This window comes from Andrographis paniculata, unplaced genomic scaffold (genome assembly GCF_009805555.1).
Source record: "Andrographis paniculata isolate CXL003 unplaced genomic scaffold, ASM980555v1 Contig54END, whole genome shotgun sequence".
NCBI classification, from domain to species: Eukaryota; Viridiplantae; Streptophyta; class Magnoliopsida; order Lamiales; family Acanthaceae; genus Andrographis; species Andrographis paniculata.
The window spans coordinates 5,569,965-5,640,483 of NW_026137589.1; the positions used below are offsets into that span (position 1 = coordinate 5,569,965).

Genomic DNA, 70,519 nt, shown 5'->3' on the forward strand with positions numbered 1-70,519 from the left:
TTGCCATTGACCTTCAAGGACCACCTGATAATCTTTGTCAATTGGGGGCAATAATAGTGATTCAACATAAAAGCAACCATTGCATCTGGGTAACAGGGAACTATGTAAAGTGGAAACAATGATTGAAAAGGATCTAGAGAACTGAAGCAATGCATGTTGTGTGCCATTTTCTTGAATTTAGTTAAGCTATATAATTTTCATTCTTTTGAAAGGGATCATATTTGTATCCATTAATGATAAGAATGATGGATAATGTAAATCAAATAATTTCTTGGAGGGGGGATAGCAGTTGTCTTTCACATATAATACTTGAGCCATGGACAAAGTACAACATAAACTAGTTAATCAGAATTGCATTTACATAGTGCTATGATGGGAAGAACACTAAGAACGTGTTCCTAAGCTTTGATGGCATTTCTGAGAGCGCAACCATGAGAATATTATAAAACGTTTTGCTGCACTATATGATATGTATATAATTTATTGGCTGTCAATAAGGATTACCCTTTCATTCTCAACATACAGATTTCTAATAGTTCTTGTTGCTCGTTCATTCACAGGAAAAAGGTGGCCTACAAAAAAAGGAATAAAATTTTATTATCTCAATATGATCTAAGGAAGGTGCGTGCATGACAAATTAGAGGATATCAAACAATTAAGTAGTCGGACAATTAAATAAAAAATCAATTTCTAAGATTTGCAGGAATTCATAATAATCAACTACCACATCATAATTGCAGTACTAAACAACTAGCAAAAAGGATTTAAAAAAAAAGAAAAAAGAGAGGGTATATGGACTAGTTTTCATCAATATGAACTTATTGACCTTAAATTATAATTGGTACTTGGTGCACCCCTAATTACATGTTCAGTGTTGCAAAATGCAGAAGAATAAGCAGTGAAATACATTGAAAGAAAACCATAGATCTCCAACTGAAGCTTTCTGAAAGTATGCAGGAGATAAGAACATGAATGTGTCATTAGATAAAGGTGTCAAGGATCCTATGTATATAATGTTCCACATTCAGAAGCGTTTCCAGTATTAGGAGTTAAATTCGATAGAGATACACATGTAAACATGAAACAAAGAATCATTAGAATGAATTACACTTACCTGCAAAATGCCGACGAACAAGAATATTCCAATCAACAGGAGAGTGTATACGATGGTAATCTCCAGGCCTCAGGTAGATTACACAATAAAATAGGCCTTTCTGAGGGCTGAAATACATTTAACCATTCACTGTAAGTCCAATTACAGAATTCTCTGATTTGATAATTTTATTTTGCTTTATATCTACTGATTTCAGAAACAATGATTGATTAGGAGAACACAACAAACTCTTCATGTCTTCACAGAGATTACTCAGCAATGTCACTATTTGTAAAAACCATCACGATATCAATCATGGTGAAAGCTTTAAGTAGTTTGATATGTCTCTAATCATAACGATGCTCAACACTGCAACTATAACAATCCAATACATACTATAGCATAAGATATGAGTAAATAAATGAAAATGTTCTAATTATTAACTCAAACACAAATAGAATTAAATATTTTATAGGTAACTACCATTTTGACCAGAATCTTGCTTCAAATAATCTTTACCAGGACAATGCAGTTTCTCTAACTTTAGGAGAAGCCAAGGAGACTTTCCACCATGACTTTTGGGTCATATTTTGGACTGAGTTCTCTTCTCCACCACTTTCTGCATTAGAATCTCCTGCAGCTAGCGTTGGAAGATATGAATTTGCTCCAAGGAATGAAGCAGCAGAATAAGAACATCCTTTCACTTGCTCTATCATAGCCCCTGGACCTCCCAATTCACCATACCTCAGTACAATGCCATCAACAGGACTGACCTATAATCATAATAAGATTGCTGTGTGAAATGATCAACCTGTTTCAAGATTGAAACTGGATCATTAGTGGATCAGATATACAAGAACAGTGTTACCATTACCAGGCAGTTATGGTCAGAATTAATAGGCCTTGAGCCTTCTTTTAACCTTCGAACAAAAAATTCTCGTAGAGATCCATATTCTTCTAAAGGTAACTGGGCTTCCTCTAAGTCTGGGTCACATATATAAAAACAGTGTCGAAATTTTCCATTAGGAACATCTTTCCCTAATTCTCTAGCATTGAAGTCAAAGAGTTTCAAAAGAACATAAAACCATTATGAAAGCATACTGGAGTGGAATGCTTGAGCCCATGCTTTATATACATGCGGCCGCAGCCAAATGGGAAGCTCCTGGACAGAATTGTTTGGTGCATTAATATATACAATCAAATTATCAAATATTAGTTCCCCCAGTTCTATTGATACACTCACCACATTGGTTATGGAGCCCCAAAATCTTGACATAGCACGCAAAGGAAGCAATCTCAAGAATCTAGCCTACCATCAAAGAAATGTTCACTTACAAAAGTCACCATCTGAGAATAATTACATGCACAACTGAAAAGCTCATAAAAAGTAAACTTCACCTTTACATCTGTGTGGAACTCTATTTCAACACCTTTCGCTTTTGCCTCTCCAATCTATTTTCTCAAACAGTTGAGAAAACATATTTCAAAACAATACATATTGCCAAGATGCATATACATAGACAGTAGGATTATACTGAAAGATCTTGACAGAAGTACAAATTCCAATTTCAAGGATGAACTAAAGATTTAAGCATGTAAAATAATATTCAAAGGAAGAGGGAGTTTAAGGAAATTATAATTTTCCTGAGAATATCAGATTGTGAAAGTAACAATAATAACAAAAGTCATAATCAAACTAGAAGTAATAACTTCCTGGACGCATCAGAATGGAAGTAGTTGAAACTATTAGAAGAGAAGACTAAATTCATATAAACAGGGGACCTTAGAGAAATCAAATAAAAGTTCTCTCATTCATTCAATATAACTGTGAACCAAGCAGTTGCAGCCAGGAATATATACCTAATACCTGTGTGTATATATATAGAAAAGCAATAAGAGGGTTGTTGTCAATGTAACTAGAATGACACTGCACAGGAGAAAACCAACGCATATCAGATCCTAAGACAGCCCATGGAGTCAAGCTCCTCTTCATATCTTCTTTCAAGGAGAAGAAATAGACGCAGTGCACAGGGAAAATAGGTGGTGCATGTCAGAATCTAAGATAGCCCGTACAGTAAAGTTCCTCTCTGTTTATCATATTCAAAAAGCTTAATAATCACTAATACTCCACTCGGTACCTAAATTCCCAACAACGAGGGCTGCATATGTAATCCTTTCAAATATAAAGATTTACGCGGTTAAACACCTTTTTATCATCATAGAGACGACGAGCATGGAGAGCGCCAAGCATAAGTATGGTTGCGATGGTTGCACCAGGCACCACGGAAAAATTACCTGCACAGAAGTGAAACACGAGCTCATGTACAGTAACTTTACTTTTAGCCACTAACTCTGAACCATCCCGCGTGTATCATGAGCAATCATTACGCACAAGGGTTGCATAGGCATAACGAATTTAGACAATAGTTTAGATGACACAGACAAGGAAGAAACTCTTAACAAGCGAACTTGCAAAATCCAGCTGCCAGTTTTATCACCCTTTTTTTCCCTCAGAGTTCTGATTCCACAGATTGTTTGAGCCACACGAAATATGGGCTAAAAATAGCAAGAGTTTTACCCTGCGAAGTGCTGCCACTGCTACCTGCACAGCAGCGAAGAGCCGGTGGTGGTTGAGCACGGTTTACTTTGTGAAGGAACGTAGTTAAGTGAAGATGGCGATGATGGAGGCGACAGCTGCGGCTGGAAAGTTGAAGACTGGGACAGGCCCTCCTCCACTTCTCCATCTTTGGCGCAACTGTCCGTCAGTCTGCCAGGTCTGGGTGAAAATCTACTGCGTAGGGCTGGGCGACTGCACGAGGCACCACTGCTGTGTGTCCCGAGTATCCTTCCGATGTAATCTCGCGCTACTGATAGAAAAGACTGATTGACTGAATGACCGACTAATATCAAAACTAGTACGAAGCTTCGTGGAGCACATAATCCGTCGTTGCTACCGGAAGCTGAAAAAGAAACAAATTTCGAGGAGTCGGGAGTGCAATAAAAGAGTGAACACTCAAGAGGGAGGATTAAAGATGGATGAATGAAGCCCAATGGTCCCATAAAGAGAAATGAACAAAAGCCCAATCGTCAAAGATGAAATGATTGAATTTGAACCCATACCCAAATCAAAGTGGCCAGAGCCTACTTATCTAAGAAAAAAAATGAACACCTGATATTAGACCCTTGTATAGATAGAACAAAATTATTATTAATATTTAAAATAAAAAAATAATTATTAATATAATATTTATCGAGAAGATACTGTATAAATAATCTATTTGATTACTAACTTATTTTTATTTGGCACCAAAATGTGTTCACCAAAAAAACCAAATCATAATATCATATATATATATATATTTAACAAGATTAGTTTGTAAAAAAGGAAAGTTGAATTAAATGTCAGATAACTCTACTTTAATTCAGTCTCTATTTGAACTAAATTAGACCGTAGTCTCTAGGTATGTTATAGTTCTCCAATAGTATTTTTCCCTAAATTAATGTTGTGTATGCATCAGGTATTCGAAATAGGTTGATCAATACTTCAAATGTTGTAATAAATACTTACATTATTTCCCGTTCAACCCCCATTACAATCTTATATACTTCTAGTTAAATATCGCGTACTTTTTCGAGAATTTAAAAAAAAATAAAAATAGTTACCCACGATTTAATAGAGGTTGATGCAAGAAACCTCTCATAACTCCCTTCACTTCGATTCTAAACCAAACCTCTTTCATCTTTAGGCAAACCAACGTTCTCTAACCCCTAGCGAGCAAGTATCGACCGATCGGTGCAAAAATAGTGAAGAAAATAACTGACCTACTCCCATCACATGACAAACTCGAAGAAGTAAGTGTCTGGTCGGACTTTTTTGGTTTTTTATTTTGTTTACATTAGTATTTTATACCGTAGTTTGTTTGATTATTTAGGGTGTAAGTCTTGTTCCCGTGTTTGTATGTCTCGGTTCGATGTTGAGGAGCCCTAGGTGATTGGTGTAGTTGTATTTTTTAATTGAGTTTGAAATCATTTGTATATTTGCCCACGTAAATCGGGTTGAATGTGTTATTTCCGCACCGATTTGGGTGATTTTATTTGCTTAATCTGTGATTTTTGTTAATTTTGTAAATGTATATATTTTTAGTTATCTGAAGTTGCATATTTCAGTTTTCTTGTTTGATTGTTCAGTAATTAGTTATGTTTGTGAGTTGGCAAATGTGGTATCGTTAGGTACCCTAAGTTGTATATTTTAGGTCTAGTATGCTAAGAGTATACTTTTAGGGGACTATTGTGTATTCAAATATATTGTTATGTAGTCCTGATAGATTCTGATAAATTTTAAATAAATTTGAGATTTAGGTAATATAGATTGACGATATTTATTTACAGACCGTAGGTCGAGTTGTGCTTGAGTGCAATTAACTGTGTGATGCGTTCGGACAAGGGAACACAAAAAAAATTAGTGCATTTACAAAATAAATATAATTAATTGACTGTGGATAAACCGAATTACGTAACAAAATATTGTGTTATTTTTGCAAACGTGTTTTTTATACTTGTATAGTTGTACCTGATTGCATTACACCTATGGCCCATGGAACGCCCGAATACGTAAGATGCCGGCATTAATGTGACACTCTCGACTGCAGTTCTTTAGTCCGTATGTTCGCCGAAAGTTATGCCCACGCGAATCCGGCAATCCATCCCATTGGTGGTATTGACAGCGAATTTGATAATGTGAAAAATTACCACAATAAAATTGCGGCCAGAATACTGAATGGTCCGTCCTCTGAACCATAGATTCTTATGAGCAACACATGGTAAGTTAACATCTGTAATGAATTTGAGATTGATTTGGGTTATGTTATTTGTGTTTGGTTTGGATAATATGTTATTTTCGGATTGAATTGTTTGTTGAATTGGTTCTATTGGTTTCTAATTGATGGGATTGTATTAAGATTGATTAAGAGATTGAATCGTGGGTTGAATTTGGTGAAACTTAATCTTTGGAGTAATGCTATCAATTGTGCTATGAATGGTTGTATGATTAATTCTTCACATGGTAAGAATTGCAATAATGTACATGATGTACCTCCACAAGAGATCGATGCACCCGTCTAACTAAATCAAAATACCTTCAAAATACATATATGCTTATATACATGTTACCCATTAGTTAGGAAGTCATTGTACGAAGACAACAACGAGCCAAAAAAGTTATGCATACTTTTCTTAAATTGAAATTAAATAATTCATTATAAGACCTTGCAATAGTTGAAGTAATGCCTGGAATGAACAAAAGTGCATTTACGGATACTTGAGTACATTAGTGGTTCACCTAAGAAAAAAAAATATATACATGTACTGCAAAGATTTATGCCATCTCAATCGTTGTTATTTCTCTCAACCACCAAGGAAGTGAAGAAGTGCTAATAGAAGAAGTATTTTCACCAAGTTCCTTAATTGCCTCATCCGTCAAGGGATTGAGTAAAGTCGACCACATTCAATGATACCTGCTACTACATAACTAATACCTAAGCAGCCAACAATAATACCTTGATTGTCAATGCTCGTACCCAGAACATATTGTTCCATACTGCATTAAATATCAAAATACCCGGGGTATTTTTTATGTACCTATAATACGATCTCATATGCTCTAGTAATGAGTATCTATGCCCTGATAACTTGTTCTTGGAAACGGATCATTCTGCATTCAAAACATTCAATTGTTGTCGGTAATCGTAGATGAATTCATCATTATAATGTTGATCGTATAATGTTCTAGTGAATCCTAAAACTATATAAAAGATAAACAACACATATTTATTATTGATTGGTAAACAATATAGAAAATACTTAGTTGGGATGACGTTGAAAATATAAGAATAATACAAGTTTTAGGATGCAATTTATTATGCAACAATATACCCATAGTTCCATTATAGTCCAAACAAGTCTCATTCTTATATAATTGTGTCATTGAACGTAAGTTTAATCTCACAAAAATATTATTGACACAATCAATAATTTTAATAAAATAGTCTTGGAAAGCAATAAATACTCACATGTTAATGGTAACCAGGGATGAATTAAACAAGATAGAAATTTTTACCAATTTCTAAAGGGGATGCAAATAGTACATGTTTACAAGAATCCAATGAGGAAACACTATCATACATTATGAATTGTATTTTTATTTTAACATATTACATAGTAATCCATACTGTAGCACACACAACAATATTCGGTCCACCGAGGTTAACATAGGAAGTGCTTTTACTGAGTTCGTGAATCATTTCATCTGCATGAGATTGACTGAAATCAACTAAATTCGAGGATAACTGGTACTACACAAATAATACCTAAACAACCATTATTTATACCTTGTTGGTCGGTGTTTGTACCCAACTCACATAATTACATACTTGCACAGAATATATACATACCCTGAAACAGATCTTATGTACCTATAATAATAGTCTTATATGTTTCAATAACAAATATATATGCCCTGGTAACATGTGGTTGGGGAATTGGTCGTTTTCAGTTTGAAATATTCATTTTATGTTGGACCAGAGATGAATTCATCATGGTAGTGTTCCCACAACACTCCTAATTGTATAAAATGGTAAACAATAAATATTTACTATGGATGGCTAAACAAGTCAGAAATGTAACCTAAATTTGTTTTCACAAACAAAGTCATAAAGAAGGTTGTTAAAATATTTTTTTATTAATAAGCTACATTGTCGCTGCTACGAGATTATTAAACAGTTAATGCAACCTAAATTCGTTTTCACAAACTAACACAAGACAAAGGTAGTACTTGCTTGAAAGACGAGTTGTAATCCACTACTAGAATTTCTATTGTATTTTCCATGTAATAGGACAAATATTTTTCTTTTAAAACCTTTTGACACATAATATAGTAATCAAAACCTTAGGAACTCATTTAGAGAATTCTCTGCCACCGTAGGAATTTAACTAAATTCAAAGATACCTGCTACTTAACATATAATACATTTCAAATGTATATAATATACTCATAAACTCAATGTTAATACCCGAGTACTTTATTCACGTAACAACATACATTATCTTTATGTACTATTTTGTTTTTTCACATACCCATACACACATTTCAAATACTCTGAATACACATTCAATAAACCGTGCTTTCGGTTCATGTACCTTTGTTACCATTCAATGAACTTTTGTCCTGTACCTCTGTTACCATTTAATAAACCTTTGTCATCAACAACTAATTAATAATAGATCATAGTCGAATACCCGTACTTCCGGTTCATGTACCACGGTGCAATAAATTTACAAACAAGTTTCAATACAAAGAACCTACATTGCCATCAAATAGTTGATATACATCATTTCAAAACAAAAAATTATAATTTTAAAAGATCTATAATACCCGTTGCAACTATGTCGGTTATGTGTGAAACTCAAATTACAGGTGTATTTCAAATTGCAAGTATGTATGTCAAAGGCACAATCGCAAACATAATAGGTTGCATAAATATGCCAAGCACAGTTCTTGTCGATGCACACCACAATAATTTTCGTTGCATCACTCACAGACAAAAAAAAGTTAGGTGCTAGTTCCTGCATAACAAATAAAAAATTACCACAATAAAATATTTGAATGATATTACCACAACATAACAAAGAAAAAATTACAACAACATAATATTTTACAACCGAATTGTCTAGCTCTAACACGACAAAGAAAAAAATATATATAAATAAAGAAAATGCTAAGTTGGGTTAAATATAGATATTCATTCTGCTAGTACATTTATCATGTGAATTCTAAAAATGAATTTTAACATAAAAAAAATTGCTAAATTTATCGTGTGAATTCTAGGAATGAATTTTTGACATAAAAAAAAAAATTGGTAAAAACAATCCAATTTTAAATCAAATAAGCTAGATTGGCCTACAATATATACAAATTAAAATAAAAGTACAATGTTTTAATTAATCGCAATTGTGCCAGATTACGATTTGAAATATGAAAAGATATGTATAGTGGGGGGGAGGGGGGGGTTGCCGCTTGGCAGGGCAAAGCCAAGAAATCAGAAAAGCACGAAACACAAGAGAAGAAGTGGGCCGTGGCTCTTCTTTTGATGAAGAATCCAAACAAAGTTGTCTTTTTATTTTTTTCTTTTATCGGAACCAAACAAAGTTCTCTTCTTTCTATGCGTAGCTTGTTTCTCCCATCCTCACCCTCACCATGCATCTCTACATTTCCCTTCTTAATTAATCTTTTTCTACAATCTATGCATGATTAATTGTTTGCTATTTTGTCAGATTCGGCAATATTCTTGCTACATTGATTTCATTTATTTGTGTGGGCACTACAAACGCGAGATAGAGAGGGGTTAACGTTTAACTTAGATTAAATGCATCATCATAGACAACATCAGCACCATTATCAGCATCCATTTCAAACAGACCTAGATAGATAGATAAATAGATAGTTAATGATGGCAAGCAGGAGCAAGAGCGATCTATGTCTATGATATCACGGACGGGGGCATTGCCAAAACGCCAACTTCATCAATTACGACGACTAGCTAGCTTAGCTAGTGACAGAAAATGACTTTGAGCTCGCGCGGGGAAGAGCACTCGTGCATGAGCGAGGGGCTGTCGTGGGCGTACGTGAAGGTGGCGGGGCACGCCTGCTTGAAGTAGTCCGAGTAGCTGGACGGCTTGCAGGTCTGGGGGCTGTTGTAGTGGTTCCGGCAGCAGAGCTGGTCCGTCCCCAAGGCCGCGCACCCGCTCTTGCACCCCACCACTCCCCCGTGCGGCGGGCCCCGCACCTGCAGCGCCTGCGGGCACGTCGCCAGCAGATCCTTCCGGCACCCCACCACGGGGCACACCCCCTTCCCCTCGTGGGGAGTCACCGTCATCGGGAGGTTGAAACCGTCCACCAGGCTGACGCCATACGACGAGAAGTCGGCGTGGCCGTGGTGGAGGGAGAACTGGGCCAGAGTGGCGGGTGCGGCGCCGCCCAGCCCGTTGCACTCGAGGCGTCCGCCGCAGTCGCCGGTGGCGCAGGAGAAGCGGCCCCCGGCGGCGTGGGAGCAGGCGGTGCGGGCCCAGATGCGGCCAGACCAGTGGGCAGAGGGGGCCGGGAAGGAGCGGTGGGAGAGGTTGGCGAGGCGGAAGCCGCCGCGCTCGAGGACGGGGTGGCCGGCGTTGGGCTGGATGGCTGGCCATATGGGGAAACGACAGTTGTTGACGACGGTGAGGGTGAGGCCCGGCGGGGAGGGGCGCACAGAAGTGGGGAAGGCGGAAAGGGTGGTGAGGAGGAGAAGGAAGGCGACGGTGGGAGAGGGAGGTGACGGAGTCGCCATGGGGGGCTGCGCTTGTGACTGTGGCTTTGACTGTGTATTGGGCGAATGAAGACGACAAGAGTTGTGGACGGTTGTGTCGTGTGTCTATGTTACTACTACTATATAGCAGCAGCCAGCAGCAGGGTGAGAGTAGCCAGCGTGGCTAGCGTCCTTTGAGTCTGCTGGGTTGGGTGCGTGATGGAAGAAGGGAAGGCTTTCCGTGATCTGTCTTCTTGTTGGCATCCTCATAATTAATATCATCATCTTCGCCATGGACGCATAATTATACTGTTTATCCTTCCACGCCAGCTAGCTAGTGATATTCGTGCAATTTCCACGTGCTCCTGCAACCATTAGCAATTTTCACAGATAGATCTGAGCGACTGCCGTCCGTCGTCCGCGTGGGCTTCGATCCCATCATTTTTTAAAACCGTACCCTTTACCCATTCTTACATTCACCGTCAAGTTTGTTCATACCCAGACCAGAACAACACCCTGCATGTTGCTATTACAGTTAAACTCCCATCCTATTCTATTCTCTGCATATTCGTGGGGATAGGTAAATAAAATTACTAGCCTGTTTATAATTAAATCACTACGGTGTTACTATACTACAGCTATCAATAACTTGAAGAGAAACTATTAAAAATGCACATGACCGCTTTTAAATTATAGTAGCACATAACCTACCAGCTATGAAGATGTCAGTCACTTCTTATATTGGTCTGAAATAATATAAGGAAATAGAGCCTCATGTTTACAGATGCACGCCACAGCACAAATAGTGTAAAGCACAGGAAATAATACAAGTCCATAAGCACACAATTTTTCATGTATATCGGACCACAAGCCCACTCGTTCCGGTGTAGTAGTATACATCTGATCCGAGTTAGGCTCAGGCTCACTTTATTGATTGATAGCGTGGTGCGTTTACATAGGGCTGCACACCCGCACCCGCTCGCAGCCGCAGGTCTACAATCTTGCATTATGCAACTGTTGCTTGAGCAAGGGCCGCACATATTCATGGTAACCATCGGGTACATCTGATTCATTTAAAGGATCCTTCCATGCTGCCTCATAAAGCTTTGGGTAGACATTTCCATCATAACGCCCCAGGATGGAGCCCAGGTAGTGGTCTGTGTAACTGAAAGCATCCACAAGGGCAACTGCATTAGGGCGTACCTGAACCAAAACCTAGAGTTAGCAAGCAGTAACTCATCCCAGATACAACCATTCTTTTAAAGGTTAAATTAGAAACACAAACCTTGGTAAGCAGCGATCGGAGCTGATCGTTAGCAAGTGAAGCCTGCTTCGGTGTGAGGTAGCTGGTAGCAAGGAATTCTCCTTGGTGCTTGTGCACAAGCGACAGAGAATAAATACCACAAAGTGTTTCCAGTTGTTGCTTCACCCCTTTGCCTGGAATGTCTTGTTGCAGTTTCTCAATAAACCTAAACAAGGACGTAACAGGGGTGGTTCATTTCATCAGACTATTACGAACAGTATGTAGAAATTACAAAGATAATCTTTACAAGACCATACACTTTAACATAGATGCAGAGGACCAAAAAATAAAGAGTAAATTACAACACGAAGGAAAATACCATGGACATATTTATTATTCAGACAAGGCACTCGTAACAAAGCTAAGAGTATCAATACCAATTTGTCAAATAGGTGTAGGAATGCTCTTACTGGATAAAATCTCAGATTGAGGATCAACCAAATGATAAATTAATCCAAATTTCTACCAAACAAGTTAGCACCATTTGCTGGTAACTTCAAAAGGCGCATTCCAAATCAAGTCAAGAAGTGTATTAAATAACTGTGAATAATATCTGGGAGTTGGTAAGATAGCCTAGTCATATTATGCACCAAATGCAAGAGGTTAGTTTCCATTAGTACTGAGCCAGGGCCTACTTCTTTCTAGGTGTAAATATTTGCTGTGGCTTTACAATAGCTAGCAATGACAATAAAAAATATTAATAACAAAAGCATGCAGTAAAAGCTTACTTGGAGACTACAATTAGTTGACAGTGTGCAACTGCAGCCTCAACCAAATCAGCTGATAGTTCTGCAAAACCTTAAGGAAACAAGAAGGAAAACCTAAATAAAAAAAAATTCAAATAAGAACGTATACGTGTTACGGGGGTTTGAAACCCCCACCCTCTCCCCCTCTCTTTTAGGGTAGATCTGCTCACATGGTTTGCTAAATAACTTTATGCACCCAAATAGGATGCTTGCATTTTATTGCACCCAAATAGGATGCTTGCATTTTATATCACGACTTCGGTATGTTAATCAGGGCTTAAGTTTTATCATTGAGATTTCTGTTTTCCAAGGTTTCTGATTTACAGGTTGATTGATTTTCTCTTCTTTGGGTTCCTTTTCCTCTATTGTAAACTCCCTTCTTAATGATAACAAATTATTCTCCATAAAAAACAAAAGGCATCATGCTATACCTTCTTCAGGATTCTCAAACTTGCTCAGATTTTGAGCACAGGAAACAGATATTCTGATAGTCCTTGCCTCAAATGCTTCCAATACTTTAGTATGCTTTAACCAATCCTCAGCTGCATGCGAAACAACATAAATAATGTCACCATACTAATTCTTTCCCAAGTTTTAAGCATGGGCAGAATGCATCTGAAAATAATATGTTAAGCTGATTGCATAGGTATTTATATGAAACACACATGCGCGCGCGAGCACACACACACACACACAAAAAGGTATACATCTTTCAACACTACAGCGGCATTTCATAAGATGTTCATTTCTTCCCATATAAGAAATAGTCCCAACAGGCTGTTTTCCAGAGCTGAGCTGGGAGAGAGTCTTCATGAGAAACCTAGCTACCTACAGGTAAATTTGCAACCCATTAGCTAAAACACATAAGACATGTAGAGAGAACACAGTCAACGTCTAGAATAAACTCTTCATACAAACAGTTTATAATAAAGTGCAAAACCAGAATAAAACAAACCAACACTGTGATCCAGGACATTTTTAAAATCTTTTGATTTCAAGTAAATTATTGCAAACAGAATGTTGAAAATAGTAGAACGAAGCCAATCCACAGACTACTATGGGCACAAGATTCACTATTCTGCCTGAGCTGCTAAGGATGATAATTTGAGCTGCAAGTAAAGATTTGAAATATATAAATTAACTACTGGACAAAAAAACCAAAGTTAGACGAACACTAAAGTCCAAAAAATTCAATTACAACTGAAAAGCAAAGTGTGTTTTTAGTCATTGTTTGGGATGGGGTGTGAATTTTGGAGGTTTTTTGGGTTTGAATTTTTTTAATTGAGAATTGTGAGATGTTATTTTGGCAGAAGATGGTATGAGGGGCGGTTTCGGGTCTGGTAGAAGGAGTAAATTGTGTAATTCGTTTCTACCACTGCCCCAAAGTTTTCCAAGTAAAAATAAAAATAAAAAATACAAATTGGGGCATATCAGTCTACATTTGGGGTGTGTTTGTTTAGGAGATTGGATTTTACATACACTGTTCATATCATTTTTTCCACCAAAAACATCAAATCAAACACTTATTTTTCATTTTTTTATATTATACTAAAAATCAATTTTACATTCAAAACATCACATCAACACCTATTTATATCACATCATACAACTATTTAAATTCAAAATTTTTACTATTCAAATCCCAACTCAAAATCCAAACCCCCAAACAAGCACACCCTTGGTAAATTTTAACACCGTCTGTGACTCAGTGTAATTTAGAGAAGGGGGAAGGGCGAGTCTGCAATCTTTTTTGAACCACAAGTAGGTTATATAAAATTTTAGGACCAAAGAGGATTTTAGCAAATTACGGAGATCACTGGGGAATTTTTATGCTATTTTGCCTTAAATTTTACTATTCTCCAATTCCCAACCCAAATTCAAACCTTAAAAGGAACACATCCTAAGAGTTTTCAACATCACAAATTCAAAAAGTGACCCCAACTGATTTTCCCAGCTCCATTCCTTAGAAATTTGATTCAGACAACAATTGACAAGGCCCCATCTTTCCCACTTCCATTTATACTTAGTTGATAAAGTATATATTTATGTATTTTTGTAGGAAAATTATAAATGATAATTAATATTTTGGATAAAATTTCTACTAATTTTGGTATAATCGTAATTATTGGAAAGATGGAGTGATGTGCGCCCTTGCCAAATTTGTGGTCAATGATTGAGTGAATTTTGAGTTTAAAGATAAAAAGGAGCAATCAAGGAGCAATTAAATTGCTAATTGAATGTTTGATTGTCTATAAAAAAAGGGTCAAGTCATTGGATAAGATGTCACAATTTACACTCACATTCATAACTTGAAAAATTGGCACAAGACGGTTTGAGAGTAACCGCCACCGGGCGATCATCGTTATCTTTATTTCATCGCTTTTATTTATTTCTAAGCATGAGTAGCTAATTTTCTTTATTCTAGTCCAAGGTTGAATTTAGATTTCGGATTTGGTTTTGTGAGATTATGTTTTGATTTAAATTGAATCTTGTTTATTAAATTAATATTTGTGCAATTTATGTGATTCATGCCTATCGTTGTTGTATTTACTCTTTTATCGTGGCTGAATTTTAGATTGGTTTAGCAATTGTGTGTCAATTGAACATTTGCATCCGTAATTGTGCACTTGTTTGATAAAATGATAAATAGGTTGACAAGCTTAGCCTAAAAATTGCATGATCAAATAATTTAATCTTTTCGTAATTGATTGAATATTTGAATTAGGTTTTTCTCATGCCATTTTCAATGGGAGAAATTAATTTATGATAATACCTAGTTATTTCTTTGATTAGGGATGTAGTCAATCGGTCATACCATTTCCGCCAAGAAAAATTGGGCGTCATGATCGTATCTAATGTCTATAACTAATTTATTAATTAAATACCAAGATTATTTAAAATCGATGATCAAATCTTTAATCTAGTTTCTTATTTTCTCCTTGGATTAGAAGTTTAATCTCTTTGAAATCTAATTTTTATTTTCTCGTCGCTTATTTTAATTACCTCGGTTGGATTTGCTAATCTACCCCTCAATATTTGAAATTGTGACAAAAGAGGAATTAAACTCACAGTCCGTGTGGTTCGACCTCGACACCACTTGCTACACGGAAATTGTGATGTTGGAGTATTTTTATTGGAAGCACCGAGGCTACCATTAGTAATTTTCCAGATCTATGTTGATTCCTTGACCTTTCATTCTAGAACTTGGAAATTCTTGCTCTTTGTCAAAAGCTTTCATTGCCATACTCCAACTAGCAAGCTGAGAGTCCCCAATTTCCAAGACAAATGTTTATCTTTTTGGTTGAATTTCAAAAAATCAACACCCTTTGTGACTTAATCCATACTAAGCAAAATTTTTGCCTTTCCTGTAGATCACATCCTTCAACAATAGCCTCATCAGCGATGATCTTCAATTCCACTTCATACTCATCAATGGCTGTGGGTTTCCTTATTCAACATTTCAACTGATGGTTACCTCAGACAGCCAAATTTCTATACCCAAACAACCCTTCACCAAACCAACAAATATGGTAAAATCTAAACACAACCACGACAGCCATAGAAAAAAAAATAATCTGAACTATTACATAGGTCATTCAACAATGATATTTTTCTGCATTGTGAACTCTCCTAAACATTCTCCCATATTGATTTTTTCTAGAGTATTTCATTGGTGGGTTGATACTAACAATCCCGATTAATTCACAGCTACCATTTGAAGAATTCTTGGGCATGCTTTCTAAATTTTTATTTCAGTTTCAAGTTTAAACTTTTATAATTGCTTCTTTCTGCTGTTATTTTGTGTCATATATCAACAATGCAAAATGCATCCCCCAAAACATGGCTATGATGAATGACATATATTAAATGAATATTCTTTATCCTACATGACTCTGCAGCAATGGATGCCAGTAACAGAAAAGAACTTTGGCTCTATTAGGCTCAGATAAGAAATTTGGCTATAGTTATTATCAAAATTAAAAATAAGATAAAGAGAAGTAAAACTAGCAATTCATCATTATGATCTTCTATATATATATCCTATCAAATGTAACCAACGTTTCCAACCTGGATCTTATTATAACCAGCAATGACAGTAAAGTTTAGTAATGGTCTTAATAAGGAAATCAACATTGCAATTAGAGTTGAGAAGGAAAAGAAGTAAAGAAAAGGAACTAGAATCTTAAAAGCATAATAAGAAATGCTCAAATCCAAATCAAACATACCTGTAGAAGCAGGACAGTGTTGTCTCCTTCATACGTACAAGCAGGAACATAAACTGCAAATAATTCTGGTAGCCCACTGCTACAGAGGTAGCCATGGCCTCCACATAACTTTCGACACTCTTCGATTCCATCCTGCGACACAAAACAGGATGGATTTAGAGACTGAATAAAAAGAAACCCATTAATGTTCAGTTACCAACAACCTTTATCATAGATTTTGACTAGAACAGTAACTACCCTCCCTCCCCCAACAAAGAGAAAGGGTAATGATACACCAATGGACCTCTTTCTAGTTATGAAAGCCTTGCTTGTAAGTGTCAGCCGGATGTCCATGTCCACCAAGGTTTGAGTGCAAAGAAGTAAAAAATATTTACAAGTATCATCATTGCACTTCAACCACATAGTGGGTGCAAACCAAAACACAGAAAAGTAGAATGACAAATCATTATTTATAACATACAGCAGTAGCAGTGGTAGTTAGAGACTTCAATCCTGCAGTACAAGCATGAGCCTCAGGCAATGTCGAAAAGTCATTGGCTTGCAATCTTTGTGTTACATCTGTGTACAGCCATTTTAGCCATTCACCAGCAAATCTGAAGGCATAAGCAGAAGCCAGCAAAGGGAAGAGCCTGCTTTGTTGTGTTTTGTAATCAATGACCTACAAATCATTAATGCATTAAAGACATAATTTATTCTTCTACCATTAAACTAGTTGTGTGGTGCTATGGCTTGAAAGAAAGATTCATTTGCACCAAAAATTCTCATAAAGTAACAATGAGTTACAAAAATTAATTACTTAATCATAGGGACTGCATCAGCCACCCACATGGAACTCATAATGGTTTACTGAGAACTGCCTTGAGAATATAAAATTAAAACTAGCTGTCTCAAACATGACTGGGAATGCTATCTCAGAGCAAAAGAAATATTGAAATATTGTCAGCCAATAAGAAGAAAGGAAGGGAAAGGAAATAATTTCAATAAAATAATAATGGAAAAGAAAATAGACAGAATGCAGTTTACTGAATAAACAGACGTACTCCACACGCATGAACAACAATAAGATATTAGTGGCAAAATTTGTCAGTGAATGTTGCCTTTGAAGTTTTTTTGAGAAGATAAATTTGGAAAGCTGAAGATTTCTTCATACACCAAATATTAAAAATGCATCCGGTTACACAAACACACACACACTTGTAGAAATATAGCAATAATTAGTGAAAATTGTTGCAAAAGTCTCTGTAAAATTCATGAAGTCTACTTTCTAGCCAACCTCTACTTCATGCAAATTAGTTACCAGAGGACACAGATGCTTTTCCAATGTTAAGTGTTTAAAGGATGTAAAGCACCAACCGAAAGGGTTTAGTTACTGAAGTACGTGTTAGACAGTGGCACAAGGCATGTACCAGGGCTTGGAGAAAAACTTACCAAACAGTTTTGAATACAAACTTAGAAGTTTGAAACAATTAAGATATGCCTAGGGAAAGAGAAAAAATTAAAAATTAAAAATAAAAATAAAAATAAAAATAGATGTTCATTATGATAATTGTTACATGCTTTTATATGGAATTGATAATAAAAGAAGTCAAAATACCAAAGAAAAACTACTACAGAGAAAACAAAAAGGTCATTACATTATTAGGTCAAACAAACAATGATATTAACCAAAGAAATCACAAATAGAAAAAATATGAAAATGTGTAGTAAGCTGGTTTGCATACAGGCAGCTCTCTAGTAATCTAAATGCTATCTTCTCTAATTAGAAATTCTTACTTGAGTTTCAGGACCACCATCCTGTGATCCAAATTGTCTGCGCACAGCACTATATCTAGTAGCAATACAGACAGCTCTAGATAAAGCACAAGAAGCATCAGAAACAATTTGTTGTCGAACATAAACCATGGTCCCATAAACTAACTGCCATGGTACATCTGATCTCTTATACTTTCCTTCCCTTGTCACCTGTGAAACCCTGAGACGTTCAAATAACATGTTTCAATCAGATGTTATACTGTCCATAGCAGTGAGAGGCTGAGAGCTTATTAAAGATTAACCAAATATTATCTGATATTCATATTGATCACACCACGAGAAAGTCTGAATCATCTCCTCGTGTATGTTTGCTTTGACATAAACATGCTAAATTTAGTATATTTCAGCTTTGCATTACAATATTCCACATTCATTGCTATTACATCTTCAGATTACAAATAAGGATCAATTTCCAAAGTGGAGATTCTTCTTGAAACAGAAAGAGCAAAATACTAAATAAAACTTCCTCTTTACTAAAGTAAGAATATCATGGGGTCAATTTCAAATAAATGCAGAGATATAGAAAAATGCATATATAGATTAGAATATACCTCATCAACATCTGATTTCTTGGAATACGAACATGATCAAATCTCAACACTCCATTGTCCATAGTGTTGTATGCTCCATTGCCAAATTTCATTCCTATATCCCCAAGTGTAATTCTTGGAAGAGGTTTATGATCCTCCAAAGACCGAAGTTGAACAATAAATCCTAAAAGGCAATACATTATACATTATATATAGCGGGAAGGTTAGACAAATCAACTTTTATGAATGAATTAAAAGGCTTGGACATACCATGAACGCCATGATCTTTACCATCTGTAATCAAACGAGCATAAACAACTGCATGTGTAGACACTTTGCCCAGCCCTCCAGGCCACCACTATTTTGAATAGAAATGGAAGGAGTTGAGTTTTTTAACATTGGAACGTGACTTAAATGACATATGAAGTAGTAGCTGGATTCCAACACAAGAAAGAATAATATGAAAAGGTGGTAGTCAGAAAATAATATCTCCGCATTTTTAATCCAATATAGCCATTCACTTGGTACTTACTTTGCAGGAAGTCAATGTGGGACTGTGAATGACAAATTCATCAGTAGTAGGATCGAACGTTGCAGTGGTTTCAAGACCTTGCACATTGGAGCCATGGCCAAGTTCAGTTTGTGCATAGCACCCAATTATTTGCATCTTATAGGCCAATGGTAACCATTCTTGCTGCTGTTCATCGGTGCCCTGGCCTTTTATGGCTGGTACAAACATTCCCTAAGTAGGAAATAGTGCAATTATTTTATATCCAAACCCGATAATTGAGGTGAAAGTTAATCTAACAGAAGAAATGAGCAATCAGAAGCAGAACCTACCCAGTGAAGGTCTGTATAAGCTGGCTCGTCCATATAAAACCTTAACTCAGATGCCTCTTCTTCTGCAACCATGAAAATAAAAATAAATGACATAATTAGATACCTCTGGACGAAAATAAAACAGCTGCAATAACTTGAAAAGCCAAAAGATGGACTCGCCAGATAGATGAAGTTCAATAATTCTTTTCCATGCATAAGCTGCCTTCCTAAGTGTGTTTCTGAACAATTCCTTTCTTGGTAGCATAGTTCTATCATCCTTTTGGAATTCCTGATTTCAATCATGAAATGAACTAAATTGTCTCGTTAGCTGGTCAGATGAAAGCAGCCAACACAGTCCGTTTGCTAAAGAGCACCCGATAAAAGCAATGTTCCTTTTTGACGTTATCCAAATAAAATTCAATTTCAATTATGTCAAGTTCCATTCACAATTTCAAATATTCCCTCCGTCCCAAACACAGTGCAACATATATTCCTTTTTTATGTTAGCTGGTCAGATGAAAGCAGCCAACACAGTCCGTTTGCTAAAGAGCACCCGATAAAAGCAATGTTCCTTTTTAATGTTATCCAAATAAAATTCAATTTCTATTATGTCAAGTTCCATTCACAATTTCAAATACTCCCTCCGTCCCAAACACCGTGCAACATATGAGTTCGACACGGGAATTTAGATAGGTAGTATTAAGTAGGATAATTTGAAGATTAGGTGATGTGATTGGAGAGAAAAATGTATATTTATTTTTTTTATTTGAGTGATGTGATGAGATAAAAGTAAAGTGTATATTTATATATATAAAAATATAATTAATTATTACTAAATTTGAAAATGTTGCAGTGAGTTTGGGACAAACAAAAAATGAAATGTTGCAAAGTGTTTGAGACGGAGGGAGTACAAATTTATTCAATTCAAGTCAATATATATTATTAAAAGCAGTGTCAATTGTCAGTCTTGCATATAAAAGGAATGTTGAAAGTGGAAGTATCCAAATAATAAAGCATTTAAGAGAAATCTGTGTATTCCTCAAATGTATATCTTCAGCAACTGTATCATATAGTTGGGAGTGCTGAAAGGTAAGTAGCTTAACAATTATAGTTCAAGAATGCACAAGTTCGAAAGCTTTATGATGAGAAATGCTAAAACAATCAAATCCGTGCTGTGGAGTGTGACAAATTACCAATTACAGATTACAAATTATTCATTAACAGCTTATTGCTTCTGTCTTGCGTTTATTTGATATTACTTGGATTATGGTGTGCAGCTCCCTTCATACACGTTTTACTTGTAATGGGAATGAGAAGAGACCCGCATAAGAATTAAGTGAAACTCACACAGATTCTGACCAGCTAGAATAACTGGACTAATTCGCACCCAAAAGCTTCTAAAATCCAAAGGTAAAATTATAAGAAGGATCAATTGCAGCAGAAAGATCACGAACGTGCCTGCTGCTTCCGGTTTCCTGGCTGAATATATTCAAATTAGGACTGCATATGATGTGCCATCAGCCAGAATGTTAATAGAAACTTCCAGGTACTTTAACAATACCAAAAAGTCACCCACCAATAACGCTGTTACGGAACGTCTGAACCCCACAGGAGGAGGAAACTAAAATAATATACTCCATATCATTGAAACAAAGATAAACTGAGAATTTACAGAATCGTTGGCGACGAGCTTGGCCATACGATCGGAGACCTCGAAAGCGTGACGCGAGCCAGCCCAGACAATCTTCATGGCCTCAACATCGAACGCCGCCTTCTTCCTCTCATCTGTTAGATAATCTACCGCTTCCATCCTCCCTTCAGATCAACAACAAAGAGAACCGCTTTCAAAAGATTGCAGATTGTTATTACTATTTGAAACTGGGTGTTGTATTATTTCATTGTTAGGTAAAGCATTGATGTTGTATAAGTGGTTTACAATAATTGATCAATCTTTTACAAAATATAGGCCTAGATAGATCAAGATAGATGTTTTTGGTTTTTGAAATTTTGAAAAAAAAAATATATATATATATTAAATTATATTTGATGTAATATTTTTTAAAGCATAATGTGTGTTTGTATCGGATAAAAAAAAATTATAGGTGCACAGTATTTTTTAATTAAGAATTTAATAGTTGATATAACAAATTATTTAATGAATAATTAACAAATTATTTAGACTGAAAAAATATTTTGTATATAATTTCAAGGATATAATATATCTTTATTCTTTTTTATTTATATTTGTTTCTATTTTAGTTTTTATATTACCATATATTTTTATTTGTGTCAATTTAATTCTTTTACTTTTAAAATGATAATTTTGATATCGTTTTAATATAATTCAAATTTTGTTTATAATATAATTTATTTAAAAAATTAATAGATATGATTATCATATACATTTATCATCCAAATATATTATTTTTAAACAATTATTTTGTATTTTATATATTTATATATAATATAATTGCAGGGTAATAATATATTTATAATTAAAATAAAAATTATTGATATTTTTGTATTATTATTTTTAAAAAAAAATAAAAAAGTGATACTTTTATACATTTATTATTACATTTAATATCATGCTTTTATGTAAAAAAGTTTTTTCGTTTTCATACTTTAATAATTTAATTAAGAAAAATAACTTGCGTTTATGTTATTTAGATGAATAATTTTTAAATTTGGTATTTAAAATTATTTTAAAATAAACTTGTCTGCAATCGGAGATATTTTAAAAAATAATACTATAAATTGATTTAAATAATATATATAAATAAAACTTTCCAATGAAAATACTACTTATCACAAAATATAGGCTCAAACTTTCCTAGGCAACACAAATTTTAATGTGATGTGTATTTTTTTCTTTTTATCTTTTATATAATAAACAAAAATAGCATCATTTTTAATTAAAAATAAAAATAATCACATTTTAAAATAGCAAACAAAAGTGATCTATACTTTTAAGTCTCTGAGGAGTAATAATTATATTTATTAATTTCTAAAAGAAATAATAATCAAAGACTAAAATTCAACTATTTAAATAAATAAAAGATCAAAATTATTATTTTAAAATGGATTAAAATTGACAAATTGGTAAATAAAATAGACCAAAATTGTTATTTTGAAAATGAAAAGACTAAAATTGACATATTAGTAAATAAAAAGGACAAAAAAAATATTTTACCCTAATTTTAATATGCATTTTAATTAGAAGACAATGAAATATTATATATTTTATTTTAGAATTAATAGAGGGATGTGTCTCATATTTTTTAAAATTAAAATAAAATATCAAATAAATCTGTAAAGAATAGCTGAAAGGTGAAGCTGTAACACTGAGGGTCATGAGTTTCTAAAAATTCTATGAATATACTTTACACTAAAAATTATCATCATCTTGTTCATTTCATCGCTCATAAATGCACTAATACTTACACTCAATTCTCGCTAACTTGCATTCCCTTATCCATGTATAATTTTGCTCATCTCCCACCTTCACATGACCCGTGCCAACAAACCTTCGCTTAGCCTCATTTCATGCATGTTGTTTGTCCACTTAGATCATTCACAACGTCAACGTCTATTAAACTTCATCTTTTTCAACTAAAATTTATATTTTGTTCGTTTATTCCAACTTTTATTTTTTTTTTTTAATTCGTTCGTTCAATCTCACTATAAGTATTTCTCTAATTTTATTTTGAAACTTAAAATTTTTGAGTTCAATCTAAAAACTCATAAATATAAAAATATACAAATTTATTTTTGATAAATGTTAAGCAACTGCAACTTCGATTTCATTTCATTATCTACCGCTAACTATATGCGACAAAATATGTCTTTTTATTCAATTATATTTTCCGTTTAACCTCACTTATCATGCAACATAGCTTGTTATACATGCATATTGCAATAGGAGCATGTGAGTCAAACTCGATACAAGTTTCTATCAGCATTCTAAACACGGTTGTGTAGCATTTTAAACAAGCCGTGTTCGGCAGAAGTGTAAACGAAACTCGATATAAGTTTTTGCTAACATTCTAATACAATTGTGAAATATTTCAAACAAGCCATGCTCGAGAAAAAAAACCCACCATATTTACACTAAACACCCTATATAACAAATTCTGTTGTATCGAACATGATCAATCATTACACAAACATGTATGTATTTGTATGGATGTGAAAATGCCCTTGCAATTGACAACAATATAACCTCAATAGGATGGGGTGGTCATTGTTGATAGAACATTAAGTAAATACTACAACTAGAGCCGGTTGACCTACTAGACATGTCAAGGAAATTCGCTTTGAAATTCATTAGTTTATCAATCTAAGATGTCGTCCTATCTTTCCATCATTGTTTCTTCTTCGATAGGATGATCAAGAGAACCATGGCAAGCGATTGTTCCACAAGGACGGGGCTTGGCAATCCTTCATAGTTTGGTGTAGGGCTGGAATTACATCTTGAATAAAAGCACCACGCCCTATGACGCGCACCATAATATTTTCTCGTCATTACAACAAGAAAATTTGTTGAATAATTCAAAAACAAGTGATAATGGTGGGTATTGATTCTCACAAATTCACACATACATTTATGGCTACTTTTTAACAAGAGATTTGGTTTTGAAATGAAATTTAAAGATGTGTTGTACTATAGTTCAAAAGTATTCATCAAGTAATAGATTTTTTTTTTTTTTTATATGTTAACCGGTGAATGTCGGATTGAACTCAAAACATTCAATATTAAGAAGAAAACCTAAGTAAAAGTGCATGCAAGTTTATGAAGTAAAAAAATTGGAATTAATTCATATCAAAGGTAAATTTATACTAACGAAATACATGCAAAAAACAGAGTAGCGGTGAATTGATTAGGGTGGATGGCAATTGAAGTGTGCAATGAGTTCTTGGGGTGATGAATAAGAAAATTCCGACGAGTCAATGTTTGTGGTTAGGTGAAGATTAATGGTTAATACTGACAATAAGTTAGTAAGATGCAAAAAATAAAAAAAATAGATGCTCTCCGGGAAATGGAAGTATTTGTATTATATATATATACTACGTGTGGAATAGTGTTGCGTGAAAGTTATTATATAAGACTTTTGCTTACTAATGTACTTTGCGATCACGAAGATTCGTTCTAGCCTAAAGAATATCGTGGAAAAATAAACTACATTCCAATTATTATGCTAATGTTTTTTTTTTTTAAAAAAAAAATTATCTTTTACGATTGGTAAGTCGTTCCCCTTGACGCTCACGTATGATGAATTGAGAGATTAATTCATTACCTACCTTTACTAAATAGTCTAAGTCAAATTACATTTAAGGAGTCGCATCCGTGATGGATCCTGAATCTACCTAGTAGTGTGAAGTTCTTTCAGGACCTTCTAAATAGATTAGGTTGAATAACTTATATTCTCATTCCAGTCAATATTCATGCAAGCAATAGAGCAATTACCTTATATGTGTCATCTATATAGGTTGGAGATGGGAAATAATAATATTCTATTCACTACAAAAACACTAAAGTTCGTGATTATACTATAAAAGAAGTAAAGTTATTTAAATGTAGAAAATAAATGGAATAAGTGATGAGCACACAACTTATGTCACAATTGCTGCAAGCCACTAATGCTAGATGACTTAGAGCTCTTACAATTTGAGCTTTTCTAAAGCGGGGTTGTATTTTACATACAGTGGAATTATTACAAATTAGACAAATTGACTCTTTTTTTTATAGGCACTGACAAAGATTCTACAAGGTTGGCAGTTACTGAATGCTAGTTGGCACAATGATTCTCAGCCGTTCGATCTAGCAAATGCAAACATGGACAGTCGATCTTCCTCCTACTCGGATCAAGGTGATTAATCTTTAGGAAAAAAAAACAAGTCAGAGTTTTTATATTCTATAGATGTCCAATCACTTTTATCTAGTTGATTTTCAAACGTGACTTCAAAGATCTCGATCTGACAGCGCTACTTTCAAATCGCAGCTTCGGCATAATTTCGCAAGATCATTTCTTAATGATTTCTCATGAACTTGATTGAAAATACTCAAAAATAACAAGAAAAAATCAAATTATACAAAATTAAGTAAAAAACATGTTTATCTAAGTAATTTGGCATAATAAATCACAGATTTAGGAAAAAATCACCACATATGTTATAAAAATTATTAGAGTAATATATCAAAAAAGCTAGTATTATCATACATATAAGCAAAAAATTAGAGGGAATTTTTAAATTGTCATAAATTTGAAATTCAAGATTAAATTTCCTTCAACGGTTGTAACCCTGTTGTAATTACAATTAGTCACTACCTAAGATTGACACTGTCAGTCCTATCAAATGATATTTTGTCCAATTAGATTAGTATGCAATATTCTCCATTTTTGTTTTTTTTTTCTCCAATTTTTTAATTTATTATTTTCATCTCCGATATTCATAAAAGGAAATTCCAACGATAACAATAATATTGGAGGATAATATGATCATGCATAAAACAATAAGTTAAGGTATGAGCACATACCTTGAATCAGTGCAAAGCTTCTCAAATTGATGTGTGTCCAATGCCTTAGTGAGCCTATCATCTTTCTATTTATTTGTTCCAATATATTTGTGAATACAAATTCTAGGTTCAACTAAATATCTAATAAAATTATATCTGATATCGATGTTCTTCGTTCTTCCTTGTTGAATAAGATTTGTTGATATATTGATAGCACTAGTGTTGTCACAACGTAATACAAATGAGTTACGATGAATATCATGATCAAACCCATATAAGTTAAGCACAACAACTTCCTAATGTTGGAAAATACACATCCAAAATTCTCTCGAACTTCCAATGAAGAAGCCAACTCATCTTAGTAATTTTGCAATGGGATTATGAACAAAACAAACAAAAATACAACTATTATTGCACAGTAAACTTGTGATAAAAACAAGCTTGTCAATATAATGAATGCAAATGCAGACAAAGCAATAAATGACATATGAATTTTGTTAACTCAATTCAGTTATCAAACTTTACCTATAGGGGATACCAATACATAAGTTCATTCGCTACCATCATTCATCAAGTTACAAAGACTAAACACACCAACAATTATCCAACACACTAGCATTTCCTATTGCTTACCTTGCAAATTCATATATGCGTAATTGGTTGTCATACTGCAACAATAATATTAACAGATTTTCTATCTAGCTGAAAGTAAGAGTGTTTTCAATTTGGTTAATATTTTCAGTTGGCTTTTTGTTATCTTATTTTTTCAATTGTCTTCTGATCACATTGTTTGATACTTTCTTCCACTACAATTCTTCACTCAAGCTTGTCTCTGTCTAACACAACAGACTAAATTGGTTTTATCGTCAAAGTTTTGATGCTACCACGGTCATAAAAACTCTTTGCACTGAGGGGGGAAAATAAGGTTTTTGATGTATTGAATAAAGTGAGCGAATCTTGTCATATTATGAATGGTCAAATATTGATTTAATGAAAGATTTAGTTGTCATTTCTAATTTTCTTATAAAAAAACATATTATAATTATTATACGGGTAAGTTTTCAAATCAAACTAAAAAAATTTTAGTTATGAAATAAATTCAAAAAAATACTTAAAAATCAGCCTGCACAAGTGAAAAACGGAAAGACCTCACTTAGTGAGAAAAATAGTAACATACAATTAAATAAACTAAGTAGTAAAATAAACAGAGTGGTGATTGTTGACCGGTTAGTGTAGTAAGGGTGGAAGTGAACATAGTGGAAAGACTACGAGGGGTATGCATACACCAAGGAATGAAATGAGCGGTGGATGTCAACGAGAATATACTGGTGAACGGTAGTATATTTGATGGTAGGAAGAATTAAGAATGTTTGTGAGTAATTTGCGTGTTCCTAAATTACTAGAAAATTTCTGGATAAAATGAGCGAACAATGATGGTGAAATAATGGAATATATATAATATGAAAATGTAATAAATAAAATGTGTGAACATTACTTGTTCATTAATCAAAATTTTGACTCTATTGATACTTGAATTTAGGGTAGTTACAACGAGGTTTCAGGGACACTCAATTAAGAATATTATTTCAAAAAAAAACCACTATCATTGGACATTCCTGTGACCCGATAAACAAACGTCTATATTCAATGAATTATTAGTTACACTATTTCACTAGTGACTATACCCCTCTTATACTTATATTTAATCAGGATTCTAAATTCATATCACAATTAAGCCGTTCGACGAGGCTTTTGCATATTGTTACAACCTACCTATTATTTGTTATTGTGACACAATTATAGGTTTAAACGATTAATTCTTCTCTCGTTCTTCCATAGTGTTATCAAAGATCAAAACTTAAAACATTCAAATATAAACATGTATTTTTAGATAAAGATAAACACGAAGAAATAAATGATATTTCATTATCACTAAAAAATTGTAAATTAAATCTATCTGGAAGACAAAACTGAAATGAGATTAGGGATGGAGGAAGCTCCATAAATCCCCTTACTTTCCACTGCACTAAAGAGAACTCCTTACAATTTCAAGCTCTTGAAAATCGAAAAAATAGAATAATAATAATTTTTTATACACTTGAGAATTAAGTGTTATTAATACAATAAACTTTGACTCTATTTATTAAGAAATCAAAGATGACGGTTGAGCAGTTGAGAGACTAGTTGCAATTGCTAGCTAGACAGTTACACATTTGAATTTTCATGTCCGTTGAAACTCCCATAACTTCTAGCTCACTCGCTTGCTATGTTTGGAAAGCATAGATACATATTTTTCTCATTTCAACAGAAGGAGGGCATCTACGTCGTTCGAGCAAAGTTGTCCTTATTCATACGCCGAAATTAGAATGGTTGTACTACTTAAGGACCTGCTTGCTAAATAGATGGGATTTCGGTTCAAGGTCTCGTTGCACCACTGATGAAAGTTTCTTGGCCTTTGGGTTTTGGCTCGAGGGGATACTTATTGCTTACATAAAATGTGTTTGTTTTGTTGTTTTGTTCAAAAATCAGTCTAATTGGCCTAAATTTCGCTCAAGTTGGATTAAAAAATTAGTAAACCTAAACTAAAAATAGTTGGATCATATCAAATGTAACAAGACAATAAAGAATGTTATAATATTGTAATAATTTTTACATAAACATCCAAATAATACACCATTGTTGCAAGTAAAAAATGCTTAAATTTATAATTACCAATACAGTATTGACCACTTCATTTGTCTATTTTGTCTTTTAAAATATAATACAGGATAAATTAGGACAAAAATCTTACCCCGATTGTCATTGTGTACTACATTACAAGATTTATATAATACTCACAATTTGACGACATTATCAAATATTATATCGCATTTTGGTGAGTTTTTAAAAAATAATTTAAATTTAATATTAAAATTATTTAATGAGTTTTGTAATAATTTTTTTTTTTCTTTTCATTAAACTTAGTTTATCCGTATTTTTTTATTTAGCTATCTGTATCTGTATCTTATATAGATAGAGTCTATCCGAGTATGGATATACTTCGGCCTTTGTTAGGTCCGGTCCGTTAGAGTGTTTATATATAGGAGATGACCTCTCAGAGAATTAATATACATTTACTTTACCGGGTGCATGTTGTGGTGTTCTCACTGAGTTTCTCGTGAGCGTCGAAAAATTGCTAGACCGACGGGAAGGGGTTTGAAGAGGAACCACCCGATCCGTTACTAGCGAGTTTCTCGTGAGCGTTGAAGAATTACTAGGCTTACGGGAAGAGGTTCGAACAGGAACCACCTGACTCGTTACTAGTGAGTTTCTCGTGACCGTCGAGGAATTACTAGTTTCTCATGAGCGTCGAGGAATTACTAGGCTTACGGGAAGAAATTCGAAGAGGAAAATGCTCGCACATTTCAAATCATAAAACTTAAAAGAAATTTGATTGCTGCAGACACATATTCAATCCTCATTTTTTACTAATTAAAATATGCTCTCTTAATCTTCTTTAAAAGACATTTTTTAGAATTTTGTAATAAATTAATAAATAATAATATTTTATTAATGTATAAAATATTTTTTATATTTTCATCCTATAATTTTATTTATAAATTAATTGTGTAATTTAAATAAAAATTTAAAATATTTTAGCATAATAAAAATGAAAATAAAAAAGATAAATTAGAAAAAACTTTCATCTAATTTCACCAACTCACCAACCAAACCTACTGGCCAGGCAAGCATGCTGTGATGTGAGCTATTTGTTAGTTCCACCTTCCCTATCAAATTATTGCACGTTACAGTAATTACTCAGTTTCCGCTCCCCCTCCTTTCAATCCTGTTGCCTTTCGAAATCTTACATCAAGACACGAATCAATTCATGTTTCAGTGTGCTGCCGGGCCGTGGTCTTCCATCCCGCTGCGCAACCACGCACGATTTCCAATCTCTACCTTTCTTCTTTTCCTTTTTTTTTTTTTCGTAGGGAGGGAGAGGCGAGACGAGACGAGGACTGTAAAAAACAGCTTACGGCCCACCGCGTAGAGGATTGGAAACAGCCTGCGTCGGCATTCTACTTTAACTCTTCTCTCTTACATCTATTGATTTTGTGATCAAAAGAAGGTTGACAAAGAATGAGGATTCTTGCTCAACTTCTTCGCGGATACTTGTGGGTCGCCCATATCAGGTTACCTGTCTTCACTGGCGCCGCCGCCATTGCACATACTCCAACTTATTCGTCTTCGGAAGCCGTGTCTCCAGGTACTATATATTTACAAACGTATATTTTTGCAACAATCCTGTTAAAAAATGATACGAAGAAGAAGAATACTGTTGTTTAAATTTTTATTATAGACGTGATTGCTTACCCTTGCTGCGGAAGATGACAACATCGAATTCAAATCGTGTATTCAGCTGCTTTTTTAGCGGAAATTCAAGGACGAAGCGGACAAGCAAAACTAAGTTCGAAGGCAAAATTGTTGATAGCTCTAATTGCCGCTTCAATTGCGTTTGGAGCACTCGCTCTCTTTCTACTCTATATGTTTTACGACAGGTACACGAAGAAATCCCAAAAGAAAAATGTTAATAGGTCGGTATTTCACTGTCTCTTAGTTATGGATTATGACTCAAGTTTCAATTTTATGGTCTGGGCTAAGCTGTGGTGACAATTCTGTTGGCAAGTGCAGTTCTTGGGAAATAGCCGGGACTAGAAATGTCAGTATAATGGAGTACAAGACTTTAGAATCTGCCACAAACAATTTTGCAGAGAGTAGCATGTTGGGTGCGGGAGGGTTTGGTTGTGTGTACGAAGGCAAGTTGGAAGAGAACCTGTATGTGGCTGTCAAGAGACTCAGTGTGGGAAATGCAGGGACTATAAGAGAATTTCAGGTGTCATTGTCTTTGTCTAGAGTCTTAACCACTCATGCTTCTAAGCCTCAGCCTCTCCATAGATATTTGGGTTTGATGGTATTGTCTAGTTTACTAATTGACTTTTGATCTTGATATTGTGAATGCAGACTGAGGTTGAGATATTGTCTAAAATCCAGCATCCAAATATAATTCGTTTATTGGGGTATAGCGCTCACAGTGAATCAAGGCTTCTTGTTTACGAATTGATGCAGCAAGGATCTTTGGAAGCTCAATTACATGGTATCCAAGTGCTTTTATTAAAGAATTCTTCTAGGTTTATATGAGAATCTATTACTATGTCATATCTCTCCTCTGTGCTGTAATGGCTCTCCAGACCATACCAAGGGATTGGCATTAACATGGTATTCACGGCTGAAGATTGCTCTTGACACGGCAAGGTGCGCTTGCATGACAGCAGATAAAACCGTATGGGTGTTAAGATCTTAATAGTTGATGTCCTGCTTTAATGACTGCAATTGTTGACAGAGGATTAGAGTATTTGCATAACCACTGCCATCCACCAGTGATTCATAGAGATCTGAAATCATCTAATATTCTTCTAGATAGCAACTTCACTGCCAAGGTAGAAACAGTCTGCTTTCTCAAGAATATCATTGATCTGTCACTCCTTTACTATTGCTCCATATGCCTCTCTCTCTCTCTCTCTCTCTGTGTCTCAGCTGTCAGATTTTGGCCTTGCCGTGGTTGATGGCTCCCAGAGCAAAAATAATATCAAGCTTTCAGGAACCTTGGGTTATGTTGCTCCTGAATACCTGCTGGATGGTTGAGAACTAACCTTCTTGCTCTTTTACGAGTTTTCTTTTTTTGGGTGCATGGTTATGTTTAGTGCACTATAATTATGCATTTATTTGAGTTTAGATCAAGTTAGTTTGTCAAATACATTGATTTGTGAAAAAGTTCACAACAATATCCATGAGTAATTAGCATAACAGGAGCAAAACTTTCTCTTGTTGCTTTTGCGGTTCAAATATGATTGTAAGCGAGGTGGTGATAAATATGGATCTAAAGAAGTATTTCAATTGGTCCACTGATTTGAGTAGTTTTATCATTATCCTTGATCCTCGGCTTCTTGATGTGTTTGTAGGTTTTTATTCAGAATTGTTCATTATTTTCTCTGGATTTTATTCAGAATTGTTCATTTTTTTCTCTGGATAGGTAAATTAACTGATAAAAGTGATGTTTATGCCTTTGGGATTGTACTACTGGAGCTTTTACTGGGAAGAAAGCCTCTGGAGAAACTGGCACCACCTCAGTGTCAGTCCATCGTGACATGGGTAGGCTTGCTTGCTAATTTAGTAATAGTAACCTTCGATTATTGAGTCCCAATAACCTTTTAAAACTGGAAACTCAATGTCATAATCGATCAATCTTGCATAGGCCATGCCTCAGCTCACAGATAGGAAAAAACTTCCCAACATCGTGGATCCTGTCATCAGAAACTGCATGGATTTAAACCATTTATTCCAGGTTAGTGACCTTGAAAGGATTTCACCTAAATCTCCCAAAGATTAGAATATCAATTGTGAAACCAATGATACACAAACCTATGGTCTCATGCAAACAAGGAAATGCAATGGAGAAGAATGATTTGATTCATATTTTGGACTCTGCTTGTTTATGTAGACGTTTAATATAGAGGTTGGCATGCTGCTGGTTGCAAACTATTACTCCCTCCATCCCACATACCGTGTCTGCTACACTGTAGACACGGTATTTTAGGAGGGGTGTAATCATTTTTAAAAAAAGGAAAGTGACATGGTATGTAGGACGGACAGAAATGGCAACGTGGACATGGTATGTAGGACGGAGGGAGTATTTGTTAACTAGAGAAATAAGGTATTGATATTAATCTTTTGTTTGAAATTGGTGTCTTTTAGTCAACCATTGTCAGTTAGGATCTTGTTTGATTTTTCAAGAGATTTTCATTAAGTTGCTATGTCTGGTGGGAATATGCATGTGGTGCATGCATGTATACGCTTGTATCATGTGTGTGTTATTAGGGTGTGTTTGTGCGTGAAGGCAAGACTAGCTGGTGATACCATACACAGCCTTCTGTTTTATTCCTCTCTCAATTATCCTTCCAAGAAGAATAAATGGGATTTAAGATTCAGATTAAACTTCAACCTAGCTACATAACTATGGACGACCACTCAGAAACATGTGCCTAGCTACATAACTATGGACGACCACTCAGAAACATGTGGAGAGTGTAGAATCTTATTTGCTATATGGTACCACTTTGCATGCAGGTTGCTGCAGTGGCACTGCTATGCATACAACCAGAACCTAGCTATCGGCCGATGATAACAGATGTTTTGCATTCCCTAGTTCCTCTTGTTCCCTTTGAGAGCGGTGGGACTCTCAAAACCAAAGAAGCAGGTAGGAGTGAGATTTGAAGGAAGGGGGCAATACCTTTATGTTTCGCAAATTTATAGTGGTTGCTGTTCGGCTATGTACAATAGTAACACATCCATTGTTCGCATACACCTCAATTAATATTGTTGGTTGAAACTCATATGCACCTGATTTGTCATATTCCATGAAGTGCCTGCTGATTGTATAATCAAGCGTCTGACTTCAACATGTTTGATTGTATCTTTTTTTTTTTTTTTTTTTCAAATTTATCTTCATGCAATATAGTTTCGATCGGTCTAGGGTCTAAGGTTTTCTCGCAACAGCATCCCCGGTTGTTTGTTGACATCAACTACTGTTCCATTTTGGTATATATATATATATATAATGTCATACTAATAAATAGGCTGTCCTAGCATCTTTACATGTTGCTTGAATTGAGAGCCCCATCTCATCAAAGCCACAAATTAGATATCTTGGGGGCTGGGGCTGGGGCTGCTAAGCCTGCTATGATACACCCAACTCACTAGATAGTTTGTTGCATAGCTGCATAAAGTAGAGGCCAATCAATCAGAGTAGTGTACCTTTGTTGAGCAAAAAGAAATTGAGAAGGGGGGAGGCTGGTCAGAAACAGAACATAACCACCTGTCTGTATGCCATATGATCGCCATATGCTTTCCGCAACTCGACTACATATATCGACTGGCTTATCTCAAAAACCTGCAAGAGCAATATGATAAAATAAAAAGTACGCTTAAGGTAAGGATAAAACCCGTGCATCTTCCCAATCAATCACTTACTTCTGCAACAACGGACAGGCATCCAGGGGATCTCTGACCTTTGTGCTGTTGCATCACTTTCAACTGCACATGTGAGCACATGCAAAACAAACTATTAGGCCCTAACAACAGTATTCAAATGAATTCGTAAAAAGGGGGGTTTGAACTTGATGTCAGTTCTTAAATTATCTACTAAGAGAATAATTCCAGAGGGCACTATGTGAGCTGAGCTGCTTTCATTTTGCTCTGCCCATCTATTCAAGAGATTGGCTATACCAAACAGACCTTCCCATTCTTATTCAAAACACTGTAGCCCATCTCTGTAACTGTATTTTTTATCCTCTCTAACAATTTCTTCGGAGAATGATTTGATGTGAATCTGATTTTCCTCTCGGAAACATCCTGCCAATAAATTGAAGTGTGTATTATGTGTTTAACTGTAATATTTCAACAAGAGCATATTATAACCGGCTATAAAAGTAGGATTGAAACTGAAGGATCATGAATGTTATTCTTACTTCTTTTTCAAAGAAACCAGAAAGATCCAGACATGATGACATTCCAATCAACTGAAAGGCATTGATTAGAGTTGGGGATTCTTGCTCTTTTTCTGCATCTGTGGGCTAAAGAACACATCAGAATCCAATTAATTCCAAATTAAAAGTAAATAGGCTGCTAAGAATATTCATGAGCTTAGTTTATACCATCTCCTGTGAAGAGGGTTCTTCATCATCTGTACAACCATCTTCTTCTTCTTCTTCTTCTTCATCTTCTTCATTGCCATCTTCTTCTTGGTTTTCTTCTTCTTCCAAGGGATCTAAAGGAGTGTATCCTTTTTTAAACCACTCATTCTCTTTTATCTCATTCATGGTTATTCGTGTGTGAGGATTGGGATCGAGAATCCTCCTTATCAGGTTTTTAGCTCCTGGAGAAAGCCATTTTGGCATCTGAACGTCTCCCTTGAATATCTGATTTTGATGTTTCAAGGTCATAGAATGGAGGTTTGAAATATTCATAGCAGAAATGTCATGCCTCAACAGATGAAGCTACCTTCTGATAGAGCACTGCCAGATTACGGTCATCAAAGGGAAGGAATCCAGTGAGAATAACATACAAGATTACACCACATGACCATGTATCTGAGGCTGCACCATCATATCCTTTGTTTGAAAGAATTTCTGGGGCAACATAATTTGGACTTCCACATGTTGTATGCAGCAACCCATCATCCTGTATTTGAAAGAGAAAAGTAAAAGAAAGAGTACAAAGATGAATTAATGATCTAAATTTATGATATTTATTCTTCATACCCTAAAATGTTGAGGTAATGCACTTAGGCCGAAATCTGTTATCTTAATGTTTCCACTTGCATCAATCAACACATTCTCAAGCTGCATATCATGAATAATATATTAGGATTTACATTTGATGTTTGACAAGAGACACAAAGATGATCAGATGGATTCATTGGATTCATATGCTCAGAAGCAACTATATATATATATACACACACACACACACACACACATATATATATATATATGAAGTGATTACTTTGAGATCCCTGTGGAAAACACCTTTGCTGTGACAGTAACTAACACCATCAATTAATTGCTGAAAGAGCCCCCTGGCTTCCGCTTCTACGAATTTTCCTTTGGAGGCCTGTTGATCATGTAGACATGAAAACCTTGAATTCTCCTTTTCCCAGTTATGCACAAAGATTGTCCAATTAATCATGAATTCTCCACAGGTTACTTACAATTCTCTCAAATAGTTCACCACCATTGACATACTCGAGGACCATATATATCTTTGTTTTGCTTGCCAGGACCTGGTCAATTGATTTGGAGTATATCATAGGCATCAGAATTTAAAGACATGGCAAGTAGCACAGATAAAAGAGAATTTTAATGGTTAAATATTGTGTGACCTATGAATGCATGTGTTTGTTTTTTAATTTCAAATAAAAAACAACACTATTCAACCCCCAGTTCTCAATAAAAATCCACTATTTCCTCACACAATATCACATCAAAATACTATTTAAACAAAAACTCAATAACATCCCATTTCAAATCAATTTCAAACTAGCAACCAAACAAACTTATGCTCTTATATTGGAAATTTACTTGAGTTTATGTTTTCTAACTTTCAACCAAATAATTTCAATTACCAAATATATATATACATATATAAAGTAAAAACTTGGGTAAATTTTAGGATTTTTGGTTGACAATTCACATCATTTGCCTTTCAAAGGTCAGGAAGAAGAAAGACAACATAGAAGTAAGATCAGCTAACAACCAATTTCACCGTTTTCATGCATTTCACCTTACATGATTGTAAGAAACTAAATCCCATACGTAAATTATTTTAATAGTGAATTCATTATCCTTTGGTCATGCACAATCATAAACATCTCGAATACAATAGCTATTCAAAAAGTTATTACTTTTGTCTAATGATATGCATAGATTGCTTATATCCTGAAACCCTAAGCCCTAACTTGTACCACAAAATAAAAAACTATTTACCCAAATATTTTTTTACCAGCACGATTCTTAATGTATATCATATATATTTTTCATTCTCTCACAAAAAGTCAGCATTCAATACAAAATATTACTCCCTCCGTCCACATAAAATATACTCATATGAGATGGACATATGTTCTAATAAATATGATATTATATTGGTTAATTGTATTTTGGAAAGTATATGTCGTGAGTTAATGAGGTGAGAGAGAATTATAAATGAATTGAGTATGTAGATGTTGGTGGAAAATTATTTCCTATAAATAGAAAAAGCATATTTTTGTGGATAAACAAAAATACAAGCATCTATTTGGTAGACAAAGGGAGTATTTTTTAATATTATTAACACAATTCCCAATATTTCACATTAAAAAAAAAAAAACCATATTTTTACACTACCAAATACTTTTTAAGTAACATATGCAGCCAAACCCAACTTTTTACCTAGAATCAGCTTCAGAATATAAACTAAACTATATATTATTTGGCACACTCAGACAAAACATTCTGAAAATGAATAATGTACCTTCAATATTCCATTTACATGTAAATAAAAGGTCTAGGAAATGCTCTTAGTGTTCGATAAATGATTTTTCATGGTTGTATTAGGTAGCGGAAATCGGAAGCTAAAATCATTCGTGGTTTTGGAGAAGTGGTTGAAGTCTGACTACTAGGGAGAAAGGAGGAGGCTCATGATAGAAGGCTTGCTCTTACACTAAGACATTCTAACCCCAGGTTTTCCAAAACTTCGGGCATTTCTAAGAAGATGATTTCAATTACAAGTAACATTTTTTATTGCTCCCCGGTAATCTTGATAGTTAAAAAAACTTTATCATGCCTTAAGCATTATAATCTGTGTCAGAGACTCAGAGGTAAGAATATTTTGATACATCTACATCGTGAACCCATGCCTCACTTTAGCATTAATGTGCAAAGGTAAAAATATACATATATATAATCTTATCTTGATGTTGATCAAACAAAAAGGAAAATAGTAAGGCAATTAATAGTTTGAACAAGAACTAAACGGAAGTAAAAAAATGAAGAAAAAAAAAAAAACAAAAGAGGCCCAAAAATTCTTTGATAAGAAGATGTAGTGATTAGGCAACAGGGAAATCTGAAAAGTTTTAATGCAATAGAAAGTAAGAGATGTTGGTAGCAATATTCTGGGTGTTTCACATACCTCGTAAAGTCTGACAACGTTTGGGTGTTTAAGGAGTTTTAGTGTGGCAATCTCCCTTTTTATCTGCGGCGCTTGCGGCAGTTAGTAAGAATGAGTTTAAGATACAGCGAAGAAACTTAAAATAAAGAGTGAAACACAGCGGTATAACAAATAAATTTAAGATAAACTTTACTGGAAGGATGACAGGACCGCGTAAAAGCTACAAATAGCAATTTTACTCGAAGAACAATAACCCTGAATTAACCAGTAACAAGGTAATCTGCAGATCCGTAAAACATTCCACAGTAACATCGCAAGAGAAAAAATCATGACGAATCAACAAACCTGTTCGGTGATCTTGAGATCAAGGATTCTATACTTCTCCAATATTTTAATCGCAAACGGTTGACCCGATTCCGAGTTCTTGGCGTACTTAACTTTCCCGAAGTTGCCTTCTCCCAGAGTCCTTCCCAAGGCGTACTTCCCCAATCGCATTCCCTTCAGCACAGTCTCCTCTCGCGATCCTTCACCCTCTTCCTTCCTCGCGTGTAACAGTACCATAACAGAAAACCTTCTTCCCCCTATTCAATTTTGGGAATATATTCTGAATTCTGATGGACCTCTGGGTATTAGCGTAATATAAGTATATACGCGTGTGGCACGTAGAAGTCGGTACTCTGAAATGGAAGTTTCCAACGTTTTTTTTCTCCCCTACAATTTATGTACGCGGGTGTTCAAAGTTGACTAAAAATGCAAATCTACTTGTGTTTAAGTCTGTCATGGAATTAAATTCCCTCGAGCTGACTAGTGTGACTTGCTGGAATTTATCCAAAATGCTCTTAAAAGAACATTACATAAAATATAAAAGTTTACAAATAGCTGTTGATGCCGATTTGAAACACAAATGGATAAATAATAGACAAATAAACAAACTTATTAGACAAATAAATAAATCTATTTTTTTATTTTAGTCATAGTTGTATCAATTTTGTATTATCTACTTAATATTATAAATATCATTACAACTTAGAATTAATTACATTATATATATAACACATTACTAATAAAATTATTTTAATCATTTCTATTTCTATTTATATTTCTATTTTATTTTTATTTTTATTATATTCTAATGTAATACTAATATTTTTAAAACTTAAAAAAAAATAAAAAAAATCAATACATATTATTATTGTTATTTATATTTTTTGAAAAATTTAAGGATAAAATATTAAGTAACTTATATATATATCATTCAAAAAATGAGCGGCATATGAATTTGTACAATATAATACCAAACCCCACACGAGCAATTCTAGTTACAAAAGTGCGGCCACAACAAGACCAAAGCCAACACATCTAATCAAACATGTGTCAAACGCTAATCTATAATCATACATTAAGGGCGTGTTTGTTCGAAAATTTTGCCAAAAATCCACTATTCATCCAAAATTTTTCCTCAAAAAATATCACATCAAACACCTAATTTTCATTTTATATATTATACTAAAAATTAATTTTACATTTAAAACATCACATCAACACCTATTTATATCACATCATACAACTATTCCAATTCAAATTTTTTATTATTGAGATCCCAACTCAAAATCCAAACCTCCAACCAACACAAACTATATAAGCAGTATATGAATTTGTACAATGGAAAAAAAAACCCACATGAGCAATCTTAGAACTAAAAGTATGGTCAAATCAAACACAGAAGTATGTGTCCAACACTAAGAGCACAAGCAACGGCTCTCGCCTCTATATCCGTCCTCGGTCGGACGTGTCAAACGAAAGACAGCGTGTCAAAGGATATTTTCCAACTTAGTGAAAAACGTATTCAGAGTGACTCAAATTAACAATCCTTGCAATTTATTTAATTCTCACAACCCCAAATTTCTCACACCTCCCACATCTCCCGCAAAAGCCCTAGCACGGCGGCGAGTGTGGAAAGCCTCAGATTGACGTCGAATTCTGGTTAGCGGTGACCACAACAGTATCAGATCGGCGTCAAAATCTGGTAGTCGTTTGTTGTTTCTCTTCTGCTTTCTTCTCCATTTCTTCTCCCATACTCTTTATTAGCTTTTTCCCAAATTACACAGAACAACGATTCAATTAAGATTGAGAATTTCTCCTTCAATTTCGTATGTTTTTAGTTTTATTAGTATGCATTTCATCTAAGATTGAGAATTTATCCTTCGATTTTCTATGATTTTAGCTTTATTTGTGGGGATGGATTTCACTTCGTGTATTGGGTATTCTCCTTGTACTCGAAAGTTGTTCTCTACTTTGTTTCAAAAAAATTATGGCTCGTCACAATATATTCATGCGTTTTTACAGTGTAGCTTGACGTTGCAAAATATAATGAAGATATAGTTTTTGCGAGTTGAAGAAATTATTATTGAAATCATTCACCTTGATGATGCTCTAAATTCCTTTCGTCTATCGCAGGAGCATAAGAATACACGGACGAAATGAGACCTAGATGTGCGTGTGGAAGAGAAGCTACCTTAAATAGATCGATGAGTGCAAAGAACCCCGGCAGATGGTATTACCGGTGCCACCCGTGTGATAATTGGCTAGGTTGGGAAGATAATGACACTGAAATCCCAGTAGCGAGTTCGATAAAAATAGGGACACATCCTTTTATTCCGGAGAGTCTAGTGCCATATCAAGGCGTGGCGGTCGGAGCAATGATTGTTTCTATCCACGCGGAGCGGAGAAAACTCAGGCAGCATCGCACACCAGGCTTGAAAACCTGATGATCGCCAACATTGTAATTTCTATAATAATCCTTATTCGTGTGTTTTTATTTTGAGTGTCGTGTCGACATCAACGTTGTTAGTATTGTGATAATTAAATCATCCAAGGTATGTTATGGTTATTTGCTTTGTAGGAAGGATATTTTCTCTTAGTAAGTGATGACGATGTAGGATCGAAACTTATTATGAACCTATTGTAATTGATTGATTAATGTTGCTAGCACTGTCGTTATTGTTCTCATTGTTGCGATGTTAACTGTTGCTTTGTGGAGACTCACATGTTCGAAGGGAAAAAGTTCGTGAGATGGGAAGATGCTCTAATAGGAAGGAGTGCAATTTCTGCTTTTAAATCTATGCCCTGAGGTTAGTAAGTTATTTGTTAGCAATGTTGTTTTTGTTGACGGCGGTGCAGCTACGTCGTGTGATGCTTAACTATGCCATTTTCTCTTAAAAGGTGATAGAGTTATCAGCAGTGTTCTTCCTACTATACTTAAACTCATGGCGTAGTTACCTTATTTCATAGAAATTATTTTACTATTGTCATTGACTTAAGAGTGATACATTTGTAGCACATACCTAAAGCGCAGGAATAAATGGTGTGTTGCTCAAAGCCGATGTAATTGTGATCAACTTAAAAGTGCCAATCAACCGTTCAATTTCTATTGAGGGGCATGCAGTAAGTTTGGTTGTTCAGTCAATGTTTCATGAGAAAACCCTTAAGTATGTACTCTTTGATTCAGCAGTTATTACTGGGTCATTTTAATTTAACTTTGGACATCATTACCGTATTGCGGGGGTTTCCTAAGTGCTCGGCGATTTCGTTGTATGTGTGTTGTTGTTGTAGTCTTGGTTTGTTGGCGTTCACATTCATCATACAGGAACCTTGTGTATTTGTGTGCCTTGGTTTTTACTTGAAAATTAGCTTGAGTGCTATTCGGTTTATAATGAAGGGTAGGGCTGCGAAGGAATTCGGCAACTTTATTCGATTCAATTTTTTATTTGAAATACTAATATTTGTCCTAAAAATTCTTTGATCGAACTCGAATAAATATTTTCAATTCCATGATATAAATAAATTTATAGTATACATAAGTTACATTTAATAATAACTAAAACTCAATCTATCAATAAAAATGCTTTTAAATTTTAATACAATTAAAATTTAACACAAATAAATATATATTACAATAATAAAAATAATTACAGTACATCTTTTTTATTCATGTCAAGATAACGAAATGCTTTTCCTTATTAAGTTAAAATATGATGAACATTAAATGTGTGCATGTTTTTATCAAATTAATCTAATAATACAATCATAAATTTTAGGATAATTTTTTGATCCAAAAATCATAACAGTAGGATAAATTTTTTGATCCAAATATTTTTTACGTGCCCGAACTTCATTTCGAATTAGAATAAGAAAATTACTCATAGACTTGAAATTACTAACATATGTGGCTTAAGAAAAGCCACAATTCTACATGGAGAACACATAAAGAACAAAGGCAACCGGAAACTATATACTGTCTTCAGATGAGAATGACAGTAGTACCCACTCATCGCCTTTCCATACCGAAGCAGGAATACCGGTATAGGGAATTTTAGATGATTGTTTCACCTCCTGACAACCACCACTGGTAGTTGATAAGATCTTCCTGCAGTTGCGCATTCACTCATGTATTCCGGATTTGTCCTATTCTTATTCGATATAGCAGGCGGACTTCATCTACAGACTGGGAATTGTTTTGGACACTTTGCTCCTCGTTGTGTAGAATTATACATGTTGTCATAACTAGATGAAGATCTTTCGGTTGTTCGAGCCTTGTCGGAACACACAGAACTCGCCATTTTTGTTGAAGAACACCGAACGCCCGTTCGATGTCCTTCTAACAGGCCTCCTGCATTGTTGTAAATGCTCGCTCCTTGGCCGTAACCAGATTTCTAACCACTTGCATGAAGATATGATGTTTCGGATAAATTTCGTCAGTAAGATAATAGGGAATATCTTACACGGTACCGTTCACCTCGTACTCAACCGGTGGTGCAGTCCCATTCATGTATTTATCGAACAACAGCGAATAGTCCAAAACAGTGATATCATTGTTGGAGCCGGGCATACCGAAAAATGCATGCCATATCCAGAGATCTTGAGACGCTGCAGCTTCCAAGATTAAAGTAGGGTAGCCATACCATCCATTATACTGCCCGCGCCATGCAATCGGGCATGCATCCCAACACCAATGCATACAATCAAGCGAGCCTATCATCCTCGGAAACCCACGCACTTTATTTTCGGCCAACAGACAGGATATGTCGTCAGGCGTCGGATCCCGTAGATATTGAGACTTGTACACATTCACAATCGTTTCACAGAATTCTATGGTGGCCCTTTTGACTGACGTGCCTCCCATCTTTATGACTTCGTCCACACTATCAAAGCAACAACCATACCCGAGTACCCGTACAGCTGCCATCACTTTTTGTAGGGGCGAGTGACCCATGCGGTTCGTGCAATCCGGCCTCTGCGTAAAATAGTGATTCTTGTTGCACACATTATGTAAAATTCTAATGAACAGCTCATGGCACATGCGAAAGTGACGGCGGAAAAATAGTGCAGGAAAACGAAGCGTCTCGGATAAATAGTCTACCCACAACTCTTTGTGCCTCCTTTCGCGATCTCGGTAAATGCAACCTGCATCGCTTCCAGTTGTTCTCGTTCAAGCAGCCGCAACTGCATTCGTCTCCGCCGTCTCGCCTCTGCAGTTTCACACTCCATGGTCCATGACGAAGATCCTTCGTCATTGTATCCAGATTCGTCACCTTCGTTATCCATACCACGGCATCACGCCAACCTAAAAGAAAATACGAGGGGAGTCGAACGCAACCTCCGTAATTGCATCTTCGTAGGGATTTTTATATGTGCAAACCACACCATGTTTATATATATGTACATGCCGTGTATGTGCTAACAACGAAACTTTGCATAAATTGGTTAGTTGATGGGCAATCACTATATTTGTATTGTCCCATCTGAACAGCACACTTCGTGATTTGGTACGGTACATTTGTATTGTCCCATCTGAACATTACACTATATGATTTGGTACGTTAACATTCACTGTAGCCACGTATATGAACACTATCCTACACTACGGGACAGAACCACAATCCAAAACATGGCAGTAAATCACTTTGTACAGACAAAAGTCACACCATACAAATTTTTTGGAGTACACGAAAGCTGTTCTAATATTTCTGCAATAGATTATCATGGAATACACATCTATGAGTGACAAGATTTTCTCTTTTCAAGCCACGAAATGATCTTTCTTCTATATGGGTTGCTCTGCAGAGATTGTGCTTCTGATTAAAGGAGATTAATCGAAGCGTCATGGACATGACCCTGGCACTGCCGCATTGTGAATTTTGGATGAGTAAGACCTGAAAATGTCAGGCAAAGTAATCATTATCCATGAACCAACATCATTGTCTATTTGCGGGAGTGCAAAAATCTTTAAATTAACTATTAACACTAAGCTAAAAAAAAAAAAAACAGTAACTACACATAGTAATAAAAAAATACATAAAATAGAATTGAAAATGCTGGAAAAGTAGATGTTTTGCCCCCTTTTTGTATCTGAACTTCCACCAATACATGAAAAAAATAAGTGAAAGACCACCGAGGGGCATTGCTTAGTACGAAATAAAAGTAATCTAAGCAAACTTGTTTCAAACCCAATAAACCATATATTAATAATGATGTAGTTGCGCAATAGTTTGTAGATACCTTAGTAGTAGACATTACGCATGAGGTGCACTAGCACGAGAAAAAGATCATTCAATAAATCCCTTCAAGTAAAAACAAATATCAATCTTAGATAACTTTATAGATGGAAAAATTATGAACAAAAGCTACTCTCCTCAAGCGTGTTGTTCCGGCTGCGTTTTTTACCTGCACTTGGCGAGACGCTTACTCTCCCACGTCTTGGGATCGGTCATTTTGTTTCTTGATGGCGGCAATGGCCGCCTTTACACCTGCACATAAGCATTGACTTATAACGGGAGTAGTAACTGCATGATCGGTACGAACCATTATGCGCATCAGTGTAGTAATCCAGTTGTTCCCTCTTGATTGCGTACTCCTTTCGTGAGACCTCCGTTACGAGATTTGCAGGGTCCAATTGGTCAAACTTACGTAGCGCAACAATCATTTCCTCACTGACTTTTGCCATCTCCCTTGTCAGTAGAACAATCTTTCTGGCCATCCGTGTCAAATGCTGCGATATTTTTAAGAGAAAATTATTGAATATTCTTGTTTGAGAACATATTATTAACCTCGTATTGGCTCAATAAATAATGGATGACAAAAATAATATACATGTTCGCTTGATCTTTCGTCAATCATCTTTTTCCGCTTTGATTCGATCTCCTCCATATTAGACCATCTGTCCGCTTGTGATGAATCAAGAGCCATGAGGCTGACACTGATGCTCCGTGTTACTGAGGTTTGTGACTCTTCATATTGCATGATCCTTCGCTGACGTTGGTTATTAACTTTGTTGGCATTGTTTGTCTTTTTAACCCCGAGTGGCCGATCCATATCTACCGCTGCAGGCCCACTTAACTCCGTCCGGCCAGGCCTTTTATTGGAACCCTCAGCGTCCACATGCATTTCTTGTTGAGAGGGGTCTATTGGGGTTATGGGTGACTGATCGTGCGCCTCCCTCCGAATGGTGCGTCGCTCACACCCTCTTTCATTCTCGCTTGAATGTGGCACCTCACCGGGACACCTCGTCTTACCCGTTACAAACTCCATCCACTTTGGTTGATCCTTTAGAATACGCCATGCATAATGCTTAAAACTGATCTGATTCTTTTCAACAAAAATTTGTTCGCAGTAGTGTTCCTGAAAAGTAAATGGTATGAACATTATGGAAGCACCATGTAATGAATGTGTAAATGCACAAGGTTAGATTTAAATGAACTTACAAAATCAGCCGAACTTCACCCACTCCGGTATTGTCCCTCAGCATGAATTCGTATTGCAGTCCAGTTACTGCATTGTGATTTGATCTTCGTCATCTTATTCTCGCATGCTCCTGGGGTTCTTTTATTTTCATCCCTCGGTACTCCTTGAATCTCTTCCATCAACCGTGCAAAATCATCACGTACACAATCCCAAAGCTTCTCTGTCTTTTGGCCTACACCTACCCGGGCATCGGTTGATACGTTGCACCACGCCGTAGCCAGATGCACATCCTCATCAGCATTACAATTTTTATTTGAACGCTGAGTGTTTCCCTTACCCCTGCCTGCGGGGATGCTTTTTCCAGAAGTCTCAGTTGAGAAAAGCCGACGGTTTGTAGTCAACGGAGTGGTGTGGGCCTGCGATGATTGGGTATCATGTTGAGCATGCTGCAACGAGCTACCTTGCGGCCCACCAGTCCACATGTTTTGGTAGAATCGTGGGTCATTGTGTTGCATAGAGTACTGCACCAGATGATGAGGCTGGCTGAAGCTCATATGAAATTGATTCGGTAAGGATGACTGTTGTGCGGCCATATTTGGGGTACTTTGAGTGCGATGTGAAGGATCCTGGGGCTCAGAGTGAACTATGTTGCAGCGCTCAGGCATCTCCACAAGGCGTTGAACTCTATCATCATCAACCCTATATTTGTATCCCTGATCTGCCATTCTGTTCACACGTTGCATTAAAATACAATAATTTAGCTATAAATAGCATATTGTACACATTTTTTTTTAAAAAAAGTTAGTAAGTACCAAAGGAACTTTCTAGACTCCAATTCACTCAAGCCATTACATATTCGTTGGAAACATTGTCACCGCATCTTACGCACACATGTTTCTAGACGAATGACTAATAACAACACTAATTATAATGTTGTAGTAAGAACGTATTGTTGTAGGTAAAAGTGTTTCCCCCTAAGAATTGAGAACACTTTCAACAAAGTTGTGAATGGTACCACATTAAGAGGGTTTAGGGTTCAGGGTTTAGGGTTTAGGGTTTAGGGTTTGGGTTTGGGGTTTGGGGTTGGGGTTTGGGGTTTGGGGTTTAGGGTTTAGGGTTTAGGGTTTAGGGTTTTTTTTTTTTGGGTTTGGGGTTTGGGGTTTGGGTTTAGGGTTTAGGGTTTGGGGTTTAGGGTTTAGGGTTCAGGGTATAGGGTTTTTTTTTTTTTTTTTTGGCTGGGCTCAAAGAGCTGCCTACGTACCCAAACGGGATCAAGCCATACGTAGTTCTGCAAAGTTCGGTACAAGTGCTGGGAAAGTAAATAGAAAGTGTAAATAAATAAAAGCTAACGGAAGCGAAAGCACGGGAGGCCCGCCGCGTCAGCATGGATGAGGCCACGAGTCCTCGCAGGGATGTCCGCCGGCTCCAGGATCCGCGTGTGAGGAAGGGCAACAGAGGTGTTCACCAAGTTGTCCGCCACTTTATTGCCCTCGCGGTAAATATGAGAGATCTTCCACTCGATGCTGCGAAGCTGTAGGCGCAGGTGGTGGAGACAAGGCTGGAGAGTCCAGTGTCCCGTCGAGGAGGAGATGATAGAGATACTGCTGGCAGAGTCCGTTTCGATCCAGAGAGGGAGGAGGCCGCGCGCTACCGCCAGGTCCACGCCGGATCGAATCGCCTGCAATTCAGCCAAAGTGTTTGTAGTATCCAAGAGGGGAACTTGGAATGCCACAAGTGGAGCGCCGGTGGCATCCCGAATGACGCCCGCGGCTCCAGCAGCGCCTGGATTCCCGAGCGATGCCCCATCAGTATTGAGTTTGAACCAGCCTGGAGACGGAGCTTCCCAACGTACCATGACCGGGGGCCGAAGAACCGGAGGTGGGAGGCGAAGGCTGAGACTAGAGGCTAGGTGCACCTCCCCAGGCCAGTGCTGACGCTGAAGGATGCCAGCACGGCCTAAGACCTGTAAATGAGAGTGAATACGCCAAATAATCCGGTCAGATGAAATCTGGATACCTCGGTGTTTGGCATCATTCCGTGCCGTCCAAAGAAACCAGAAGGCCAGAAGTGGGACATAAGTACGGATACTCCGCGCATGAGGGGAGGACAAACGCCAAGCAGAAACCATGAGGTGGGGCGCATGTGTCCGCGGAAGTTGGATGCGAAATAGGTCGGCGAGATGGCGCCACACGGGCTGGGCAACCGCCGACGAGAAGAATAAGTGCTCAATCGTCTCAGACTCCCGACAGCACTGGCAGCAAGAGACAATAGGGAGACCCATCTTCCGTAAGGCCTCATCGACGGGTATCCGACGGCGAAATAGACGCCATAGGAATACCGACATCGTATGCGTAAGGAGTGGCGACCAAAGGCTGCAGGAAAGCCAGCTCCGAGCCCCCACTGTCCGGCTCATCTCCCAGGCTGAAGTAGTAGTAAAAATACCTGTATCCGAAGCCTTCCATATCGGCTGGTCAGCATTCAGAAGATCGAAGGGAATCGCAGAGACCTGGTGAACAAGGGGTGTCGGGAGATAGGCCCGGAGACGCAATAAATCCCACAAACCGTGTAGCCACATCTCGCGAACCCGGATCGGCGGGGGACGGTCCTGGCGGTACGTGTAGAGGGGGCGGTCCCCACACCAAGTATCATACCAGAAGAAACAGTCCCCACGCCCCAAATTCCAAATGATCTGCGTTTGTGCCTCATTGCGGATCTGGCAAAGACTCTTCCAAACCGGACTGTCGTAGGTCCGGCAGGGGGCGAAGCCCGGGAAGGAGCTACGGAAATATTTATGCTGAAGCCCGCGAGCCCAAAGAGAAGAACCGTCTCTGAGACGCCACCACAATTTAAGCGAGAAGGCTCGAACCATATCGGACAGTCGGCGAATGCCAAGCCCGCCCTCGTCCTGGGGCCTCGCCGCATCCATCCAGGAAATCCAATGGCGGCGACGGTGGCCATGATAAGAGCCCCAGAAGAAACGAGCAAAGAGCTGCTCCACTGAGTGTAGGACAACCTGAGGGGGGTTAAGGACCTGTAGGAGGTAAAGGGGAAGCGAGAAGAGCGTGCTTCTGATCAATTGCAAGCGACCCCCATGAGAGAGAACGGAGCGGTCCCAACGCTGCAGATATCGCCGCAGTTTCCCAAGGAGGTCTTCGTAGAGGATATTACGCCGATTGCCCACATAGAGCGGGGCGCCAAGGTACGTAAGGGGGAGTCCAGCCCTGCCGAAACCAGTCACTGATTGAAGCTGTCGCTGGACCCTCTCCGGGCATCGGCAGCTAAAGACCAGCTGACTTTTCTGACAGTTCACCATCTGACCAGTAATCCGCGCATAAGTCGTCAGAAAATCCGTCAGGAGGCTGATTCGATCACCACAAGTATTGGCAAATATGAGAACATCATCCGCATAGGCTAGGTGCGTCAAACGGAACCGACCACGACACCGATAGTACAGGTCCGGGTACCGATTGTAAAGGCGCTCCAAACCGCGAGATAAGAGATCTGCAGTCAAAACAAAGAGGGTCGGGGACAGGGGGTCTCCCTGCCTGAGGCCTCGCGAGGAGGGGAAGAAACCGCCCAAGTCCCCATTCACAAGAATCGAGTACCAAGCATGCTCAACACAATTCATAATCAAGGTGATGAAATGAGGCGGAAAACCGAACCTAGTAAGGGCATGTCGCAAGAACCGCCACGATACCCGATCGTATGCCTTATTCAAATCCAGTTTCAGCAGCAAATTGTGCGAGTCCCCCCTCAGATTGAGATCATGTACCATTTCCGATGCCAGCAAAATATTGTCTGCGATTGCCCGACCTTTGACAAAACCACTCTGATGTGGCGACAGAAGCTGCGGCAGTAGCGGACCAAGTCGCATAGTGAGTAACTTCGTGAAGATCTTAGAACTCACATTACAGAGGCTGATAGGCCGAAAATCAGCCCAAGCGATTGGCCCGTCCGTCTTGGGGATAAGCACCAGTGTCGTTGCCGTATAGAACTTCAGGAGAGGAGCTCCCGAGAAGAAATCCAGAACAGCATCGAAAACATCCTCGTGAATAATATCCCAACACGTTTGATAGAAAGCGGCAGAGAAGCCATCGGGGCCAGCCACACTATCCTTGTCAATCGAGAAAACTACAGCACGAACCTCCGCAAGTGTTGGTGGCTCCAGCAACCGAGCACACTCAGCCAACGGAACCTGAGGGGGTGGGTCCGCCAGTGCATCCATCCCCGATGTGTCTGCATCATCAGGCTGCCCAAACATCTCGGAGAAGTAGGTAATAGCTGACTGCTTAATAGCTGAGTGATCAGTGAGGGTACGGGCACCGTCCCTCATCGAGAAAATCGTAGCCCGCCGACGTCGTTCCTTCACCATGGAGTGGAACATACGGGAGTTTTGCTCTCCCTCAACTGCCCATCGACAGGCTGCTTTTTGTTTCCAGAAGGCCTCCTCAAGAGAAATCGCATGTGTCAAAGCTGCTGCGCTCCGTTGACGACGAAGGAGGTTGGCGTCTGAGGGATCCCGATCAAAATCCGCTTCGCACTCCTCAGCCTCTTTCTCAGCAGCTGCGAGTACCTGAAAAACATTACCAAAGACCTGTTTGTTCCACCACTTCAGGACCTGCTTGAGGCGTCCGAGTTTCAGTCGCAGATTCACTAGACCGGTGGTACCCGTCGGAAGTACCCAACTCTGGCGCACTTGGTTCTGGAAGGTATGGTGTCTGGTCCACATATTCTGAAACCGGAAGGCAGATGCAAGGCGGTGACGTTCATGCGAGAAACGGATCAAAAGCGGGGCGTGGTCCGAATGCATCCGCGGTAAGTGCCTGACTCTAGTTGTCTCCGCAAAATCCTCCCAGGCAGAGGTGTAGAGAATGCGATCAAGGCGCTCCCAAACCCGCCGATTAGTCCATGTGTGCGGGGGGCCCTCAAAACCAGCATCAATGAGGTTCGCGTCGAGGATTGCGGTCGAGAAATCCTGAATGGAGCGCAACTTAGGCCGACCCGTGCCCTTCCGTTCAGATATATCGGCGATGGCATTAAAGTCACCGCCAATCAGCCAAGGGGATCCCAATGACGAAACTGCGGTGTCATGTAAGAAAGACCATAGATCGCGGCGCTGGGTGATAGAGCACCTCGCATATATGCCAGATAGAAGAAAAGACCGGCAAATCTGTGGAGATGATACCTGCACATGAAGACACTCATCGATCTCCGAAATAGGCGTCAGTGTATAAGAATCATCAGCAAGAATCCAGATGGAATTAGCCGTGTTGGTTAGCATCTGGGAGAAGCCAAACCGCCGGCAGAAGAAAGCAGTGTCCGCCAGAACCATAGGTTCAAGGATGATGAGAAGATGGATATGGTGTTGCTTACAAAGCCAATGTACCTCCCGTTGAGCCCTGGGGTTACCAATTCCTCGCACATTCCAGACCAGAATATAGTTGTCTGTCATCGAGAACTAGCAGAAGGGCGACGAGAGGAACTTACTTGCTGGCGAGAGATGCTGCGGGTAACCGGTCTAGAGAAGGTCGGCGGCAGAACCTGTGGCCGGTCATCCGAAACTGTCGCTAAAGATCCACTGAGAGACGGAGGTTCGGCAGCCTGATTCAAAATGCACACCCCCCTACTTGGATGCGACTCCGTCGACGGTGCGACAATAGAAGGGAGCGGTTCCGATGAAGACCGCAAGAGGGGTGGCCGCGAGCCAGAGTGAGAAAGGAGATCAGACCTGGCAGCCGGGTCAACGGGGAGGTCGCCGGTGAAGAGATCAGTAGTGCCCCGAGGGGACAGGGACAATGAGTCAATGAGGGGCGGTTGGCCATCTTTGATAAGGGGCGAATCACCCTCCGAGTCATCCGCAAAGGTGGCTTGAAGAGCAGAGTCCTCATCTCGCTGATTTCCCGATGGGGGAGAGCTAGTGGCGGACAGGCAGGTGTCCACCGATACGCCACGGTAAGTGCGAATAGGTGATGCAGGGGGATCGGAGAGCAGCACCGCTTGCCCTTTAGTATGATCAGAGGGGAGCTGCATAGACTCCAGGGGAACCTGCGCATCATCAGTAAGTATTTGCGGGGGCATCAAAGGTACCTGAGCGTCCAATGGGGACTGCGTGAGGAGACCAAGGGCTGAGGCGGTGGCAGTAGACTCCGGAGTGAAGCTCGGTCGCTGGTCAGCCAGAGAAAGAGATGGACAATCATCCTGGGATTCGGTTATCATCTGAGTAGACTGATGGATGGTCTGAGAGTTCTCCAGAGGCGCCTGGAAGTCCCCGAAGGTGACTTTTATACCGGAAGTAAGCAGCAAGGTGGATTCGTCACCCCGAGAATGGGCAAAGGTTACCCGAGCAGGGGCAGGCAGGGGACGGTCCGCCGAATGAACATCGTGAGGCACAGGGGCAATCGGCATTACCATTTCAGGTGTCTGTGTAGTGTGTGGGGCCAGCTGTGTCTCCCCGAATGTCACCTGCACGCCAGAGCGGAGGCGTTTGGAGCCATTCAACTCCGGGATGTCATCGGAAGGTCTCCAGGTAGAAGGCTGGGGGTCCCGGCGGAGGAGCTGAAAAGGAGCCTGCAAGGAGCCAAGAACATTAGTAATACCAGTAGAAGGCGTACCCCGATTTCGATTGCGGCGCCGACGACGGCGACAAACGGTGGGGGGCCGGGGCTCCATGGTATCACCAGAGGCGGGGGCTGCAGGGATCTCAGAGGGGCCATGCACCGAGGCATGACGAACAAAAGGTGCAGCAGGAGGATCCTGGGCAGCTGAGACGGTCACTGGTGTCGGCTGCGAAGTGGTTCTGCGTAAACAAGCTTCTGCTTTGTGACCAAGATGGCGGCAGAGTGAGCAGAAGCTAGGGAGCCGTTCGTAGATGACCTTCTGTTCGAGCACACCAGTACCAACATCAATCTCAAAGGCATGCAGAAGAGGCTTTGTAAGATCAATTTCCACGCAGATTCGGGCGTGGGAGCACCGACTCCGAGTAGCCGTTGGGGTATCAACCTTTAGAGGGGTCCCAATGCCAGCAGCGACTGTGAATAACAGATCTCTGTGATACATGTGGAGAGGAAGTAATGGGAGCGTAACCCACACCGGAACATGTGGAGGTTCCTCGGTAGTTTTGAAGTCGGGGGTCCATTTGAGAACTCTCATCGGGAATCCTTTAATGAACCAAGTTCCCCGAATCCAAAGTCGCATATAGTCAGCCTCGGTAGTGAGTCGAATCACAATATGGCGGTGATTTAAATGCTGCAAAACAAACTTCCCCGCCAAACGAAAACTCGCAAACCCGTCGGTGAGATCTTTCCAAGAAGAATACCCGTGAGAGAATATACCGATAAGAAGATACGGGTGCGAGGCTGTGTACCTTGCTGTTTCGTCAGCAATGAAAGCAAGACGCGGCTGTCCGGCAGTGGAGATCCATTGTCCAATAGCAGCCGGTCGAGGCTCCGCCAGAGAGGAGTAGGGACTGTCCTCAGGAACATCGGGATCGAGTCCGGAGGTAACGGCATTGGCGAAAGACTTGTGTGAATGTAGATGGTTTTCAGCAGTGGCGAGACGCATCGAACCATCACCTTAGGGTTTGGGGTTTGGGGTTTGGGGGTTGGGGGTTGGGGGTTGGGGGTTTGGGGTTTGGGGTTTGGGGGTTGGGGGTTGGGGGTTGGGGGTTTGGGGTTTGGGGTTTGGGGTTTGGGGTTTGGGGGTTGGGGGTTGGGGGTTTGGGGTTGGGGTTGGGGGTTTGGGGTTTGGGGTTTAGGGTTTAGGGTTTAGGGTTTAGGGTTTAGGGTTTAGGGTTTGGGGGTTGGGGTTTGGGGTTGGGGTTTAGGTTTAGGGTTTAGGGTTTAGGGTTTAGGGTTTAGGGTTTAGGGTTTAGGGTTTAGGGTTTAGGGTTTAGGGTTTAGGGTTTAGGGTTTAGGGTTTAGGGTTTAGGGTTTAGGGTTTAGGGTTTAGGGTTTAGGGTTTTTTTTTTTTTTTTTTTTTTTTTTTTTTTTTTTTTTACTATATAGCAGTGGCTGAACCCAAAGTGGGCTGCCTACGTACCCGAACGGGATCAAGCCATACGTAGTTCTGAATAGAGCTACATAGTCCAAGTAAACAAACATGCATGACAGGCCTAGGTAATCAAAGTATCTATCCTAAGAGAAAATGCCTAAGGCATCAACACCAATCAACACTAAGCCAATCAAGCCAAAGTATCAGTGAGTAAGTAAAGTCATACCATGACGAGGCCTACACTCGGAAACGGAAGCTCGGAAGTCCGTCGGCATCCGCTCGAAGGAGGCCTCTGGTCGCCCGAGGGAGATCCATCGGAAGAAGTATCCGCTCCGTCGGAAGGGAGACCGCCGTCGTCGCTAAAATATCCGCAACACGGTTCCCCTCCCGATAAATGTGCGAGATCCTCCAAGTCGTATCCCGTAAGCGCATGCGAAGAGTAAGAAGACACCTCTGAAGCGACCAATGACTCATCGAGGAGGAGATCAGAGAAATACATGCCGTCGAGTCTGTCTCGATCCACAACGGCACCAATCCTCGATCAATCGCAATCCCAACTCCCCTCTGAATCGCTGTCAGCTCTGCCAGAGTGTTCGTCGCGTGTGAAATCGGAACCTGATATGCGACGAGCACTGCGCCAGCCGAATCCCGGATAAGACCGGCCGCTCCTGCCGCCCCGGGATTGCCAAGCGAAGCACCATCAGTGTTAAGCTTGAACCATCCCGGGGACGGTGCCTCCCAACGCACCATAATCGGAGGTCGAGGGACCGGAGGGGGATATCGAAATCCAAGCCCATCAGCAATATGGAGATCGCCCTCCCAATGTCGACGCAGAAGGACCCTAGCCCGCCATAGGGTCTGTAGATGCGCATGAATCCGCCAAATGATCCTCTCGGAAGACACACGAAGCCCCCTGTGCTTCGCGTCATTCCGAGCTGTCCAAATGAACCAGAATACCAATAATGGAACATACGCCCTAATACTCTGAGAACGCGTCGAAGAGAGTCTCCATGATGACACCAACAAATGCGGGGTGTGTGTCTCCGGCAACGATATCCCAAATAATGCTGCAAAGTGCCCCCAAACTCTCATGGCAACTCCCGAATCAATAAAGACATGTGAGATAGTCTCTATCTCCGCATGACAACAGTGGCAGCGCGATACAATCGGAATCCCATAGTGCTGAAGGATCTCATCCATCGGTATACGCCGCCGAAACAGTCTCCACAAAAAGACCGACATCGTCGGGGTCAGGATCCGCGACCATAGTAAACCCGAAAGCCAACTCTGTACCCCTGTGTCTCGACAAAGCTCCCAAGCTGAGGAGGTAGTAAATGTACCGGATGCCGAAGCCATCCAACTCATCCGATCCTCTGTCAACCTGTCGAAGGGGATCTCAATAACACGCTGTACTAAAGCCTCCGGAAGATAAGCACGTAGTCGCCCAATATCCCACGACCCCTCTGTCCACATATCTCGGACCAGTATCGACGGAGGCGGCCGGCTGTCTCCCCGGAAGGTCGAAAGGGGCTGCTCCCCGAACCATCTGTCCTCCCAAAAGAAACACTCCCCTCGACCTAGCGTCCAGAATATCTGCAACTGGACCTCCTCCCTAACACGGCACAAGCGCTTCCACACCGGGCTGTCGTATATCCGACAAGGGGCTCTCCCCGGGAAGGAATTGCGAAAGTACTTGTGCCGCATCGCCTGCGCCCACAATGAAGAACCCTCCCGAAGCTTCCACCAAAGCTTCATAGAGAAGGCATGAACCAAATCTGATAATCTCCTAACTCCCAATCCACCCTCATCCTGCGGCCGTGCCGCATCTGCCCACGAAATCCAATGACGCTGGCGATGACCATGATACGAGCCCCAAAAGAAACGTGCGCAGATCTGCTCAACCTCATGAAGGATCGACTGCGGAGGATGCAGGACCTGAAGTAAGTATAGTGGTAGGGATAAGAGTGTGCTCCGGATAAGCTGTAATCGACCTCCATGTGATAGTACAGCCCGGTCCCAGCTGCTCAAATACCTCCGAAGCTTCCCCAGAAGCTCCTCATACAATATGCTCCTCTGATTCCCCACATAGAGGGGCGCACCAAGGTAAGTAAGGGGTAGGTCAGCCACTCTGAAGCCCGTGACTGACTGAAGCTGCTCCCGGACCTCCCCCGGGCATCGTCGACTAAAAACAATCGAGCTCTTCTGACAGTTGACCTTTTGGCCGGTGATCCTCGCATAATCGGCCAAAAAAGTCGTCAAAGAGCTCATCTGCTCCCCACAGGCACTCGCAAATATCAGCACATCATCGGCATATGCTAAGTGAGACAACCGAAACCCTCCTCTACACCGAAAGTAAAGCTCCGGATGTCCCTGGTAAAGACGCTCCAAACCCCTCGACAGCAGGTCCGCCGCAAGCACAAATAAAGTAGGCGACAACGGGTCTCCCTGCCGGACCCCCCTGGAGGATTTAAAAAATCCCCCAAGGTCTCCGTTAATCAAAACGGAGTAGTAAGCATGCTCTACACAATGCATCACCAATGTAATAAACGCCTCCGCAAAACCGAACCTCAACAAGGCATGTCTCAAAAAACGCCAAGACACCCGATCATATGCCTTATTAAGGTCCAGTTTCAGAAGCACGTTGTGCGACGTGCCTCTAAGGTTCAAGTCATGAACCATCTCAGATGCCATCAGAATGTTATCCGCAATCGCACGCCCCTTCACAAATCCGCTCTGATGCGGTGAAAGGAGGCGCGGTAGTAAAGTCCCAAGGCGCACCGTGAGCAACTTCGTGATGATCTTGTTGCTCACGTTGCACAGACTAATCGGCCGATAATCAGCCCAAGACTCTGGGGCATCCCTCTTCGGGATGAGGACAATGGTGGTGGCCGTATAAAACTTCGGGAGCGGGGTCCCCGAAAAGAAATCCAATACAGCTGCTAACACATCCGGACCAACAATCTCCCAACAAGCTCTGTAAAAAGCTGCCGAGTATCCATCCGGACCTGCCACACTATCCGGATCTATCGAGAATACGGTCTCCCGAACCTCTGCCAACGTCGGTGGCGCTAAGAGCCGCCGGTTCTCCTCCGGGGGAACCTGCGGCGGCATATCCGCCAAATCATCCATACCCGAGGTATCTGCGTCATCCATCTCCCCGAACATCGAGGCAAAGTAAGATACGGCCGATGCCTTGATGTCCGAGTGCTCCGTAAGCTCCCTGTCACCATCTCGCATGTAAAATATAGAAGCCCGTCGACGGTGCTCCCGGACCATCGAGTGAAACATCCGGGAGTTCCTCTCCCCATCGACGGCCCATCTACACGCGGCCTTCTGCCGCCAAAAAGCCTCCTCCAGCGCAATGGCATGTGTCAAAGCTGCCGCACTACGCTGTCGGCGCATCAAAGTAGCCTCCGAGGGATCTCTGTCATACTCAGCCTCACACTCTGCAGCCTCCCTCTCGGCCTCCGCCAACAAATGAAACACATCGCCAAACACATGACGATTCCACCACCTCAATAACCGCTTGAGCCTCCCTAGCTTCAAGCGTAGGTTGAGAAGCCCCGACACCCCAGTAGGGACCTCCCAACTCTCCCGAACTCTGTCCAGAAATGAGTGATGGCGAATCCACATGCTCTGGAATCGAAATGCTGACGAAACTCGATGTCGCTCATGTGAGACCTGAACCAGAAGGGGCGCGTGATCCGAACACATCCGTGGAAGGTGCCGAACCCGTGTGGTCTCCGCAAACTCCTCCCACGAACGGCTATAAAGTATCCGATCCAGGCGCTTCCACACCCGCCGGTTCGTCCAGGTAAACTGAGGACCCTCAAAACCGGCATCTATCAATCCAGCATCAAGGAGAGCGCCCGAAAAATCCTGAATCGATCGCAGCCGCGGCCGTCCTGGGCCCTCCCTCTCCGATATATCTGCGATGGCATTAAAGTCGCCACCGACTATCCAAGGAACCCCAACAGCTGAGACTGCTGTCTCCTCCAAGAATCCCCATATCTCCCGACGCCTGACAACACTACATCTCCCATAAACCCCTGTCAGCAGAAGGGGTCGACGAATCTGTGGTGACGATAACTGCACATGAATCCACTGATCGTCACTCGCAACCATCTGACACTGGAATGAACTATCGACAAACAACCAAATCGTGTTCGCCTCATTCCCTATCATATGAGCAAATCCGAGGCGACGACAGAAGTACTCTGGTGCTGCCTCGACCATAGGCTCCAGTAGGAGCAGTATGCGCACCCGATGCGCGCGACACAAGTAGTGAATCTCCCGCTGGGCTCGGGGGTTCCCAGCACCCCGAACATTCCAAACTAAAAATGAGAAATCAGTCATAGGAACGTGGCGACGGACGAACGCGCCTGAAGGCGGGCAATACTACGAGTGATGCGGCGGCTCACCTCAGGGAGTGGCGGTCTACTCTGTACACTGACTCCCGAAGGAACCTCAGACTCCTCCCTCTCTGGGGAACCAATCATCCCCTCAGGCTCCACCAACAAAGGAGTCAAGACAGGGGGTGGCTCCGATGTAACCCGACAAGACTGTCGAAGATCATCTATCTCCGATGAAGGCCCAGAACTCTCCTGAGACAGGACTCCTGAAACAAAGCTCCCATCCCCACGAGGAGAAAGAGCTAACACATCGAACAAGGAAGGTGGGGAACTGTCCTCAATAAGCGGCGAGCCAGCCAAATCCAAAGATGGAGAATGCGGAGAATGCACCTCTCTGCTATCCAGTCGGCCGGGAGGCTCTAGAACATCCGCAGGGCGAGGGGACAACTCCCCCTGTAACAAATCAGTACCTCCATCGGGAGCACACAGGGTATCCCTCTCCAATAAGGATCCAGAACTCTCCCTCAATACAGTACTCCAATCTCTGCAGGGGGAACCACACAAGGATGGCGGGGTACCATCCTTGAGAAGTGGTGAATCCTCCGACACAATGTCAAACGACGAGGAACTCTCATCCCGACTAGGGCCAAATCTGCACGATGTCTCTGGGATATCCTCAGCTATCACTACCTTCCCTCTGTCCCGACGGGAAGGCAGTATCTCCTGAACCACAGGGCTCTCTATCATCATGGAGCCCGAATCCCGATCCACCTCCACTGACACAGGCGGAGTCACATCAATCAACTGATCCTGGAGAACGATAGGGGTAGCAGGGGGATCAACAATGCAAGCACCCAGAGCAGTAGTCCGACCGCCAGGCAGTAAGGTCCTCCTAACGGTATCCGAATCCAATCTGTCCTCCGGAACAGTAACCCTCTCAATAGGGCCCTCTGAATCTAATCTAACACTCGGAGCAGTAACTCGAATGCCCGACGAAAGGACCCTCTCAACAACTGATGCGCTAGCCCCCGGAACAGTGACCCGAATGCCAGACGTAAGAACTCTCTCAACCCCTGTCTGGCCCTGTCGACGTCTCCGCTGCCTACGCCTCCGTCTCCTACGGCCTGTCGGCGCAGCCGCAGCCGCAGAAACATCCCTCCCCTCGATAGGAGGCACAATCTGCTCCTCAATAGGAGGCACAACCCGCTCCTCAATAGGAGGCACAACCCGCTCCTCAATAGGAGGCACCATCTCCGCCGGTTGGGGACCTCTCCTAGCCTCCATCGCTACCCGAGAAGGTCCCAACCGACGGCAATCAACAACTGTATGCCCCAAAGTATGACAAGAAACACAGTAACGAGGGAGCCTCTCGTACATCACCCTCTGCTCTATCCTGGCACCCCCCAAATCTATCAAAAATCTGTCAACCAACGGCTGTGACACATCAATCTCAATGCAGACTCGTGCATGAGAACATCTGTCCCTCCGAGCTGTCGGGGCATCAACTGTCAAAGGCGTCCCTAGCCTCGAGGCAATCGCAAACAACATATCCCGGTGATACATATGCAATGGCAACTGTGGGAGCGACACCCACACCGGGACAATCGAGGGATCCTCTGTGGCCCTAAAATCAGGCGTCCACTTTAGGACGCGCATCGGTGCCCCCCGCACCCTCCAAAGGCCACGGATCAACAACATAGTGTAATCTCGACTATCAGACAGTCTAATGATAATATGTCTATGGCATAAACGATATAGCTCATACTGCCCCACCAATCTAAAGCTAGTAAATGCAGCAAGTAAATCATGCCAAGACGAGTAACCTATCGGGAACCTCCCGACTAAAATATGCTTCCAAGAGGGGTTAGCCATCACGTACCTCGATGTCTCCGCCGTAGTAAACCGGAGACATGCAACCCCATCATCGGAGCTAGACCACTCCCCAACAGTCGCTGGTCGAGGCCCTTCCATGAAGGAATAAGGACCATTGGCATTCGATCGTAATCCCGACGGAACGCCCGAGACAACATCGGCAAATGACCTCCCACCCCAAACGCCGGCATGAGGGGGTGGGGCCCCGGTCTGAAGTCCCAACGGGGCCACAGCAGCAGCAGCTGCCGGAGGGGGAACGGCGGACGGCGCCGGAGGAGCGGCCGGCGGCGGAGAGGGTTCCATTGGACCGGAGCTATCATCGGAGGCATTCGAGCAGCCATATGGCGAGTCGGACAGCTCTAGCCTAGGGTTTTCAGGCCCTGCGAGTTCACCAGCACCTTCAGATTGCCGGGATACTGACCGGAGCACCGAGAACGGAGGCGACGTCGGCGCTGAGTCACCACGATGGTCGGCCGGAAGACGGGGAACAGCTCGGGACCTAGGGACCACACCTGGGGGGTTTCTGGGGTCCACAAGAACACCTGAAGCAACAGAAAAACCGTTAAGGTCCTCCAACCGTGCGTTTCCGGCAGATCGGCGTGATGGCGAGCCACCATTTCCGGCGACCGGAGAATTGCAGATATCTGGCGGTGATGGGCGCATGTTAGGGGTTTCTTCGTGTTGTGAGTTCATTGGAGAAGAAATCATAGCCATCGGACGTGTCAATCGACCGGAATCATCGCGTCGGCCATCACCACTTACCGGCGACCCTATTTCTCCGGCCATAAGCCGGTCTCCAGCGATGAGGAGGCTCGCATGGAGGTTCTTAGGGTTAACAAATACCATGGTGGAAGCAGGAACTTGATCAGACGTCAGGATTTGCCGGAGTCGATCACCGGCGACGGTTATTATGTAGCTACCGACGGTTACCAGAGCTCCGATGAGTTCTGACGCATGTTCGGCGAGGATTAGGTTCACCTGGGGGTTTTCGGGGGTGGGGAATCCGATTCCGTTGAGAGCAAGTGAGTCGGACGTCGGAATCCGGCAGCAGCCTCCGGGGAGACGAGAGCGATTTACGTTAAACTCCGGCGAGATGGTTGTGGGGTATGGTGATGGTGGTGGGATGGTTTTGGGGGTTTTAGAGGGTGGGGAACACAATTCCGATGAGAGGACGACGATCGGACGTCGGGAAATTGCACAACACCGATGTTGACTTTTCCACCGAGGATGACGTCACTTTCAGGTGAACGACTCCGGTGACAGAAAGCTGGGTATGAGGGTTCTCCGACGTGCGGAAGGCGACGGTGATGAAGGCTCCGGTGGAGACTGATCGGAGCAATGAGTTTTCTGATCGGCGGTTATGGCGGTTTTTGATCGGGGGCTGACGCCGGCGACAGGGACGGGGGATGGGTGGTATGAGTATCAAGGTTGGGGGTTTTCGGGGCCAAGGAACACGCTGGCGGTGGAGTTTTGGCCGGAAAAGGGTCGGAGATACGTCTGTGGCAGACGATAGCTGTGCGTCAAAGGCCGAAGATGACGTCACTTTTCGGTGAACGATTCCGACCACGGCAAGCAGCAGTCTAGGTCGTTGGAGGATGACGAAGACAACCACGGCGAGGATGTGGCTGGAGATCGACCGGAACAGTGGGTTCCAGGCCGACGGCGAAACAGCGTCGCTGTATCGGGCTTGAACGCCGGCGCCGGTGGTGGGAGGACGGTGGTGCGAGTAATGATACCGGGGGGTTTCAGGGGTGAGGAAGGCGATGGTGGTGGAGAGGCGGCCGGAAAGTGACGGAGGCGATCGGAAAATGTTGACGGTTGACGGTCGATTCTTGGGGTGGTGGTTCGACGGCGAACTGGCGGCGGGCTGGGCGGAGGTGGAGGTTGTTGGGGTCTGGGAATCTCGTCGTCGGCTGGTTTAGGGTTTAGGGTTTAGGGTTTAGGGTTTAGGGTTTAGGGTTTAGGGTTTAGGGTTTAGGGTTTAGGGTTTTTTTTTTTTTTTTTTTTTTTTTTTTGGCTGGGCTCAAAGAGCTGCCTACGTACCCCAACGGGATCAAGCCATACGTAGTTCTGCAAAGTTCAGTACAAGTGCTGTAAATGTAAATAAAGATTGTAAGCAACTAAAAGCTAACGGAAGCGAAAGCACGGGAGGCCCGCCGCGTCAGCATGGATGAGGCCACGGGTCCTCGCTGGGATGTCCGCCGGCTCAAGGATCCGCATATGAGGAAGGGCAACAGAGGTGTTCGCCAAGTTGTCCGCCACTTTATTGCCCTCGCGGAAAATATGGGAGATCCTCCACTCGATGCTGCGAAGCTGTAGGCGCAGGTGGTGGAGACAAGGCTGGAGAGTCCAGTGTCCCGTCGAGGAGGAGATGAGAGAGATACTGCTGGCCGAGTCCGTCTCGATCCAGAGAGGGAGGAGGCCGCGGGCAACCGCCAGGTCCACTCCAGATCGAATCGCCTGCAGTTCGGCCAAAGTGTTCGTCGTATTCAAAAGGGGAACTTGGAATGCCACAATTGGGGCGCCGGTGGCATCCCGAATGACGCCCGCGGCTCCAGCGGCGCCTGGATTCCCGAGCGATGCCCCATCAGTGTTGAGTTTGAACCAGCCTGGAGACGGGGCTTCCCAGCGTACCATGACCGGCGGCCGAAGAACCGGAGGTGGGAGGCGAAGACCGAGACGAGAGGCAAGGTGCACCTCCCCAGGCCAGTGCTGACGCTGAAGAAGGCCAGCACGGCCTAAGACCTGCAAATGACAGTGAATACGCCAAATAATCCGGTCAGATGAAATCTGGATACCTCGGTGTTTGGCGTCATTCCTTGCCGTCCAAAGAAACCAGAAGGCCAGGAGCGGTATATAAGTACGGATACTCCGCGCATGTGGGGAGGACAGACGCCAAGCGGAAACCATCAGGTGGGGCGCATGTGTCCGCGGGATTTGGATATGAAACAGATCAGCAAGATGGCGCCACACGCGCTGGGCAACCGCCGACGAGAAGAATAAGTGCTCGATCGTCTCAGACTCCCGACAGCACTGGCAGCAAGAGACAATAGGGAGGCCCATCTTCCGTAAGGCCTCATCGACGGGTATCCGACGGCGAAATAAACGCCATAGGAAAACCGACATTGTAGGAGTAAGAAGCGGCGACCACAAGCTGCAAGAGAGCCAGCTCCGTGCTCCAGCAGTTCGGCTCATCTCCCATGCTGAGGATGTAGAGAAAGCACCTGTAGTCGAGGCCTTCCAGATCGGCTGATCCGCAATCTGGAGATCAGAAGGAATCGCCGAGACCTGCTGAACAAGGGTTTCAGGGAGATAAGCTCGGAGGCGCGGCAATTCCCACGTCCCGTTAACCCACATCTCTTTCACCCGTATCGGCGGAGGGCGGTCCTGGCGGTCAGCGCAGAGCGGACGATCTCCACACCAATTATCATACCAGAAGAAGCAGTCCCCACGCCCCAAATTCCAAGTGATCTGAGTCTGTGCCTCGTCTCGAACCTGGCAGAGGCGCTTCCAAACCGGGCTGTCGTAGCTCCTGCAGGGTGCAAATCCTGGAAATGAATTCCGAAAATATTTCTGTTGAAGCGCGCGAGCCCAAAGGGAGGAGCCATCTCTGAGTCGCCACCACAGTTTAAACGAGAAGGCCCGAACCGTATCGGCCAGACGTCGAATGCCAAGTCCACCTTCTTCCTGTGGCCGTGCAATATCCGCCCAGGAGATCCAATGGCGGCGTCGGTGCCCGTGATAAGAACCCCAGAAAAAACGAGCAAAAAGTTGCTCCACAGAGTGAAGTACCGCCTGGGGGGGGCAAAGTACCTGCAGCAGATATAGGGGGAGCGAGAACAAAGTGCTCCTGATTAACTGTAATCGACCCCCGTGAGATAGAACCGAGCGATCCCAGCGCTGCAGATAACGACGGAGTTTTCCAAGGAGTTCCTCATAAAGAATATTGCGCCGATTGCCCACATAGAGGGGCGCGCCAAGATATGTAAGAGGGAGTTCAGCTGCGCCAAAACCAGTCACCGATTGGAGCTGTCGTTGAACATTCTCCGGGCACTGGCGGCTGAAAACAAGCTGGCTTTTCTGACAGTTCACCTTCTGGCCAGTAATCCGTGCGTAAGTCGTCAGAAAGTCGGTCAGAAGGCTGATGCGATTGCCACAGGTGTTAGCGAATATGAGGACATCATCCGCATAAGCAAGGTGCGTCAGCCGGAACCGACCACGACACCGATAGTACAGATCCGGAAAACGGCTGTAGAGGCGCTCCAAGCCGCGTGATAAGAGATCTGCAGCCAAGACAAAAAGGGTCGGGGACAAGGGGTCTCCCTGCCTAAGGCCTCGCGAGGAGGGGAAGAAGCCACCCAGGTCCCCATTCACAAGGATCGAGTACCACGCATGCTCAACACAGTTCATAATCAAAGTGATGAAGTGAGCCGGGAAACCGAACCTGGAAAGGGCGTGCCGTAAGAACCGCCATGACACCCGATCGTACGCCTTGTTAAGGTCCAATTTCAGCAATAAATTGTGCGAGCCTCCTCTCAGATTAAGATCATGGACCATCTCCGACGCTAACAGGATATTGTCCGCAATCGCGCGGCCTTTGACAAAGCCGCTCTGATGCGGCGATAGAAGCTGCGGCAGTAGAGGGCTAAGGCGCGTGGTGAGTAGCTTTGTGAAGATCTTACTGCTGACATTACAGAGGCTGATAGGTCGATAATCAGCCCATGCAAGTGGCCCCTCCTTCTTGGGGATAAGTACAAGAGTCGTCGCTGTATAAAACTTCAGGAGGGGGGCTCCCGAAAAGAAATCCAGTACAGCATCAAAAACATCCTCCCGGATGATCTCCCAACATTTCTGGTAGAAGGCGGCAGAGAAGCCATCGGGACCAGCCGCACTATCTTGATCAATCGAGAAGACCACAGCACGAATCTCCGCAAGTGTAGGCGGTTCAAGCAACCGAGTGCACTCGGCTGGCGGAACCTGGGGCGGTGGGTCTGCTAAGGCATCCATTTCCGATGTGTCGGCATCATCAGGCTGTCCCAACATCCCAGAGAAGTAGGTAATGGCTGACTGCTTAATATCTGAGTGATCAGTGAGGGTACGAGCACCGTCAGCCATCGAGAAGATTGTCGCCCGCCGGCGTCGTTCCTTCACCATGGAATGGAACATACGGGAGTTCCGTTCTCCCTCGACCGCCCACCGACAGGCTGCTTTCTGTTTCCAGTAAGCCTCCTCTAGTGCAATCGCATGCGTCAAAGCCGCAGCGCTACGCTGACGGCGGAGGAGGTTGGCATCAGAGGGATCCCGATCGAACTCCGCTTCACACTCCTCTGCGTCTTTTTCTGCTGCTGCCAATACCTGAAAAACATTCCCAAATACCTGTTTGTTCCACCACTTCAGAGCCTGTTTGAGTCGTCCAAGTTTCAGTCGCAGGTTGAGGAGACCGGTGGTGCCCGTCGGGACAACCCAACTCTGGCGGACGTGGTCCTGAAAAGTGTGGTGTCTGGTCCACATGTTCTGAAACCGGAATGCAGAGGCAAGGCGGTGTCTTTCATGCGAGAATCGGACCAAGAGCGGGGCGTGGTCCGAATGCATCCGCGGGAGGTGTCTGACACGAGTCGTCTCAGCGAAATCCTCCCAGGCAGTGTTGTAGAGAATGCGGTCCAGGCGCTCCCAAACTCGTCGATTTGTCCATGTATGGGGGGAGCCTTCAAAACCGGCATCAATAAGATTCGCATCAAGGATAGCCGCTGAGAAATCCTGAATAGATCGCAACTTAGGGCGACCTGGGCCCTTCCGTTCAGATATGTCAGCGATGGCATTAAAGTCGCCACCAATAAGCCAAGGAGACCCCAATGACGAGGCCGCTGTGTCCTGTAGGAAAGACCAGAGGGCACGACGCTGGGTGACAGAACATCGCGCATAGATCCCAGATAGGAAAAAGGGCCGGCGGTGCTGCGGAGACGAAACCTGCACATGAAGACACTGATCGATCTCCGAAATAGGCTCCAGTTTATAGGAGTCATCAGCAAGAATCCAGATAGAATTGACCGCGTTGGTAAGCATCTGGGAGAAGCCAAAACGCCGGCAAAAGAAAGCAACATCCGCAAAAACCATAGGCTCCAGAAGAATAAGAATGCGGATACGGTGCTGCTTGCAGAGCCAATGTACCTCTCGTTGAGCTCGGGGGTTGCCAACTCCGCGCACATTCCAAACCAAGAGGGAGGTGTCCGTCATCGGGAACTGGCAGAAGGGCGACGAGAGGAACTTACTTGCTGACGAGAGATGCTGCGGGTAATCGGTCTAGAGAAGGTCGGCGGCAGAGCCTGTGGCCGGTCATCCGAAACTGTCTCCAAAGATCCGCTGAGAGACGGAGGATCAGCAGCCTGGTTCAAAACGCACACTCCCCTGCTCGGATGCGACTCCGTCGACAGAGCGACAACAGGGAGCGGTTCCGATGAAGTCCGCAGGAGGGGTGGGTTCGGACCAGATTCAGGGAAGAGCTCTGTCCCTGTAATTGCAGCAGCAGGTAGATCACCAGAGTGAAAATCAGTGGTACCTCTCGGGGAAAGAGATAGTGAATCGAGGAGGGGCGGTTGGCCATCCTTAATAAGAGGCGAGTCACCATCCGAGTCCTCGGCGAAAGTGGCTTGTAGTGCAGAGTCCTCCTCCCGCTGGGTGTCCGAGGAAGGAGAACCAGTAGCCGATAGGCATGTGTCCACTGAAAGATCACGTCGATCGCGGACAGGGGATGCAGAAGGTTCAGAGAGCAGCACTGCCTTCCCCTTATCCAGGCCATGACCAGAGGGGAGTCCCCAAATTGCCAAAGATTGAGCAGGAGGAAGCGACACAGGCTCCGGAGGCACCTGCATATCATCAGCAAGCAGTGGCAAAGGCGACGAGGGTACCTGAGTGGCCAATATGGGCTGCGGAAGGAGACCAAGGGCTGAGGCGGTGGCAGGAGTCGCCGGAGTGGGACTCAGCCGACTGTCATCCAGAGGGGAGGCAGGACTGTCAATCGGAGGCTCAGCTGTAGTCTGACCGGCCAGAGGGCGGGCCGGAGAGGTTTCCGAAGGCGTCAGAAAGTCCCCAAAGGTAACTCGGACACCAGAGGTAAGCAACATCGCAGAGGCATCCCCCCGTGAGTGGGCAAAGGTCACCCGAGGAGGAGCATGGGGGCGATGAGGCTCCGCAGGGCCGCTGAGATGCGCCGGTGTGAGCTGCAGTGACTTCTCGGCCGTCTGTGATGGGGTTGGGGCCACCTGTGTCTCCCCAAAGGTCACCCGCACACCAGAGCGAAGACGTCTGGCGCCATTCAAACCCGGGATGTCATCAGAAGGTCGCCGGGTAGAAGGCTGGGGGTCCCGTCGGAGGAACTGAGAAGGAGCCTGCAAGGAGCCAGAATCATTAGTAATACCAGTAGAAGGCGTACCCCGATTTCGATTGCGGCGCCGACGACGGCGGCGAGCAGTGGGTGGCCGGGATTCCATGATATCACCAGAGGCAGGGGCTGCAGAAATCTCAGAAGGGCCATGCACCGAGTCATGGCGACCAGAAGGCGCAGCAGGAGGAACCTGCGCAGCTGATACGGTTGCTGGTACCGGCTGCGAAGAAGGTCTGCGTAAACAAGCCTCCGCTTTGTGCCCAAGATGGCGGCAGAGTGAGCAGAAGCTAGGGAGCCGCTCGTAAATGACCTTCTGCTCAAGCACACCAGTACCCACATCAATCTCAAAAGCATGTAGGAGGGGCTTCGACAGATCAACCTCCACACAGACTCGGGCGTGAGAGCAACGACTCTGTGTAGCCGTGGGGCCATCAACCTTCAAGGGGGTCCCAATACCAGAGGCAACTGCGAAGAGCATATCTTTATGGAACATGTGGAGAGGAAGTAGAGGAAATGTTACCCACACCGGGGCAAACGGAGGTTCCTCAGTAGTTTTGAAATCCGGAGTCCATTTAAGAAGTCTCATCGGAAATCCCTTGATAAACCAAGTCCCTCTGATCCATAAACGCGTATAGTCTGCCTCCGTAGTTAGGCGAATCACAACATGTCGATGATTCAAATGTTGTAAAGCAAATTTTCCTGCCAAACGAAAACTCGCAAATCCCTCGGCGAGATCTTTCCAAGAAGAGTACCCATGTGAAAATTTCCCGATAAGAATATATGGGTGTGAAGCCGTGTACCTTGCAGTTTCGGCAGCAGTGAAAGCAAGGCGTGGTTGTCCAGCAGTGTGGACCCATTGGCCAATAGGAGCCGGACGGGGCTCCGCCAGAAAAGAGTAAGGACTGTCCTCAGGAACATCGGAATTGAGTCCGGAGGTTACAGCATTGGCGAAAGACTTGTGTGAATGGAGATGGTTAGCAGCAGTGGTAGGACGCCCCGAACCATCAGTGGCGGGAGGTGGCTGGCGGCCGGCAGCAGCCTGAGCGGCCATATCCGGCAAATCCACGGCAGAACCCTAGCTCCGGAAGGAGTCGGCGGCTGTCATCGGAGACGGCGGTAAAGGATGGGGTTCTGGGGCTGCCAGGGCCAGAGAATCAACAGTGCCGTCAGACCAGCGCTCAGAGCGCCAGAGCAGCAGAGAAACCGACGACGACAAGGGCCAGAGGCAGCCGTGAAGTCTGGGCACCGTTCAGGCACTGAACCCGCGTCTGGGGGCTTCTGGGTCGGGCGACACAGTGGCGGGACCAGGAGGGTGGGCTGGCGTCAGGGTCGGGCGGAGTAGCGGGGCGTCGTGTCGGGATGTCAAAACGTCGGGGTCAGTGACCGCCGCGACACCTGGGCCTCAGTCGGGAAGTGTTCTGGCGTCGGGGCACCGACTGGGGGTTGGCGGGGGTCGGGGAGAACAGTGGTAGCACCGAGTCGGGACAAACCGTCGGGACCAGTGACAACCACGAACCCTGGCCTCGGGCGGGAGTGTGGTCGGGCAGCGAAGACGGTCGGAGAGGCGCCGAGTCGGGGCAACCTTCGGGACCGGAGACAGCCTCGGTCGGGCCAAGGTCGGGATCAACCTTCGGGAGCAGAGACGGCCTCGGTCGGGCCTCGGTCGGGATCAACCTTCGAGACCAGAGACGGCCTCGGTCGGTCCGCGGTCGGGATCAACCTTCGGGACCAGAGACGGCCACGGTCGGCCTCGATCGGGATCAACCGTCGGGACCAGAGACGGCCTCGGTCGGGCCTCTGTCGGGAGCAACCTACGGGACCAGAGACGGCCTCGGTCGGGACTCAGTCGGGAGATCACCCGTCGGGAGAACAGCAGTCGCGATCCCTGGGCCTCAGTCGGGGGATGCTCTGGCGTCAAGGAGCACCGACCAAGGTGAATGTCGGGGTCGGGTGGAACAGTATCGGGACCAGAGAGTTGGTCGGGCAGCGGAGTCGGCGGAATATGCAGAGGCGGCGTCTCGGGAACTCAACCGTCAGGAGGCCAACCGTCGGGAGATCAACTGTCGGGAGGTCAACCGTCGGGAGGAGGGCAACCGTCGGGGGAGTCACCGGCGGTTCCCAACGGTGTATTCCGGCGGTCGGGTGGCGGGTTCAGGGACTCCTCAACCCTGCGAGGACAGTGACGGTGGCCGATTGACGATCCGACGTCGGAAACGGGAGAACGGCGGCGCCGAAGGTGTCGCAAATCAGGGCTACGGCGACGGCGACCAAGGGCAAACGGCGGACAGTGGTGTAGAGGTGGCGACTCGCGGCGGTAGCCCGGCCCTGGGGGTTTTCCGGCCAGGGGAACACGATCCCGTCGTCAGAATGGTGGTCCGACGGCGGGGGGATGCCGAAACGCGGTGGCGACGGTGCGGGAGGCCAACCGTCAGGGGCGGAGCCGGCGGCGTATTCCGGCGATCGAGGGGTGGATTTGGGGACACCTCAGCCCTGCGAGTTCAGTGACGGTGGCCAAACGGCGATCCAACGCCGGTGTTGAGAGATACCGGCGCTGAAAGTATCGCCGCGCAGGGCAGTAGCGGCCGACGGTGCTGCAGCGGTTTCCGGCGGTGGTTGGGTGGGGACGGGGGTTATGGAGGATGGCGACCACGATGGTGATGAGGCGCCGGGCTGAAAACGCCGGCAGCGGCGAGTTCGCCGGTGACGTCGTTTCGGGGCTGACGAGAGCGGCGGCTGGGGGCGGTTTCCGGCGACGGGGCTCGGTGTAGGGGGGGGTTTTCGGGGATGGCGAGTCGAGTGACGGTGGCAGATTGGCCGTCCGGCGTCTGGATCCGCCGGAACAGCGACGGCAGTGGCTGGAGGCGTGAAATCGCCCAAGGGCTGGAGAGCGTTTGTTTTTTTGCGAATGGTTTGGGGTTTGGTTTAGGGTTTAGGGTTTAGGGTTTAGGGTTTAGGGTTTAGGGTTTAGGGTTTAGGGTTTAGGGTTTAGGGTTTAGGGTTTAGGGTTTAGGGTTTAGGGTTTAGGGTTTAGGGTTTAGGGTTTAGGGTTTAGGGTTTAGGGT

At 42.2% G+C, this 70,519-nt stretch overlaps 6 protein-coding genes across 19 annotated transcripts in view; 1 reads left to right on the plus strand and 5 right to left on the minus strand.

Annotated features, from left to right (window-relative positions):
* Positions 1-4,092, minus strand: part of LOC127255521 (phosphatidylserine decarboxylase proenzyme 1, mitochondrial) — a 5,684-nt gene extending 1,592 nt beyond the window's left edge. Inside the window, exons 1-10 of one of the 7 annotated variants that reach the window (XR_007839655.1) lie at positions 3,672-4,091; positions 3,300-3,388; positions 2,492-2,545; positions 2,337-2,402; positions 2,195-2,255; positions 1,968-2,077; positions 1,613-1,866; positions 1,115-1,221; positions 505-572; positions 1-32 (exon numbers count right to left, since the gene is read on the minus strand). The exon at positions 1-32 is cut by the window's left edge and continues 54 nt beyond it. Coding sequence is in view for 6 of the 7 variants with exons in the window: in XM_051281076.1 (XP_051137033.1) it covers positions 1-32; positions 505-572; positions 1,115-1,221; positions 1,613-1,866; positions 1,968-2,077; positions 2,195-2,255; positions 2,337-2,402; positions 2,492-2,545; positions 3,300-3,388; positions 3,672-3,837 (1,007 nt within the window). In the remaining variant the exon portion in view is untranslated. Of the gene's footprint in view, positions 33-504; positions 573-1,114; positions 1,222-1,612; positions 1,867-1,967; positions 2,078-2,194; positions 2,256-2,336; positions 2,403-2,491; positions 2,546-3,299; positions 3,389-3,671 lie in introns of all 7 variants that reach the window. The other 6 variants (XM_051281076.1, XM_051281077.1, XM_051281074.1 and 3 more) reach the window with 6 other exon arrangements.
* Positions 4,093-9,482: 5,390 nt separating this feature from the next.
* On the minus strand, positions 9,483-10,648 carry LOC127255524 (osmotin-like protein). The gene has a single exon (XM_051281086.1). It carries the CDS (start codon positions 10,468-10,470, stop codon positions 9,697-9,699), a length of 774 nt encoding a protein of 257 aa, XP_051137043.1. The 5' UTR covers positions 10,471-10,648; the 3' UTR covers positions 9,483-9,696.
* Positions 10,649-11,143: 495 nt separating this feature from the next.
* Positions 11,144-21,804, minus strand: LOC127255523 (peroxisomal acyl-coenzyme A oxidase 1-like). 6 transcript variants are annotated; one of them, XM_051281079.1, is made up of 15 exons: positions 21,537-21,802; positions 21,323-21,343; positions 20,045-20,153; positions 19,886-19,947; positions 19,578-19,787; positions 19,316-19,403; positions 19,067-19,229; positions 18,477-18,675; positions 17,164-17,361; positions 16,704-16,835; positions 13,185-13,305; positions 12,909-13,019; positions 12,460-12,529; positions 11,714-11,897; positions 11,144-11,631 (listed from the first exon to the last, which is right to left on the minus strand). In XM_051281079.1, exons 1-15 carry the CDS (start codon positions 21,672-21,674, stop codon positions 11,422-11,424), a joined length of 2,016 nt encoding a protein of 671 aa, XP_051137036.1. In that variant the 5' UTR covers positions 21,675-21,802; the 3' UTR covers positions 11,144-11,421. The 6 variants fall into 6 exon arrangements, with proteins under 6 accessions (XP_051137036.1, XP_051137039.1, XP_051137040.1 ...); XM_051281082.1 differs by having other exon boundaries at positions 21,323-21,364; positions 21,537-21,685; XM_051281083.1 differs by having other exon boundaries at positions 21,212-21,364; positions 21,537-21,685.
* An 8,380-nt stretch (positions 21,805-30,184) lies between these two features.
* On the plus strand, positions 30,185-33,692 carry LOC127255526 (probable receptor-like protein kinase At1g80640). Of its 2 annotated transcripts, none has more exons than XM_051281088.1 (10): positions 30,185-30,627; positions 30,781-30,955; positions 31,053-31,254; positions 31,383-31,515; positions 31,610-31,673; positions 31,762-31,858; positions 31,956-32,058; positions 32,452-32,570; positions 32,674-32,763; positions 33,546-33,692. In XM_051281088.1, exons 1-10 carry the CDS (start codon positions 30,501-30,503, stop codon positions 33,690-33,692), a joined length of 1,257 nt encoding a protein of 418 aa, XP_051137045.1. In that variant the 5' UTR covers positions 30,185-30,500. The 2 variants fall into 2 exon arrangements, with proteins under 2 accessions (XP_051137045.1, XP_051137046.1); XM_051281089.1 differs by having other exon boundaries at positions 30,489-30,627; positions 30,721-30,955.
* On the minus strand, positions 33,347-38,810 carry LOC127255525 (CBL-interacting serine/threonine-protein kinase 1). Of its 2 annotated transcripts, XM_051281087.1 has the most exons (12): positions 38,469-38,807; positions 38,145-38,207; positions 36,187-36,258; positions 35,982-36,089; positions 35,738-35,818; positions 35,478-35,657; positions 35,132-35,395; positions 34,946-35,050; positions 34,713-34,829; positions 34,449-34,511; positions 34,294-34,368; positions 33,347-34,194 (listed from the first exon to the last, which is right to left on the minus strand). In XM_051281087.1, exons 1-12 carry the CDS (start codon positions 38,682-38,684, stop codon positions 34,156-34,158), a joined length of 1,383 nt encoding a protein of 460 aa, XP_051137044.1. In that variant the 5' UTR covers positions 38,685-38,807; the 3' UTR covers positions 33,347-34,155. The 2 variants fall into 2 exon arrangements, 1 of the variants encoding a protein (XP_051137044.1); XR_007839656.1 differs by lacking the exons at positions 33,347-34,194; positions 34,294-34,368; positions 34,449-34,511 and having other exon boundaries at positions 34,946-35,043; positions 38,469-38,810.
* Positions 38,811-42,900: 4,090 nt separating this feature from the next.
* On the minus strand, positions 42,901-43,727 carry LOC127255508 (uncharacterized). Its single transcript, XM_051281035.1, has 2 exons — positions 43,587-43,727; positions 42,901-43,416 (listed from the first exon to the last, which is right to left on the minus strand). Exons 1-2 carry the CDS (start codon positions 43,725-43,727, stop codon positions 42,901-42,903), a joined length of 657 nt encoding a protein of 218 aa, XP_051136992.1.
* Positions 43,728-70,519: the final 26,792 nt, after the last annotated feature.

Coding starts and splice junctions, on each gene's coding strand:
- LOC127255524 (XM_051281086.1), bottom strand. CDS start 10,470: ATGGCGACTCCGTCACCTCCCTCTCCCACCGTCGCCTTCCTTCTCCTC.
- LOC127255523 (XM_051281079.1), bottom strand. CDS start 21,674: ATGGAAGCGGTAGATTATCTAACAGATGAGAGGAAGAAGGCGGCGTTC. Junction 16,836..17,163: donor TAACTACCACTGCTACTGCT/GTATGTTATAAA, acceptor TTTGTGTCGCAG/GATGGAATCGAAGAGTGTCG. Junction 13,020..13,184: donor CCGCTGTAGTGTTGAAAGAT/GTATACCTTTTT, acceptor TTTCGCATGCAG/CTGAGGATTGGTTAAAGCAT.
- LOC127255526 (XM_051281088.1), top strand. CDS start 30,501: ATGAGGATTCTTGCTCAACTTCTTCGCGGATACTTGTGGGTCGCCCAT. Junction 31,516..31,609: donor TTTGGAAGCTCAATTACATG/GTATCCAAGTGC, acceptor ATGGCTCTCCAG/ACCATACCAAGGGATTGGCA. Junction 31,674..31,761: donor ATTGCTCTTGACACGGCAAG/GTGCGCTTGCAT, acceptor AATTGTTGACAG/AGGATTAGAGTATTTGCATA.
- LOC127255525 (XM_051281087.1), bottom strand. CDS start 38,684: ATGGTACTGTTACACGCGAGGAAGGAAGAGGGTGAAGGATCGCGAGAG. Junction 35,819..35,981: donor TTTTCCACAGGGATCTCAAA/GTAATCACTTCA, acceptor CATGATATGCAG/CTTGAGAATGTGTTGATTGA. Junction 35,658..35,737: donor CATTACCTCAACATTTTAGG/GTATGAAGAATA, acceptor TTTCAAATACAG/GATGATGGGTTGCTGCATAC.
- LOC127255508 (XM_051281035.1), bottom strand. CDS start 43,727: ATGGATAACGAAGGTGACGAATCTGGATACAATGACGAAGGATCTTCG. Junction 43,417..43,586: donor AACAACTGGAAGCGATGCAG/GTTGCATTTACC, acceptor TATTTTACGCAG/AGGCCGGATTGCACGAACCG.